Source organism: Cervus canadensis, chromosome 3 (assembly GCF_019320065.1).
Source record: "Cervus canadensis isolate Bull #8, Minnesota chromosome 3, ASM1932006v1, whole genome shotgun sequence".
In the NCBI taxonomy this organism is placed as follows: domain Eukaryota; kingdom Metazoa; phylum Chordata; class Mammalia; order Artiodactyla; family Cervidae; genus Cervus; species Cervus canadensis.
In genome coordinates this window covers 108,805,033-108,874,211 of record NC_057388.1, presented here as the reverse complement: position 1 = coordinate 108,874,211, position 69,179 = coordinate 108,805,033, and the positions used below count along the sequence as shown (strand labels likewise).

The 69,179-nt window shown below is 57.9% G+C and overlaps 2 protein-coding genes across 2 annotated transcripts; one reads left to right on the top strand and one right to left on the bottom strand.

Moving 5' to 3' along the window:
* Window positions 1-23,113: 23,113 nt before the first annotated feature.
* Window positions 23,114-27,942, bottom strand: EN2 (engrailed homeobox 2). The gene is made up of 2 exons (XM_043463966.1): window positions 26,796-27,942; window positions 23,114-23,865 (listed from the first exon to the last, which is right to left on the bottom strand). Exons 1-2 carry the CDS (start codon window positions 27,451-27,453, stop codon window positions 23,549-23,551), a joined length of 975 nt encoding a protein of 324 aa, XP_043319901.1. The 5' UTR covers window positions 27,454-27,942; the 3' UTR covers window positions 23,114-23,548.
* A 6,658-nt stretch (window positions 27,943-34,600) lies between these two features.
* Window positions 34,601-36,454, top strand: LOC122437911 (translation initiation factor IF-2-like). Its single transcript, XM_043462382.1, has 5 exons — window positions 34,601-34,655; window positions 34,798-35,080; window positions 35,765-35,984; window positions 36,166-36,302; window positions 36,403-36,454. Exons 1-5 carry the CDS (start codon window positions 34,601-34,603, stop codon window positions 36,452-36,454), a joined length of 747 nt encoding a protein of 248 aa, XP_043318317.1.
* Window positions 36,455-69,179: the final 32,725 nt, after the last annotated feature.

Below are 69,179 nucleotides of genomic sequence, written 5' to 3'. Positions count from 1 at the left end.
CTCGGTCGCCTTCCCCTAGGCAGGGTTGTTCGCTCTGGTCATGAAGGTGTACACCACGCTCTTTCGCGATGTGTGTAAATACCGAGTCTTTACACCGTACACCCGAGGTGAGCATAATGTGACCTGCCAATTACATCTCAGTCAAAATAAACGCATGATAAACAAGAGGCAGGTGACGGGTGCTGGGGAGAGAGCTTGCAACAGAGGGTTGGACCCAGCAGACCTCGGCCTCCGAAATCGTCTTCCGTCCTCTCTGGGCGCAAAGGCCCGGCTGGACGGTGGCTCCGCCCCGCGATTCTGTGAATTTCGCGACGACTCCGCCCAGGGTCACGCACGGAAGTATTTGTCGTCGCGGCAGTTTGCGGTCCTCAGCCTGGCCTGTCCGGTCTGCTCCTCTCGACCGTGTTTCTGTCCCCGCATCCCCACATCGGGCGACCTGTCCTCCCTCCAGGGCCCACCGCCACGTCCCGGGAGCCCCCAGGCCTAGCAAGGCCTCCCCCGCCCGGCCCTCGCCCCCAGTTCAGATGCTAATCGGCGGCCCACTCCTCTCCCTGCGCCCCACTCCTCTCCCTGCGCCCCTCTCAGCCTCTCAGCCCCCTCGGCCCTTCCAGGCTTTGTTGGGTTGTCTCCTCTTTTTTCCCTTTGTTGCTGTGGGTTCCCCAGACTGTTTGCACATTAAAAAAAAAAATTCCGTCTTCCATGTCAGCGCGTTCCCTCCTGCCGCATCGAGGCACAGCCCTGTTTCCGGCAAGCGCGTGGATGCCTGAGGCCCACCATGGCAACGTTGGAAGGGACAGGAAAGCGATGCCTCTGATCAGCCCCCAGGCCAAGACTTCCCCTCCTTGTTAGAGGAGGAGCCAGAACGAGCAGCCGGACTCCGGGGGTTGGGGGGGGGGGTGGAGAAGGTTCTGGACACCCAGCCCTGAGTCCAGGGGCTTAGGTGGCCCTCCTCCAGGCGTGCTGGGCTCTGGGGCCTGCCGGTGGAGAAACAACGCTTTGCTCTTTGTGTACTGAGTCAATTAGGTCGTGTCTGACTCCTTGCGACCCCATGGCCTGTAGCCCGCCAGGCTCCTCTGTCCATGGGACTCTCCAGGCAAGAATACTGGAGCGGGTAGCCATTCCTTTCTCTAGGGGATCTTCCCGAGTCAGGGATCAAACCCGCATCTTTTATGTCTCCCGCATTGGCAGACAGGCACTTTACCCCCAGTGCCACCCTCTAGTGTTGCTAAAAAAAAAAAAAAAAAAATAGCAGGCAACTGGAAATACCTCCTTCATGCCACGGAGTGGTCCTGATGCGGCAGCTTCAGGCCTGGCCCAGGGCCCTGGCTGCCCTTCCCGCAAACACTCCTGACAGTCACCCTTCCGGACGTCAGCCTCCTGACGCGTGAGCCCCCTGTAGCCTCCGGTGCCCGCCCTGCCCCGCGGCTGGGGCAGGGCGAGTCCTGGCTCCGGGTCTTGATTAGAAATGTAAAAGGAGCAGCTGCCCGTCTCTTCGCGGGGTGCGCCCCGTCCCTCCGCGGGCCAGCCCCTCCCACCGCGCACAAGAGCAGGGCAGCCAGGCGTGCCGGGGGCGGGGGCCGCCAGTGGCCCCTTCGCCCTCTGCCTTCTGGTGGCTTCTGAACCATGAAGTCCTGGTCAGCGCTGCTCAGGACCATCCCTGGAGTGGGAGTTGGGGGAGGGGGGCAGGGAAGGACCTGGGGGGGCAGCTGGGGGGCAGGTCCTGGGCTCATGTTTCCTGTTTGGAAGCATCCCTCCTTCCCAGGGACTTGGCTGCTGACCCAGGGTTGGGATGGAAGGGCCGGCTGAGAACACAGCGACACTCAGCCAGAGAGCGTGGTCCTTGACCTGCGGGGACGCCCGCCTGGAACCTCTGTCCTCCTGGCCTGTGCCGGGTGGGGCAAGGGGAGGCTGCTGTGTGGGGCCCCTCCGCCCGCTCCAGGCAGGACACTCCGGGTCCTGGGGCGGTGGAGAGATAAAGGCCCGAACGGGAGCCAGGCTGCCCCCGCTGACCCCGCTGCCTCTTGGGCTCCTCTCTCGGCATTCGCCCCCCAACACCCAGGTGCAGGCCTCATGTCTTCTCTCCTGGCCCCTTGGAGGTCACCTCCCTGCAGCCCACCCTTTATCTGCGCCAGGGACCTCTCACCACCGTCCCTGATGCTGCCCCCGTCATCAGGCCCTGCCACCACCTTCAGCGTCGCTTTCTGTGGCCAACCTCTTGGCCCGGCAGGTGGTTCTGACTGCCTGGGCACGCCCGCCTCCCCCGCCCCCGGTGTCTCTGACCCCACTTCCACACGCACGAGTTCTCACACGGCTTCCCTGCCCAGGATGCTGGCAGTGGGGCGGTCGCCAGGGGCAGGACAGAAACACAGACAAAGGGATGGGGGCGCGTGGGCTGGGGCTGGACGCCCGAGTCCCAGGCAGCTTCCATCGCAGGAACGCGTGCCTGTGCGTTCTGGCCCTGCAGGGGTTGTCTGTCTGTCCAGCAGCCCTCCCCGTCCTGCCCAGGGCTTGCGTATCAGGCCAGGGTTGGGGTGGGGCTGTACCCCTCCTAAGTGTCCCCCTCAGGGATGCCGGGGAGGCCAGAATCATCAGAGCCCCACCGACGATGGAAGCACCAGCAGACGGGAGTGTCGCGCTGCTGGGTGGAGTGTGACTTGGGGCCACAGTGCCCAGGGCAGCTGGAGCCCGGGGGGCCGGGAGCCCAGCTGAGGGGGTCGCAGACAGGCCAGTGATGGGCAGGCAGGGACCCCAGCCCAGCTCAGAGCTTGGGCTGGCTGCATCATGTGGGCGGGGAAGGACCTGAGCTGGGGGCTGAGCCAGCTCGCTGGACCACCCCTGGGGGATGTCGTGACTGCAAGGGGCCTCCAACCCGTCCTTCACCGGTTAGTTCTACAGACAGCATGCATACTACGGATCCGGTGTTAGCACAGCGGAGACCCACAACTGTCCCCCGGAATTCCTTCTCCCTTCACAGCCCCACCTCCGACCCCAGCGAGCGGCTACCCCCCGCCCCCCCCCAACCTCCTGTGAGAGGAAATCCTCTAAGGGACTGTGAGCTGGAACCCTCGGGCCGCCTCCTCCAGGCTGTCCTGCCACCTCCAGCATCGTCTACACTGGGAGGCCACGTGCAGTCTGGACCACTCAGACGGCGGGGAGGCCCCCGGCGAGGGCAGTGCCCAGCGCAGAGGGTACTGCCCAGCGCAGCAGCCAAGAGCTCTGTGGACAGTTCCCGTAAATTAATTACAATTAAATAAAACTAACATTCAGGTCCTCCGCTGCCCTGGTCACATTTCAGAGGCTGGACAGGCACGTGGGCGAGTGGCTTCCACGTCGGCCAGCACGGGAAGTCCTCCTAGACCGCGCTGGTAAGTAGCCTGGGTCTCCGCACAGCCCCTGGGGACAGAGCTGCCCGGGGATCTGGGCCCTGCTGGCGGCAGAAGGGTGTCTGGAGAAGTGCCTTCCGCGTCCTGTGCAGAATGCCCTGCGCTTGGGGGCTGCTTGTTGTAACGCTCTGTCCTCACAGAGGTAGATACGCTGCTGGGAGTGTATACACGTGATGGATGTATTTTTGAGCAGATACATGTGTACACATACATAAACTATGCCTCAGATGCATGCGGGTGCTGACGTGGTTGATAAAATGTCATTTAAAAGCCCCACGGAGGGCTTCCTTGGTGGCTTGGGGGTGAAGAATCTGCTTGCCAGTGCAGAGGACACAGGTTCGATCCCTGGTCCGGGAAGACCCCACATGCCTTGGAGCAACTAAGCCCATGAGCCACGACTGCTGAGCGGAGCTCTAGAACCCTGAAGCCATGACCCCCGAAGCCCACGCGCCTTGGAGCCCGAGCTCTGCGCCGAGAGACGCCCCCGCGACGAGAGGCCCGTGCACAGCAGCTAGAGAGAAGCTCGCACGGCGGTGAAGGCCCAGGACGACCAAACATGAATCAACGTAAAATTGTTTTTAAAAAAAGCCCCATGGAGCTGGAAGTTGCTTTTTTTCTGTCTATGTTTTCTCAGAAAGTACTACAATGGTAACAACCATTAGGCTGCGGATCTAATCTTCGGGTGTTAAAAAGAGACCTTTTTGCCTGAAAAGGCCGGGAATCACTGACCCAGATGAAAGGGATGGGTCGGGCTGGAAAGGAGGAAGCCGGGTGTGAGTTCCTTCCAGCCGACGTGAAGAGCCGTGTGGGCACGACCAGGCTCTGACCGTTGGTCCTCGGTCGAGGGACAGGCAGGCCCGGACTGGCTCTCGGGGCAGACGTTCCGGGCACGGGAGGCAAGCAGGGCGTCTGGCCTGGGCGTGCAGTCGGCCATCCCAGAACGGATGAAGAGAGCGCCGTCAATGGGGAAACCGAGACACAGACCGAAGCCCGCCTGCTCCCACACTGGGCAGTGAAGGGGCTGAGATCCAAAGCCAGGCATTGCCCCCGGCCTCCGCAGAGCCCGCCTGACGGGGGAGAGGACCGTGCCGTTCCCCCAGGAGTGAGACCTCCCGTTACCCAGGTCTCCCGGTCAGCCCTGGCCCCCGGTCAGCCTGTCAAACTACAGGCAACCGTGCTCAAAGTTCTCTCTGATGTGTGAACACACCCCCTGGGAATTCACAGCCGCAGCCAAGAAATTAATTTGCAGAGGTCACCCAGCACCCTCTGCTGAACGGGTGAAAGCTCCCGGGCCTGCCCGGGGCCTCGGTGATGGGGACCCGCAGAGCAGCGCGCTCCCCCCCGCAGGCCTGGGACCCCAGGAGCAGGGTCTCTGGGTCACAGCACCTGGCTTGTGACGAATAGCATCAGAAGACCCCTCCTTGACCCCCATCCAGGGCTCCACCCAACATGCCTGGAGCAGGGAGCAGCCCCGGAAGGCCTCTCAGAGAGACGGGAGTGGGGCCCTGGTGGGGCTGGGGGCCACTGGTCAGGTCAGGGTTCCGGGGAGTCCCCGAACTTCTCAGAGTAATTGTGAGCTTAGAAGACAGACAACCCAGCAGAGGGGTGGGGGGGCTGTGATGGAGGGGGCACGGAGGGGGCTTGCCAAGAGGCAGAGCAGCCCGTGGGGAAAGCGCCAGCCCCAGGGCGGGAGGGGACTTTGGAGGAAGCCCAGCTGTGCTTTGGGAAAGGGACAGCTGGCTGCAGGAACAGCTAAGGAGCCACCGGCTTCCTGAGCCGAGGAGACCCCAGGGGTCATGGCAGAGCGGCTCTGGGTGGCTGGCTGTCACAGGTGAGCTGGGGTCCATCACACCTATGCCCAGAGGCCGCTGTTGGCCCTGGTGACTGGGGATCCAGACAGCAAAAGGGCCATGCTCCTCTGTGAGGAGAAGGGTGCCCCTGGGGACCCGCAACAAGGCAAGTGACCCCCTGCGTAGCAGCTCAAGAAGGAGCTGGTGGCTGGAGCAGGGCATACGGGAGACCGGAAAGTCACCATCAGGCCAGCAGAGTTGAGTGAACGGAGCCCAGAGCACAACTCAGCATGTCTCGTAGCAGGAGGCGTCATGCGTTGCAGTGAAAAGTGGCGGGGGGGGGGTCCTGACTTCAAGTGGGGCTCACGATGGACATGGTGTGGGGAGGTGGCCAGGTGGAGACCAGAAACCCTGGAGGAGTTATCTGGACACTGTGCTAAGTTGCTTCAGTCGTGTCCGACTCTCTGTGACCCCACAGACTGTATCCCACCAGGCTCCTCTGTCCATGGGATTTTCCAGGCAAGAATACTGGAGTGGGTTGCCATTTCCTTCTCCAGGGGATCTTCCTGACCCAGGGATCAAACCCATGTCTCTTACATCTCCTGCATTGGCAAGCGGGCTCTTTGACCACTGGCACCAGCTGGGAAGCCCCTATCTGGATACAAGCATGTCCCAAGAGGAACAGCTGACAAGCTCTAATTTGGCACTAACCTGGCCGGTCTGAGCCAGGTCTGCGGTGGAGAGGGTGGAGGGGGCAAAAGGACTTGGAAGGGCCGGGACGGTGGCCTGCCTGCAGCCCCACCCCAGTGGGCCCCTCCCACATCTGCTGCCCACACACTTCCTTCCACCTGGGACCCAGGTTATCCGTGGATGCCTCCTGGAAGGGGCTGACCCGCCCCTAGCTCCAGGGAGGGCTCTGATTGGGCAGGTCAGTCACCACGTCACCTGGTCATTGGCTCGGGAAAAGCACAGAACCCGATGTGAGCCAATGAGGCATCAAGATATGTTCACTGGGAGCCTCTGGGAAGGACCTTCCCTCTCTCCAAGCATGGGACCCAGGGGTGGGAGTCTTCTGGGTGTGAACCAGGAAGCTTGAGACTCCCATTTTGGCCAGAAGTCAAATTGTATCCATGCAGAAAGGAAGCATTAGGATGAAGCCAGCAACTTGGAAGTCAAAGGGAGAAACAAAGAAAGCCAGCCCTCGTGACGCTGGTGAGCCTTGGTCAAGCCTCACCTAAAGCCATCTTACTGCTGGATTTTGGGGCTTGTGACTGAAAGCATCATGACACAGCTATAAATCCATTTTATATTAAACAGTGCTGAACGGCTGTTCAAAAAATTAAGATCATGGCATCCCTTTTAATCACTTCATGGCAAATAGATGGGGAAACAATGGAAACAATGATAGACTTTCTTTTCTTGTGCTCCAAAATCACTGCATCAGATGGTGACTGCAGCCATGAAATTAAAAGACGCTTGCTCCTTGGAAGAAAAGCTATAACAAACCTAGACAGCATATTGAAAAGCAGAGACATTAATTTGCTGACAAAGTTTTGGTTTTTCCAGTAGTCATGTACAGATGTGAGAGTTGGACCATAAAGAAAACTGAGAGCTGAAGAATTGATGCTTTTGAACTGTGGTGTTGGAGAAGACTCTTGAGAGTCCCTTGGACTGCAAGGAGATCCAACCAGTCCATCCTAAATGAAATCAACCTTGAATATTCATTGGAAGGACTGATGCTGGAGCTGAAGCTCCAATATTTTGGCCACCTGATGCAAATAGCTGACTCATTAGAAAAAACTCTGATGCTGGAAAGGTGGATGGCAGGGAGAGACGGGGACGACAGAGGATGAGATGGTTGGATGGCATCACTGACTTGATGGACATGAGTTTGAGCAAGCTCCGGGAGTTGACGATGGACAGGGAGGCCTGGCGTACTGCAGTCCATGGGGTCGCAAAGTTGGACACAACTGAGTGACTGAATTGAACTGACAGGCTAGATGAATGAGGGTCTTATGTTTATAACAATATCTGAGATGCTGTTGTGATCAGTGCATTTAAAAACCTTACTTCATTCATTGTCTAATTTTCCCCTTGTGGACTATCTCAGTGAACAAGTAGTAAATGACAGTGACCATCATGCTATGGCCCTCACATTTGGATGTTTAAAAGGCCTCCTGTTGCTCGTGAGAATCAGCTAGACCAACAAGGACAGTCAGAATTTGCATAGGAGAGGGGGAAAAAAAGTGATAGTCTTTGGAATTGTATCCTGATTTGGTTTCTTCTCTCTTTCCCAGATTGGAGGCCCAGAGCTGGGAGCAGGACTGTTTATCCTTCTGCAGAGTCTGGATTCTCTTCCCAGGCCCACGGTGGGGCACCAGACTGGTCAGAGGGTCCTGGGTGCCCCCATGACCCGTTCTGCCTTGATGCCTGGTTCCTGTCCTCAGGCCTGACACCCCCAGCCCCAGCCGTGCCTCTGATGACAATCCGGCCCCGATTTGAGTCCTGAAAGCAGGGCGCTCCCCACATCCTGCTGACAGCGAGGCTCTAACCTCAAATGCTCTGAGCAGATGCCCAGTCAGTCCCCAAAAGCCAGCAGAAAAAGACTCCGACCTCCAATTCACTCCATCACGGCTTGATTTCAGGTCTGCAAGCAATTAGCATTTGGCATCAAACACAGTAACAGACAGAAGCTGCCCCCCACGTACACACGACTCAGATAACACACACACACAATCAGGTATACGTGTGAGTGTGCACCAGTGGGTGTGCACACACAAGGACCTGCATGCACCCGTGGGCGGGCACACACAGGTTCACATGTGACACATACGCATCGCATGGGCTGCACACGTGTGCACACATACAAGACTTCCTTGTAGGTTGCACACTCACACACCACATGGGTGTGCATCTCACTCACAAGCTTGCACACACACCATACCAATGTGGGTATACACAGCCTCGCACGTGCACACCTGGGTCAGCCGTCCACATGTGTGGGATGCAGGACGCTTCTCCGCTCACCCCTCAAGATGCCTGAGCCCCCCCCACCGCCCACCGCCCAGCTCACACACCAGATAGAAGGCTATCAGGCCCCCAGTGAAAACTCTGGTATTTCCTCTGCCTCTAGGATATTTTTAACTTTTCCAAGAGACAGTATTCTTGTATTGGAGAGAGGCTTGAATTAGGCTTGAATTAGGAAGTGGAAAACCCAGCCGTCCTCGAAGGCCTTCACGGGTGGGTCTCCCCAGGCAGCTGTGCTGAGCCGGGTGAGCGTCTTCCAGCTCTGGGGTCCACGTGGCATGAGGCTGGGGAGCGGCTGGGCTGTGGGGCAGCCACCACAGTGACCCCAGATGACCCCCGGGGGCTCTGGAGCCCAGCTGGCCCTTTGGAAGGGCCCACGTTGCAGAGAGGGCGTGCGGATGCTCTAAAGCAGGTATGACTTGGGGGATCCATCGGCTCCCATCTTAGGGAGCACCATCCGCAGAGCTCAGCTGAGGCCGAGACAGACAACATGGGTCACAACAAACTGTCGCCGCCCAGAACACAAAAGGGTTTCGCAGAGCAGGTTCCCCTGCCCTGGGCTCAGCCCTAGGACGTGGGAGCCACTGCAGTGACTGTGGGGGTCGCATCTTGACAGATGTTCTCAGAGACCACATCGGCTTTAGCCAGCCCACAGAGAACGTGCCAAACAGCACAAATGGATTTTGTAGTGGGGGAGGGATGGTGAGATGCCTGGCGACTCTGAATGACAGAATGGAAGCGTTTAGTTCAGTTCAGTTGCTCAGTCATGTCCAACTCTTTGTGACCCCGTGGACTGCAGCACGCCAGGCTTCCCTGTCCATCACCAACTCCCAGAGTTTACTCAGTCTCATGTCCGTTGAGTCGGTGATGCCATCCAACCATCTCATCCTCTGTCGTCCCCTTCTCCTCCTGCCCTCAATCTTTCCCAGCATCAGGGTCTTTTCAAATGAGTCAGCTCTTTGCATCAGGTGGTCAAAGATTGGAGCTTCAACTTCAGCATCAGTCCTTCCAATGATGCTAGGAGGACTGATGCTGGAGAAGGACTGATGCTGGAAGGACTGATGTAAACATTACCAAGGGCCAAGAATGTAAGTAGGGCTCAGGTACGTGCCTTACATGGAATATAAAATAAACACCAGAACAGGGAGATCAGTGAAAACCCTCCAGAAATGGTCCCTAAATCTCAGATGTGGGCAAGGAAGGAACCTGAAAGGGGCCGTTTTCATGGGCTATTTTCTGTGCAGTACACACAGCACCCCAGAACTCTGCAGAACTCAGCGGCTCCCAGGAGAAAGCATGTATCCTTCTGCTCCTCAACCCATGACTCAGCAGCAGTTCAGCTGCCCAGGGATGCGCTCAGTGGGGCGGCTGTGCATGGGCGGGTCCAGGTCTGCATCACACAGGTCCAGGTCTGCATCACACAGGTCCATCTGGAGTGCAGGCCACCTGGAGATTCAGAGTGCTGAGGTAAGCCAGCACTCTGCAAATATTTCACATCCAAAGCTCAACATCGAAGCAGTGGGCGTGCACTCTATGCAAGGAGGAGGGGGAGGAAAAGTGAATATTTACTGAGAAACAGTCCTAACTATCAACAGACCTAGGCAGTGCTTTCTGTTGCTACAATTTTTGTTTCTGAGTCTTGCCTTGTTTATGTTGAGATAAACTTAAGGTGCTGGCACTCCTGTATTGACCTGCAGAGATTATGTTTCCTTTACCTCTTCTTTTACTGAGATCTCCTAGACTTTTCTATCAGGGCTGCCACTGCTCTTTGTGGTTAGAGAAAGGCTCCCCCACTGAGTAGAAGCCTTGATGAGTGGGTGGCACCTTTTTGCAATTTAGAAAAAGGCACTCCTTTCTTGAGGTGGATGCAGTTCTATGCCAGGACAGAGAGCTTGGCAAACAGAATACAGGTTGAGTTTTAACCCAACCATCTCAGAGGCTGTCCTTGTGCAGTGAGCAACCTGCTCAACTGTACATGGCATCCTGTGTCTGTAGCACGCTTCCAGCTCTGCACTGGCAAATAACACGAAATTGCACATGTAGGTCAATGCACGCCCTCTGAGAAACAAGAAGGAAAAGACTCCCGTTGCTTTCCACATTCAGTAGTGTGTAAACACTTTATATTTTGGAGTGGAGGGCTCATACAAGCTCACTCAAGCAGATAGTTTTCTCTTCCTGAGATAGCAGACATGAAAGTGTAAATTTACTTGAGTTGGACAGTGTGACCCAGAGTGATCACAAAAGAGGGTTGGGAATAGCAATATTGACGTTAGCCTTGAATATTTACTGTACAAAGAGTGTAAGAATAGTGCCAATATCAATACATCCAAATGCTGTTAGGTGAGAACATCCGATGACAGGGCATGTGGCACGGCTCAGCAGCTTTGAACCCAGCAGCAGATGAGCCTCTGTGCCAAAGACATTACATCACAGTATCTTTAACCTCATTCTTAGCTTTGCCGTCTCAGCTCTGCAACTAGATGTCCACGTGGGCCCTCCTGCCCTTTCAGATCCTCCAGGGGATCTTCCCAACCCAGGGATCGAACCCAGGTCTCCTGCATCGCAGGCAGATTCTTTACCAGCTGAGCCACCAGGGAAGCCCAAACTGTAGATATTAAACAGTTAAAACAATGGATATGCATCCTTTAGCATCCCAGGGGCTGTCAATGTTTGCCCTTCAATCTTCCTCCTCATTCTGGGCCGATGCCCTCAGAGGGAGAAGTGGAAAAGGATGAGGAATGAGAGGTAAAGGGTCACAGGCAGGGAGACCGTCCCTACTCTCAGGACTGGCCGGCCCCAGAGTCAGGAAGGACGGGCTGCCGTCACAGATAGGACACATGGGGTTTCCATTTGGTTGCTGGCCTGTGCAGCTTAAACAAATTAGCTGCATGTCTCACTGTCCTGTTGGCCTAACTCTCTGGGTCCAAAGTGAGTTGGCGGGCTGTGATCCATGGTCATTTAGGGGTGCAGGTGGATGTGGGCTCGCTGCCCCGTGAGGTCATGTCTGACCTGAGGCATTGAGAGCTGCAGAGATGGGGAAGGAAGGATGGGGTTGTCTCACAACTCACGAGCCTTGGACCTGAAGTCCAAGTGGGTCACTTTGCCCCAGGACCATTGGCCAGAGCTACTCCACTGTCCCCGACCTGCCCACCGGGAGGCTGGGAGATGCCAGGTGTGCGGAATGTCTGGGGAGCCATCGCCCCACGATCCTCCCACACTCGTCCTGTGCCCCGGTGCCAGGCATCCACCGCCAGGGCTCCCTCCTTGGGAGCAGCCGCGCCTCTGCCTGCCCAGGACCCACTTTAAAAACGCAATCATTGCTGGGCCGGAAAACTCAGCTCTGCCGTTGCCAATGTGGCAGCTTTGGGAGGGTCACCTATTCCCTCCGGGCCTCACGGAGGCCTTCCCAGGAACAGGACTGTGCTCCCGGGGCTGTGGGACAGGACTGCAGAGAGCTCCCAGGAAGGTTCGTGCTGAGATAGACAGATGGTTGGGCTTAGGGTTCAGCGGGCCCCAGGGTGGTCAGAGGGTGGGACCCGGGTGAGTCGTGCCCAGGGAGGGCCCTCCGCCTGCCTTCATGGCTTCATCATGCACAGCTGGTCTTCTAAGAAAGTGCAGGATGAGGGGCCTCCATCTAAAGCTTCCCCCAAGTGTTCCCATCAAACAAGCGTCTGTTCTCTGCTGGAAGCAGAATCTAGAACACAGGGTGCTGGGTTTGTCACGTGAGAGCAATGTGTCCCTCCTTTCCTGTCCCCAGTGCTGGTATTCTGCAGCCTCATCAACAGTGATGCTTCCAGTTTGAGAGGCTCAATCCTGACTCCGTGGATCCACAGCAGTGGACTAGACTCACTCCCCCGGGAGTTGGCGAGATGGTGGAAACATCAGCCGTGATAACAGCTCCGTGTTAACAGGGGTCCTGGGCACCCAGCGAGACTCAGCGCCCGCGGGGTGCCCAGTGGTATCCAACACCGCAGGGCCCCCTGCAGGACACCCTCGACGTCTCCATCAGGGCCCTGCATGTCACCCCCTCGCTCCAAGCACCATCCTGAAGGCCTCCCGGGGCAGCTCAGGGGGACACCCCGAGAGCCCACAGGCGGCTTCTCTGCTTCCTTCCCTCCAGGTTTCAGAGGAGGAGACCGAAGCCGAGAGAGGAAAGGAACACTCTCAACAGGATAACTGTATGCTGCACCCTGGAGAAGGGGCTGGAAACTCACTCCTGTATTCTTGCCTGGAGAATCCCATGGACAGAGGAGCCCACGGTCTACGGGGTCGCAGAGAGTCAGACATGACCAGGTGACAACAGCAGCATGGTGCAGCGCCCACGGGAGACAAAGCTCCTCTGCCTGGATTGTTCTACAGGAGGGACAGCGTCTCGCTGGGTCAGACGGATGCTAAAGTCGAGGGGCTATGTCACGGATGCCACGGACCAGCAGAGGAAGCTGAGGACCACTGACTGGAGGACGAGGGCTCACGCAGACCCACCTCGTGCTTGCCGCCAGGGAGAGCTCCACGGCTCAGTCTCCTGACCCTTCCATCGTGAGAAAAATGGAGTCCACTGCAGGGGCTTTACTGGGAGATGGTTTAAGAGAATCCAGGTTACTTGTAGAGTACTGGCTGGCCTGGGCTGAAGAGTGTCCCCCCAGAGTCACATCCATTCATGAACCTGTGAACAGGACCTTATTTGAAAATAGCATCTTTGCAGATGGACGTGAAGGTGAGGTCATGCTGAATTCGGGTGGGCCCTCAATCTGATGTCACTGGTGTCTTTGTAAAAGGGAGATCTGGACGCAGACCAGCATGTGGGGAAAAGACCGTGTGTGCCCACAAGCCAAGGACACCAGGGGCTGATGTACCGAGGCCGGCAGAGATGAGGGACAGACCGTCCTGGAGCCGCAGGAGGGAGCAGCCCTGCTGGCACCTGGCACCGACTCCTGACTTCCATCCTCCAGGACTGAGACAAACACCCCCAGTTTGCGATGCTTGGTTGGGGCAGCCGCAGGAAGCCAGGCCCCGAGAGGGACCTCAGCAAGCACAAGGGGTTCCCTGGTGGCTCAGACGGTGAAGAACCTGCCTGCAATGTGGGAGACCTGGGTTGAATCCCTGGGTCGGGAAGATCCCCTGGAGGAGGGCATGGCAACCCACTCCAGTATTCTTGCCTTGAGAATCCCATGGACAGAGGAGCCTGGCGGGTTACAGTCCATGAGGTCGCAAGAGTTGGACATGACCGAGCAACTCACACTGTCTTTCCAGCAAGCACTAGGTACAGTCATGATTTAAGACAGAAACACAATGGACCAAAAGGTTAGGTAGCCTGACTGCTGGCATAGGAAACCCGAAGGAAGAGTGGGATGTCTCCTAAGGAAGCCTCCGGCCGAAGGACACGCTCACAAGGAGCTGAGAGAGACGGGAGGGGAGGTGCTCGGAAGGGGCTCCCGGGGAGCCCCTGGCTGCTGGCCACGGTGCTGCTCCCAACCGTACCAGCTGTGGGCTTATAGTAGCTGCAGTGTGGGCCACTCGCCTCCTAACTCAAGGGGCCTTGAGAGAATCGCGGCGGAAAGCGACATTCCTTAGTCCTGGAAACCAGGGGGCAGTTTGCAGGGTAGAGGCTGCCCCTCCCCCAGTCGGCAGCCAGCCACCTCCGCTGGGGTCCGGAGGGCCAGGGAGGGTCTTTCGAATGCAGGGCTGCAAGGCGAGCTTCAGCGAGAATCAGGTTTGATGCCCGAGGCAGAAGAGATTCTAACACACTCTGGAGCAGAAAGACAGGGAGAGCCTTGCTGATGGCTGCCACGGGCAATACCTGGCAGGCAGGTTCCTTGGGGGAGTTTAACCTTCTGCGACCTCAGGTGAGCTCGCTCAAGCTCTGTCTGTTTCACACACGCAGTCAGAGGCACAGATACGCCTGTGATCATCTCCAAGTTTTGCCAGGACGGTTTTATTTGAGGCAGCCCTACAGGCTGACACCCCTCCTTCTCACCCCACCGAACATTTTACATACGCACGCCTGCACAGCTCAGACGTCGAGCAGAGGCTGAGACTTAGGCAGCCAGGAACCTACTTCCTTGCTGCTAACCAGGGCAGTAACGAATGTACAGTCGGAGCTCGGCAAATAATTAATAGTAATGAAAATTGACGTTGTAAAAATTAAAGGGAGAGGGCTGATGGAAAGGAATTGGTTTGGTTGTCAGACCCCAAGCCTAAAGGGAAACGCATTGCTTTGGAGAATCTTTTAATTAATTCCAGAGTCGCCCTGTTTCTTCTCCGCCAAATGAGCTGAGTTCCGTTCCTGGGCAGGAGGCTCTGGTGCAGATGCAGGGAGGGACAGGGAGAGCTGAATGGTTATCAGGGATCATCCCACCTCCATCCGGGAGCCTCCGGAATTTCCCCGCCCTCCCGGCCAAGAAAGCTCAAGGTGGGGGTGACCACGGAGTCGGCCCGAAGAGGGGTTCGTTTTGTAAATGTACTTTTTACTACCTATGAATAAACCAGGAGGTCTACCTCATTCATAGCTAAAATAAAAATGGATCTCTACAGTCTGACCAAGTTCAGCCACTGAGCTGCGGCATTAACTTGTATTCTAACAAGATTAAAATATATTTGTCCTGGGGATTAGCATACTTAAGTCCCCTTTCCCCTTTGGAGCGGTGGCAGGGCACTTTGATCTGCCTTGCGTGGCGAGAGCGCGGCTTGGGCCCAGCTATCCGACTGCCAAGTGTGAAATCGGCCTGATGTCATCCTCAGTCTTCATCTTTTACATCTTCCACCAGTTTAATTATATTTCCGCCACAAAGCTCCGGCGCCTCATTGCATATTCAAGTTTGACTAGGAAGCATTTAAAAAAAAAAAGGTGCGAATGAAATACCCCTTAGGGGGAAGGGAGGGAGCCACACCTCGCGGTGCAGAGGCAGCGACCCGGCCCCAGCCCTGGGTTTGCCCCAGACACCCTCACCTGCGTGGAAATGTACGTCCACCCTGCCAGCTCTGAGCTGGGCCGGGCGCCCTCGTGGGGCTCCAGGCGCAAAAGCCATTGTTACACCCGCGCGTGGCGTCTGGGGTTACTGGCTTGTGACTCTGTGGGTCTGTGTTACATTCACTCTCCCGGAGCTGGTTCTGTTCCCCTGGGGCTCGAAATCCACCGGGGTGCTCCTTTTGCTGCGTACCCAGGAATCGCCCACTTTGAGGCCCTGTGCAACCACCAAAAAAAAAAAAGAAAGTTGAGGGCACTCTCAGTGCCTAAAAGGGCCGTGTCTGGCTGACCTCTGACCACCTCAAAGGAATCACATTTGAACTCTGCATCCCTATGCCAAGTTCTGGCCCTCAAGTCCTTGGTGAATTCCCTGGAACTGCTGGGAAGGCCAGCCTGGCTGCAGGACAGTCCTTGACGTCCCGGGGGGGGGGGGGGCTCCTCCTAGTACCTCCACCCCAGGGCCACCAGGGGCGGGCCGGGGGAGGGGAATCTGGCCAGGCCTTGGTCCCTTGGTCCCGGGGGCACCCCTCCGCGGGCACTCGTGTCTGGGAGAGGAAGTGAACCCCCTGCAGGCGTGGCTGGCTTTTGACCTTCACCCCAGGCCGCCAGGCTCTGCGCACACCCCCGCTGGAGTGTCTCAGAGATCCTGTGCTCTTCGGGGTCGCCAGTCTTTGGGTGATACTTCCCCAAGCCAGCCGGACAGAATAGAAATGCAGATGGGCTTCCTGAGCCTTTGAGAGCAGATTGGCCCTGGGCCACCTCTCCTCCTCAGACTGACCCCTTTGTCTGAGGTCTCCCACGGCCCCCCACTCCTTCTGGGTTGGGGTGTACACAGGTACAAACGGTAGATAGACCGAGTTGAAACTCACTTTCTCCATGTGCAGGAAACCAAGATGCAACCCTGATACTTTTTTTTTTAAAGGTCTAAATTTAGGACCATCTTTATTTTAAATCATCAGTCTTGTTGAAATGGGAGGTTAACAACATATCACTTCTTCAACTGAATGATATAATTATAAAATTATCTCCACATAATTAGCTCAGGATTATGTTTCATTCTTGTTAGCATGTAATCAAAGCCTGTTATGCTTTTAGCTATAGGAACAGCAATTAATTTCAAAGGGGGTACTTAGACCCTTCACTATTTAGACAAAATAGCTCATCGCGCCAGGAGCAGGCGGTTGGCTCTTGGAGGAAGAACGGTGGTTGGGGCGGCTGTGATTCGAGGGTGGGGTGGGGTGGGGGGGACTCCCAAGCCTCCTCCCTGCCCCCACGCTGTCTCGCTGGGCGCCCACCTCCTAGGCGCTGAGTCCACCCATGTCTCATGGTGACTGAGGCTCACTGCTCAGTGCAGTAATTACCGGCTGGAATGGAGAGGGGAGTGGTGTGTGAAGTTGCTGAGCCTCCGTAGGAACCCAAGGCACGGCATCTTGCTCATTTTGGGGGGGAAGCCTGGGGAAAAGAGCCTGATATGAATGGAAGTGCCTATGTGCTTGAGCTCTGTGATCACAAAGTGCACACCCAGCCGTGTTTGGAAGGAGAAGGGACTCCTGATTCTAGAAAGTGCTAACGGGAGTCCTGCAGCCCTCTAGTAGGAGTGCTCCCATCACTGCTCCACTTTTCACAGCCACGTGAATATCTCATCATTTCCCCCTTCCCCTCAACCACCATATAGATGCGGTGGCTTTACCAAAACCAGGCCTTGGGCTGGCCGGGCCCAGGGGGCTGAGTACGAGTTTCCCCTGAAGAAGGAGAGTGGGACTGCCCACCAAGCAAGTGCTGTACTGTGCCACATGCTTTCTGTTCTTTTCCTCATAAACACCCCCTTGCAGGGAGCCTGCTAGGGAGCAGTTCTTTCTGCCTGAGACATGAATGATTGGGCTTCGGGGCACAGGACTGCCTGTTCACAAAACTCAGCCCCATCCTTGCCCCAAGTTTCTTTCAGTGAGAAGAAATGCTGTTGTGTAAGTATCCACATGAAAAAATATGGAAGTCCATATGCTGAGCCTGCACATGGCGGGGAGCTCAGCCGAATGCTTTCTTAGCAGGCTTCAGTCTCGCACCAAACAAATTTGCTGTTGTTTAGTCGCTAAGTCGTGTCCGACTCTTTGCCACCCCGTGGATTGCAGCCCTCCAGGCTCCTCTGTCCCTGGGATTCTCCAGGCAAGAATACTGGAGTGGGTAGCCATTTCCTTTTCCAGGAGATCTTCCCGACCCAGGGATCGAACCTGCATCTATTGTGACACCACGGAGCCACCAGGGAAGCCCTAACAAACAGGTGTCTGGAAGTCAGCATGCCAGGCGTTCCTTCTAGAGACTGAAATCTGCCCGATTTAACCCAAATGTTTCAGCACTGGGGGCAGGAAAACAATCTGAGGCTTAAAACTGACAGCCTCTGAGTTACTTATCGGGGCACCTTTCTCACAGCAGCAGAGGCATGGAACCGGCCTCGACAGGAGTACATTCTGCAAAAGGCTGCTGACCCTGCCTGTCCCCCCACTGCCTGAATCCAAAGAAACGCCAGCTTTCCGGATTCACATTTTGTTGGGGTGGGGGGGGGAGTGTGAGTCCATATCCTCGGGAGAAAGTTGTGGCCTAAAGGGGAAACTCGGACGGACCCACCACGGTGGCTCCAAGAGGCGGGAGAGCCGGGGGCCGGAGTCCTGGCGAAATTGGAGGGGGCCGGGAGGGGCGGCAGACCCCCGAACCGGGCAGCAACTCCTCTCGTTGCGCCTGGCAGCTGGAGCCTGTGATTACCCATCCAGAGAGGAGAGAAAAGCGGGGAGGGGAGAGAAAGGGCAGTTAGCGGAGGGGGTAGGGCCGGGGGAGGCGGAGGGCAGAGCCCGGCGCAGAGCCTGACTGTCCTCTCGCAGACAAAGGACTTGGCGGGAGGAGCGAACCCCGAACGCGCCGGCTGAAAGGCGCGGGCCGCGCGCTCGGACCGCGCGGCCAAGTTTCTCAGCGCGACAGATGGGGCCGCGCGCCCGCCCGGCCCAGCCCTCCAGACTGTCCGCGCCGGCAGTGACCCCCACCCGCCCTCGGCCCCGGCCCCGGCCCCACGGAGAACCCCGGACGGGGGCGGGCCCCTCCCGGCCGCGCTCCCCACTCGGGCCCCCTCCGCGGGCGCAGTCCACTGAGGCCCCGTGCTCTTTTTCCCTCCCCGGGTGTCTCCGGGGAGACTGGGCTGGGGCTGGGGGGCTCTCTGGGACGCCTTCCAGCCCAAGGGGGCGAAAAGGCGGCCGAGCAGGCAGGTCTCCACTACTCTTTGTTCTGGGCAAAGCTCTGGGCTCGGCCCTGGAAGGAGGGGTGGGGAGGGACCGCCAATGAGGCGAGTCCGGGGCCCTGGTCCTAGCGTTCCCCCCGGGGATGCGGAGCGGGTAGAGGGTCTGGGGACTCCCTCCCTCCTCCCAGAGGCATTGCCGGGGCCTGGCAAGGGCTGGGGCCTGGGTGGGCAGAGCAGCAAGCTGGGCCACACCTGTTCCCGAGACTCCTGGGGCTCCCCACCGCCCCTGTGCTGACCTAAGACGACGAGGTGGTCAGTCGCCCCGATGGCTAAGCAGGAGGCGAACAACAGCAATAATTACGCGGTCCTCCTCAGCCTCACCAGCCAGGCCGGGGGTGCGGCGGACCACTCGATTAAATCTCATAATGAGGAGTCACTTTAATGACTATTATTACATTTCAGGCGATTTCAAGAATGGCTTTTTATTTGCTGTGGGCGGGGAGCATAAACAAAATGAACTATATGAGATTAATAATGAAAATATGAATGGCCTGCTCGGGCTTGCGCAGCCCGGCTCACGACGTGCGCCCCTGGAGCTCAGGGCGCAGGCACCGCGCGCGCGCGTTTCCCCGCAGAGGGCGGCCCATGGGGTCGCGGTTCTCAGCGCAGCGCCAGGCCTGCCTGCAGCCGCCCTCTCCCACCACCCAGCCCACCCTGCCCGCTGCTCTTGAAGCCAGAGGCCTCGCCCTCGGCCCTGATAGGAGAGAGAAGCGAGCGCAGCAATGGGGTCCCCACCCCGAGGCCCGGCGCGGGGCTGCAGTGCGTGCCTGGAGGCGGCGTGGAGTGCCGATTGGAGGGTCGGCTTCCCCGGAGGCCTTGGGCGCCAGTCGCCATTAGTCTCCCAGGGCACGGCGGCTCGGCCTGGCAAGCGGCAGGTTTCGGCAGAGCCGGGACCTTCGTGGGGGCTCTTGGGGAGCTTCCCCGGGCGGGCAGAGGCCGGAGAGGTCGGATATTAAACCAGCGGGAGACAGAATGACTTTTAGCCGAGACAGAGCGAGCAAACATGGCCTCGCAGCTGGCCCCGCGCGGCTGGCAGGCGTATTTGCATATATAGTGTGTGATGTTTGCTGTGCCCACCACACTCCCGGGCACACCTGTGCCAAGCGGTTCAGAAGCCCCAGCGATTTGCCCTTTTCACCCAAGGGAAAACAGGAACCATGGAACCTTCTCAGAGATCAGACTGGTGGCGCCCCACTTTTGCCCCCTAAAGAAAGCCCTTGGTGGTCCACTTCCTGCGACCTTCGCCTGCCGGTGTTGACCCTCGGATTCTGACTCCAACCTGAGGGTGGGGGCTCACTTATTCGACCCCATTGGGCAGCTGGAGGAGGAGCTGTCTAAGCACCAAGGAATCCTGCTGGGTCTTTGATCCTGCACCTTTGGGGAAGCATGTTCCACTGGCCTGGGGGTCTGCGACCGTCCACGCTCAACTCCCAGGCCTCAGCCCAGTCTCTGCGCAGCTAAGGAGGCCTGGGGAAACAGCCAAGCCTGAGGGTGGGGGCTGTGCAGCTGCAAGCCGCAAGGACGTCCTTCCTAAAGGAGCTTTCCTCCGAGCACATTTAGGAAACCCCACCTGCTGTGGGGGCGACAGTCTGGTGAGGTGTCACCGGTACTGCAGGCTGGGTCCAGATCCGAGCTGGGCAGAGCTGTGGGGGCCCAGGTGGAACTCAGTGGCGGCCGGACTTCACGAAGGGGCATCGCCTGCCCTGCAGCCCGACTCTGGTCTCCACTGTCTGCGCTCAGTCGCTCCATCGCGTCCAACTCTTTGTGATCCCATGGACTGTAGCCGCCAGGCTCCTCTGTCCATGGGATTCTCCAGGCAAGAATACTGGAGTGGGTTGCCATTTCATTCTCCACGGGATCTTCCCCACCCAGGGATGGAACCCTTGTGTGTCCTGCATTGGCAGGCAGATTCTTTACCACTGTGCCACCCAGGAAGCCCAGCTCCTAGTGAAAGCGGCTGGTGTGTGCCGAAGTGGCTCTCCATGAGTTATGAGAGAATTTAAAAACGTGTAATAAACGTAGGAGCAAAACCAGAATTTCAGCATTTGGGAGGTCTGAGAGTTCATTTAGTCCAATCTCCTACTGGAGGCCGGGGGGGAAGCAAATGAAAAACCTTATGCCACTGTAGGCCTAGTGTCTGCTTGTACACCTCTGAGGATGGGGAGCTCATTACCTTGCAAAACCATACACTGCCCCTTAACAGCGCTATGATTTGCCGGTGGGATGAAAGACAAAAACTAAAAATGATTGCTGAATGTTACTATGTCATCTTTTTATTGAAAGGAAGGAGAGGCCAATCAGGTAATAGAAGCTGGGCTAGCGCGGTTTTGTCTTTAGGAACCCCCAGATCAGCACAGGGGCAGGGTAGTGGCTAAGGAAGATGTGATCCCGCCCCATTAATGCCCCTGGGACCAGGCAGTGGGACCAGGCTCCGGAGCCTCTGCAGCGAGACCCCAGAACGTGTCTTTGCAAAACCGGGAAGCAGCTCAGCTCCTAGCCAGAGGCCCAGCGTCCTTCCCCTTGGGAAGCCGGTGTGGAACGGAAATGCCTAAAAGGTCGCCTTGGGAACAGCCGATCCTCTCCAGTCTCTGAGCTTCTTTTACTGGGAGAAGAAAACCGTAGCCAAGAGAGTTTGGAAATAGAGCAGTTGGGTTCACAGGGCCACGTCAGTTGTCCTCTGAGGCCAGGTGAGTTGCGGGTCCCAAGACCAAAGCTCCCATCCACTTCCGGTCTTTTCCCTGCATCCGCCTTGGGATGCCGTCAGTCTGTGTCCTCTGCTCTGGGGAAAAGACAACAATGCAACATAAAGAAGAGCCTCTTTGTCTCAGGTCAAGTGAGAGCTCCTCTCTCCAGGGGCTGAGCGCCTCTGTCGGCTCGGGGAGCGGCCAGGGACGGAGACCTGTTGCCTTCTGCAGGAGTTTAAATATTTATTCAAAGAAAAAGCACCGGACTTTGGAACACTTCCTTCTGGTAAAGAAATGCGTCCTTAAATTCCTTTGGTTGTCCTATACTCATACAGGAGACATCCAAAGTGTCTTCATTATTTAAAAAAAAAATTATGCCTCTCGCTACAAAGGTAAGCATGTGCACACCTGCCGTGGAGGGAAAGACCTGAGCACCTGAGCACTGAGGTCGTCCTCGGCAGGTCAGCTGGGCTCAGAAACACACTTAAAAAAAAAAAAAATTACTCATTCCATCTTGGACAACTGATATTTTACAATAAAGTGTTTTTTTTTTATTTAATGTAACTTTCAAGAATTTCAACACACAAAAATGCAGGGGGAATGTTCACAATTTTGATAACCACAGTAGTAAACAGAAACATTCATTTCTTATAAGATTATAAATATTTGCTACTGGAACTGTAAAATGCACATGTATAATAAACTAAAAAATAAAAATAAAAAAATAAAAACCCCAAAACTTTGCTTCCTGCTAAAAAGGCATATCATTTCATTGAGTTTCCTAAGCAGCAGATGGTTATTCACAGAATTTTAAATTACAACTTTTGCTTTTATAAGTTTCTTTTCCTTAAAAAAAAGGGGGGGGGTTTTACGCTAGTATGTACAAAGGGAAACTATTATCGCAGTGAAATAAAGAGGTTTAAGGCAAAGAGAGAAGTTCACCCTCAGTCCTCGGGACAGGGCCCGAGGCACCCCCCAGGCTGTCCCGGCACAGACGGACATTTGGACACAATTCTTTTTCCATACAATAAACAGAAGACAGTGTGGAGCTACAGATATAGATATAGATAATGTGTTTGTTTATATATATGTACTTGGTGGGGATATATTGAATATATTTCATTTACACTGTACCACACTTCAAAAAATAAAATGTATATTTAAAAAAAAACAAGAAAAGACAAAAAGTGATAAGAAATGATTATTTACACATTTTCTTCTTTCCTCTATATCCTGGAGAATTCTGAGTTCCTTTAAAAGTCAAGGTAGCCACATGTTCTAGAACTGTGGACTCTTACACGTCTGCTTCTGTGTGTGTATATGAGCACACACACAGATATATGTACACATGCACACACATATTTACCATGAAAGAATGCTCTCTATAGCAGAAGCGGCCACTTAAAAAAAAAAAGGAAAAAAAGAAAAGAAAGTGAAGAAAAAGAAAAAGGAAAGAGGGGAAACGCCAGCTCCTTCAGGCCTCCACAGCCCCGGAGGCACACCCAGCAGACCTTGCCTGCGTTTCTAGGACCGCCCCCCCCCCCGCCCCGGATATTGCCTGGGCAGCTGATGGAGCCGCAGGGGAGCTTCTGGGCCCAGGTCTGGGGGGACAGGGCGGCCCCAAAGCCTGTGGGCCTCCAGCCACTGGCGCCCTGAGGCCCAGAGCGGGTGCCGGAGGTGGGACACTCCAGCGCTGGAGGCGGGCGGCGGCTGGACAGGGGACAACGACGCAGATGCAGACAGAAGGATGCAGGGAGGCGCGAGCCAGGCCTCGGCGAGGAGACAGGGAGGGAAGGCAGGCAGAGAGGGGCTGGCGTGGGCCCTGCCCAGGCAGCCCCAGGGAGCAGGGCACCAGACCGGAGGCCCAGCCGCAGCCTCGCCTCCGGGACCCTTTCTCTGCGATGGCGGCGGCGGGCTTGGGCATGCAGACCCTCCTGCCAGCCTCACCAAGCCCACACAAACAAAGTGGCAGAACTCATAGACCAAGTAGGAGCTATTTATTCGGTTCACAGTCGTATGAAATGCAGCAATAAAAATCTTTGGACTTCAGCAAGTTGTTTTAATTTTTTCATCTTTTGAAATTAAAAAAAAAAAGTGTCCGATGTCCCATAATGGAACTTAGGGGATTAAAAAAGATGAAACCCTAAGTAGCCCCCTTTGCAAAAACCAAAAACCCAACATAAAATTAGCATAATCTCATAAACATAAAAAAACTCAAAAAATATTTTATAGTCAGATATTTTGGATTTTACACCTCCTGTAAATTATATATACATAGAATATTGCAGAACCATAGCTAATACACGATATCTTCACTATGAATGCTGGTATAATCTTTATACACTGGCCCTTGATTTCTGATTTTAAATTATTGCATCGTTTAGCCAGGGCGGGCCGGGACGTGGCACCCGCCCGCCCTACTCGCTGTCCGACTTGCCCTCCTTGGCGGTGGTGGAGTGGTTGTACAGGCCCTGCGCCATGAGGTGCACGGCCAGCGTGTTCTTGCTGCCCGTGGCCTTCTTGATCTTGGCGCGCTTGTTCTGGAACCAGATCTTGATCTGAGACTCGTTGAGGCTGAGCTCCTGCGCCAGGCTCTGGCGCCGCTGCTCCGTAAGGTACCTGTTGGTCTGGAACTCGGCCTTGAGCCGCTGCAGCTGCTCTGCCGTGAAGGCCGTGCGGGGCCGCTTGTCCTCTTTGTTGGGGTTCTTCTTCTTTGGTTTGCGAGACCTGGGACCTGGGGAGGCGCGGGGGACACAGAGAGCGCGGGTTAGGAGGGCTCCGGGCCAGCCTGCTTGCTGGGGGAGGGGGCGTCACCGCCCCCGCACAGGAGGCTGCCCCAGCCGGTGGCGACCCGGAGGAAAGCAGGGCTGGGTTTGGGGTGGGCCGCTGGGGCGGAGCTCTCATGGAGGGGGCGGGGAGGGGGGGCTGGGAAGTCTGCAGGAGCGGTGGGCTTGGGGGCAAAGGGCAGGCTTAGCGGAAAGGTCAGGACAGCAAAAACCCCAAAACTCTGTGGCCAGGCCTTTTCGAATCCTTCCTGAGGTTCCGTCCACGAATGGGGACAGGATGGGGTGGCTGCGGGGAGAGAGCTGAGGGAGACAGACTGGAGGGGATTGGGCCAGTCAGAGTAGCAGGGGGAGCCCCGGGGTGCAGGGCAGACTCCCCACAGACCCGGGGGCCGTGGGAGCCAGCGTCAGGTGGGTGCTGGGAACAGGAAGGGTCTGCCTCCCCCAGCCGGCCCTGTGGGTCCATGTTCATCCTTCCCTTTAAGGGCCAGAAGGAGCAGGAGCTTCCCACCCTTCACCCCACCAGGTCTCTCCCAGTCCCCTGTCCAGGAGAGGGAACACACTGCCAGCCCCAGAGCTGAGGAGGCCACTGGGGACCCCGCTGACCTTGGGCAGAAGGCTCACACTTCTCACCCCCACTCTTCCCGGTGGGCCGCCCAGGTTGGTGCGGGGCAGTGGCGCTGGGAGTCCTAGGACCCCGGCAACAGAAAGGGCCTGAGAAAGGCGACCAAGTGTTGTCTTTTTCCGGGTTTCCGAAGGTCAGATGGGACGAGGGGGTCAGAGAGGGAAGAGGCCTTTGCAGGAGGGGGTGGTGGCTGCGGGTCTTAATCTGTGAAGTGTGTGAAGTCACGCTGGGGGTTGGCTCCCGCTTCTTCGGAGGAGCCCTGGCTGAGAGGCCGGAAACGGCTAGACCTCCGGCAGCCGGAGCACCCAGGTGCCCACCCGTCACCCCACGGGACTCTGCGGGGTGAGGCTCCGGGGGGCACTCGGAGCAGGAGGGTGGATCATCACCCGGGCCTTCCCTAGCTAGGGATCTGTGGCGGTCCGCAGACCCAGGAGGCCCCGGGAACCCCCTCCTCCGCCCACCGAGCCTTGCGCTGTCTCCGGGAGCCACGACGGGAAAAAGAGGGCCGGGCCCCGTGGAGAGGGGGCACCGGACTGTTCGGCTCAAGCCTGGGGCCTTCAAGATTGGAAGCACACCCAGGCGCACCCCCACCCAGGCGCACCGCGCCCCCTGCCCCCACCGTGCGCACACTCGCTCACAAGCCGAGGTCCCGGCTGCCCAGCCTGGCTTTTTCCCGGAGGGTGCCGGCGTCCAGGGGGCGCCTCGCGAGACAGGCAGGGGGCAGCCCTGCGAGGCTTCTACAGGCCGGGCGGAGGCCCCCACCACGGCCTCGCACGGCACAGCCCGCCCGCGGTCCCCATCCGCAAACTCCCCGGGGTCCCGGGGCACTCCCACCGGCCAATCAGCCCACAAAAGGCCCGGGCCACTTTATGGAAAGGAAATCTCCCTAAAATAAGAGATTTCAGTTCCTTTTCCTTCTTGATTTTCGTTCAAAACGCAAACTCTTAAGGAGTCTCGGAAAGACCAAATCTCCGCAAAAAAACAAAACAAGACAAAACTCGGCGTCGCTGCTTTCGTAAACGCCCGGAAACACATATCTTATCTTACGGGGCTTTTTTTTTAAGTCCAGTTAGACCAGACACTGAGCCAGGCCCGACTGCCGGGCTTCCTCCGGCCTCTGGGGCCTGGCGCGGCCGCGACTCCCGCGCTGCACAAAGCCGGGCCGAGGCTCCTCGCCGGCCGCATTGTGAGCCTATATGTTAATTAAATATTAACAAAGGAGAGAGGCGAGAACAATGGAGCAAATTTCAGATCTAGCTAGAGAAATTGGGGTTTCATCAGAGATACACACAGACCGTTTCTGCGGGCAGGCGACCCGGGGGTGACTTAGTTGCGCTGTGAGCTGTTTAAACGACCCCCGCAAAACAGTTGAGGGTTCGGGAACAGGGGGGTCCGGTCTGCGCGGCCGTCTCGGGGACAAACGGAGTCTCCGCCTAATGGCGGTTTGCAGCCGCAGACCCGCATTTACTGCGGCTCATGCTTCTATGGGGACGTGGACTCAGCTTTTAAAAATCCCGGGTCTATGAAAAAGACGCCCAGAAGCTCTGCACACTCTCGCCGGCTCCCCCGCGCACTTCCTCTGAAATCTGCTCCTTTCCTACCCAGGAAAGCTCGGTAAAGATCCATTCTATCCGGGGACACAGGCCTTCCTCTTCCAAGCTGTGTGCGCACCTCTTGGCAAATAAAACGAGGCACAGAGCGAAGGGCTCCTCTGTCTCCCTTCCTTCCCTCTGCGGATCCCTCCACCGGCCCCTGGTCGACCCCAACTGAGAACGAGCAGCGAGCCTCGCTTTCTTCCCCGGACACATCTGGGAAACTGGGGCGGCAGGATGAGACTAAGTCTCGGGGCGGGCTGGGCGTAGGTCCGGGTCTGGACCGAGTTGGAAGAACAAGCGAGGGTGTGCTCTTCCGGGCCTGTTTTCCAGCCACCCGGATTCCCACCAAATAAACTCCGGCCAGGGCAGGGATGGGCTAGGGACTAGGAGAGGCCCCCAAGGGCAAGACAGAACGGAGGTCCTGGTACTTTTCGCCGTTCTAGGAAGTCTGTAGCCCCTAGTGAATCAACCCTGCCCCTCTCCGCTTTGCCGCGGCCCGCGTCAGCGTCGGCCGCACACAGTGTCGCTGTGTGCGCGTCTTTGTGTTGGGGGCGAGGGATGCTCGAGTCTTCTTCCTCCCGGTAAGTTCCCGCCCCAGCGCTGCCCCGCAACCCCGCCGGCCTCCCCACGGCGGGTCGGGGCACGGGTCCCCAGGGCTCACCTGAAGAAGGTCGGTCCGAGTAGCGCGTGCAGTAGACCCAAGCCGGCCAGAGCATGGGCTGCGCGCCCAGGTTGGCGCTGGCCTGCGAACTGTCCGAGTCTGAGCTCACCGACAGGTCGCCGCCGCCCAAGCCGCGGGCCTTGAGCGCCCCGTCCAGGGGACCCCCGGGGTCTCCTCCTTTCTTGGCGCCGCTGTGCAGTGAGAGCGCTTTAGAGCCGCCTTCGCCGTCACCCGGAGAGTCGCTACCGCCACCGCCGGGCAGCGGCCCGCCCGCCCCGGGCGCCCCGGGCGCGTTCTGCCGGGGCTCCCGGCCAGACACCAGGAGCTGCTCCGCGCCGCCCGCGCCGCCGCCTCCCTCCAGGCCGCCTTCGCCGCCTGCCCCGGCGCCTCTGCCTCCTCCGGCGCCGGGACAGCACGTCCCTGCGTCCTTTCTCCGGCCGAACTCGGGCCGCAGGATGTTGTCGATGAAGAAGTTGGTGATGCGGTGTGGGTGCTGGTGGTTGCCGGGGGCCTGCAGGACCGCAGGCAGCATCAGAGCCCGCCGGCGGCCAGTGTCCGCCTCGCCAGGGCTGCCGGCGCCGCCGCTGGGGCTGCATTCCGGCGGCCGCTGCCCCTCCGCCGCCGCCGCTTCGCTAGGCTTGGGGTCATTCTCCTCCATGCTGCTCGCAACAAATCCCGAGTCGATTCTCCGGGGAGACCCTCCAGTCAGCCTTCCGCTTCTCCGCTCCGTACGCGGAGACTTCCGAAGCCGGCCGGTGTCCCTTCCCCGCCGACTCTCCCGAGGGCGAGCGCGGCGGCAGCAGCCAGGGCTGGGGTCCTACACGTCGCCAGCCACGCTCAGAGCCAAAGCCACGTTCAGATCCACAAGTTGAGTTAGAAAATACCAAGAGTCGCCCCACGCCCAGACGCCGGGAGATTCAAAATAGTCCGGTCCGAGTCTTCGCAGCGCACCCAGTCGCTAGACGGTCACAAGGGTCCGGCGCGGACCCGGGGCGCCTCGGGGCTCCGCGCGCCTCTCCACGTCCGGCTGCCTCCGGCTCCGGCGCCGCCGCCGCCGCCCGGCCGCCCGGGGCTGGAGCTCCGCGCATGCAGGCAGCGCGCTCGCCCGCGCTCACGCCCGCCGGGGCCCGCTCGGGCCAACGCCGCCGCCGCCGCCCGGCCGCCCCCGCCCGCGCGCCCCGGCCGGCCCTCTAGGGTGCGGGGCGCGAGCGGTCAGCGCGCCCGTTGCCGCCAGCACGCACATGGAGGCCCACGGGCCCGCGCTGCGCTCGGCCGGCCTCCGGGCCCCTGCGCGCGGCCGCCGCCCCGCCGCGGGCCGGGGCGCCCCCGCCGAGCCCCGCCGAGCCCCGCGGCCCGAGTCGCATGGGTGAGCGGCGGGCCGGGCCGGGCCGGGCCGGACCGGGCTGGGCCGCCCGCGTTCCCTCGCCGTCTGCGCGCCCTCGCGCCTCGGCCTCCGCGCGGCCAGGAAATTTCCAGGCCACTCGGCGCAACCCGAGACACTCGGACTCTGGATTTTTGTTCTTATTTTTAACCGAGCCCCCTCGAGTGACGTCGCGGGCCGGTCTCCTGGACACGTGCCTTGGGCCAATGGTCGCGGCGCCGCGCGCCCACGTGACCGGCTCGGTGACAGGGGCCGCCCGCCGCCCCGCCCCCGCTTAAAGGGGCCGCGTCCCTGCGCTCCGGGTGCGGAGCCTGGACCCGCGAGACCGCCGCCGCGTTCTCTGCGCGCGCTCGCGCGTTCGCGTTTTCCCCGCGGCTTCTCGGCGATCTGAGAAACGCCCGCGACAGTCCCGCCGGGTCGCCCACACGCGGACGGGGACAAGCGCTGGAAGGGTGCTTTTTTTTTTAACATTTCCATATTGTTTACCGTGGGGAAAAAATCCCACAATTCCTTGCACAAAATGCATAAATAACATTAAATGAGCTGCCGAGATACAAAGAGACTTCTGGAAGTCCGCCTTGCTGGAAAGGGCAGTTGTCACTTACATTTGACTTTGGTAACCCGGGCAGCTTCCCGTCTTTAATGCAGAGCTGACGCGCAGGCCCCTCTTCCTGCAGACACTCACTGTAAGTGTGCGCGCGTGTGTGCGCGCGAGTGCAGGGAGCCGCGTGCATGCTGTCGGATCCCACCTTGGCCACGGATCCTCCTGAAACGTGCATGCAGACCCGGAAGAGCTCAGGAACGCGATGTGGAACTCCGTGTTGGGGAAAGAGAATAAAGGAGCACTGCGCATTATAACCGAATCTCCTTTCTGGAAGGAGAAGGGAAGCGGATGGTTCAACCAAGCCTTCAAATCCACGTGGAACAAACTACTCCCCAGCGGCTGCCTCCTCCCAAGTCCTCACCCTCATTTCCCACCCCCCAGTTTTTACCCCACCGAAAGTCCGAGGGGCTACAGGACATTCACCTCTTTTTCTTGTCTTAAAATCTTCTAAATTAGTTTTTCTGGAGGGCCCATATGAAACGGAAATTAGAAATCAAATGGTGGGGTGGGGGCCCCAATTTGTTTCCCCTTTCCCCTGCCCTCCTTCCTTCCAAGATCCCTTCCTACGCTTCCTTTCCAGCTGCTGTCAGAAAGTCCACCTGGAGTTTGTTTTCTCTTCTCCGCCTCCTACCTGTGGCTCCTTCCTGTTCACTCCTCTGTCCTTGACCCCACCTGCAGACATCCCACCAAACACCTGTTGTGACCCGAGGCACGCCTGTCCATCATTTAAAAGGCACTTTCATGGAAATTTGGAAGTTTGAAAAACATCCAAAAGGGCAGCTCGCAGGGTGCTGGATCACTGGCACGATAAAAGTACATTGGAGAGGATAAGGGAAGGATGGGGAGAAAGGGAGAGCCCACGTGGCTTCAGGGTGCCCAGCAACAGAGGCCTGTTTTTGGTAACCCTGGGCCTGGGCAGCCAGCAGGAGGCTGTCAGGCTGGAAGGATGGAGCAGGTCTGGCCCAGCAGCCCTCCTGGCAATGTGACCGCCAGGCCACCTTGAGGCTTGAAGGCGTGACTTGCTTAGCTTTTCCTCTGGTCCCCATGCAGGTCCCATTGTCTCTCCACCCCAGATCGGGTCCACGCACTGCGGGCTCCAGGGTGAGGCCTGGGTTGAACTAGAAGCAACAGTTACAAGGTGCCTCTTGGGGAATTTAACCCACGGAGGAGAGGCATAAAATGGGTAGCAGGAAGTGCTGGGCTGGGTCACCTGGCTGTTAAATGCAGGTAGTGGCTGGGTGTGGAGAGGCTCTGGAGGCAGGTGGTGAGACTCTGTCAGGAGGGGAAACCCTTTCCACTGGGATGACTCACATCCCTTTCCCTCCCTCCCCCTCCAGTGGAGGGATCTTCACCAAATTACCTGGCTAGGCACACTCCTGCCAGCAGCCCTCCCTGGGTCTCAAAAAATGAAACCCATAGTCTGTCTGCTCCTGGAAAAATGAGGCTGGTGAGGTTACGGCAACACTCTATTTACACATGTTTAGGGTTGCAGGGGAGTTTTCCTGCAACTCTAGGGACCCTTAATCATCAGGGAATGTCCAATTATTTGGGGTCTCCTGATCACGGAATGGGGAGGGGGAGGGCCCAGGGCTGGCTGGTTCCTGCAAAGCCACCCCAGGTTAATTTCTCCACCTGTCCCCTGAAAAGCACTTAGGCTGGCTCCTGAGAAATACTTCCTAAAGTCACGGGCACTTTTGCCTCTGATTCCCCCGGCATTAACTGAGCGGGTGGTCCAGATGCAAACTACTGGCTGCAGCATGAAGTCTGCAAAAGCATCATCTCCAGGCTGACCTCGTTTACTGTGGGGGAAGAGGGGGGCAGCAACCTGCAGACACTGGTCTCCAGGCTGCAGGAGGCTGATCTGAGGAAGCAGGACAATTCCTGAGTGATGGCCTGCTGCCCCCCTCCAGTGATTAGAGGGGAGTCCTGCAGGAGAGGGAAAGAAGAGGGAAGGAAGAAGTCATTAGAGGTATCGGGCCACACAAAGCCAACTCAAACCTCAACATAATTCCACAAAAGAGCTCCCCTTGAGCGTGGACACCATCCAAAGGTACAGCGTGGCGGATGGGAGAATCTGGGTGGAAGCTGCAAGAAAGTTAATTTGCTCCTAGCGGAGGGAATCCTAAATCTTACAAAAATCGCACAAGCCGTTTCTGAAAGCTCTAAAACATGCTTGAGGCCCAACATGCTTGGGACCCCGCCTGGCTGTGCTTTCTGTGGGGGTGGGGGGGGGAGACGCGGGGAAGGGGGACGGGGAGGGGGAAGGCACATTTCCAAGTGTCCGCTCCCGAGGTGCGGGCCCTATGCCCAGCCCGCCATGCCGCTTGGCTTCTCCACCCACAAGGCGGCCGCCCCGCAGCGGGGAACTTATCCGCGTGACCAGAAGACCCGGTACTGGACATCTGCTTCTCCCTAACCTGGTGAGGCCGCGATCGCCTGGGATCCCCGGTCTTATCTCGTCCCGCCAGGCCGAGAAGACAGTCGGCAGCACCCCGCTTCCGGAGAACCGGCCCCCCTGCCCTCCCCAGGCTCGAGGCACAAAGGCGGACCTCGGAGCACATCAAGGGGAGAGGCGGCTCCCAACCCGGTGTGTCCCCAGCTCCGACGCTAGTCCGACGAAATCTGCGGCCACAGCAGATCCTGGGGACGCTGGCTGCAGATCCGAGCCTCCCGTTTTTTTCTTAAAACGATACCAGAGGTGGCTGACTTTTCCGGTCGCTGTCCTGTCCCCTTACTCCCCACACTTCTCTGGGTGGGCGTGGGGACACTGGAAAAATAATTAATAATAATAACCAATGTAATATGAGCGGTGTTGGTTTTCAGGGTCCCTGTCACTCGGTTGGTAGAGGTGCCCAACAATTCCCGAGAGCGAAATCTCACCCCCCGCAAAATCAGGCCGGGGAGCAGCACGCCGGTGGCCGAGAGCCAGCTCCGTGCGGCCTGTCCGGGCGCCTAACTGGGAATTAGGGCCGATCCGGGAGAAAGGGCTCGACCTGGCAGAGAGCCCCCCCTCGGCCCTCGGCTCCTGCAGCTGCGGCTGGCTGAGACCCTGGCCTGCAGACAAAGGCCTAAATGATGGGGCAGGCGGAGGAGGGGGGTGGTCGGGTGGGGCCAGGGGAGGGGACACAGAGGTAGCGCGGGTGTCTTACCTCCCAGCCATGCGCCAGCCTGCAGACACACCGGGAGACCTTGGGGGCCTGGGTCAGGGACCTCGCCGAGTAGCCCTGGGAAGGTTTAAGCGTAGCAGTGGAGGGCCTGGAAGGGGCCTGCAGAGTGGTGAGGGATGGGGCGCACCCGCCCTCGCGCTCCAGGCCCCGCGCCTCTCCCTGCCTGGGGCGGCAAGCGCCAGGGAAAGCCTGGTGGGTGGGTCGGCGCTCGCTGAGGCTTGGCTCAAGAAGGGGGTGGGCAGCGAGCCGCACTGCTTGTCTGGACCCTGCCGCCAGAGCTGGAGAAGAAGCGACTTGTGCTTGGCTAAAGGCCCCTGGGAGCTGGGGGCGAGAAGTGGGTGCCCTCCTGTCCAGGCCACAGGGAAAGGGCCTACTTCTGATGCTTAGCCTCAGTGCCAGCCTTCGAGAGCTGGGGAGACGGGCGGAGGGCTGGGGCAATGGGCAGAGACCTGGGGAGAGAGCCAGAGGGCTGGGGTGATGCCTGGAGGGCTGGGGAGATGGGCAGAGGGCTGGGGAGACAGGGGGAGGGTGGGCAGTTCTGTGCTGGAGACTAAGGTGCAGAAATCTTCCCTAACCTGACTTCTCAGGAATAAAAGAGGCTTCTAAAGGGAAATCATAGGATCGCCCCACTTGTGCTAGGAAACCCATACCCCAACTCATTCCTCTGCCTTGGCACACCCTCCACTGGCTTTCTCCAGGGCCAGGCGACTCTCTTCTCAAACGACCTGCACTAGGATTGCTTGGGAATCACTGTGCACTCTGGGGGCCCCTTTCACTGCTGTCCTCCATCCCAGTAAAAGGCGGATGCCTCTGGAAGCTAGGCCTACTTCCACTCACTGTCCTCACCAAGCTGACGGAGCAGGCTGTGCAGGGTCATGGCTGGGAGTCACACAGACTGCTCCCTGACCTCATGCCTCCACAGTAAGGAAAATGTCCCCTCGGAATTGTGGCAACCCAGAAGAAAGTGACACAGTCCAAATAATCCAGAGGCTAGCCAATAAGTGGACTTGGTTGGGATTCGAAGAGCTGGGTAAGCACACAAAAGTGAGAAGAAAAGATATATAAACGGATAATGAGTTGTGAAGATAATCGGCCACCCTCTCCAACTTTACAATTATGTACAAATAGTGGAAGAAAGTCTAGTATCTACCCACTGTCTTCCTTTTGATCTTTGCAAGAAAAACAAGACCTTCAGAAGGAACTCTGGGAATAGCTGCCTCCTTCATGGGGTGAGAGAGGTTTCTTTTCTTCTTGTTCTTTCCCTGAAAGCCACAGAAAGTCACAGAGAGTGTAAACTCACATATGCTGACTTCACACTATTTTTGGAAGCAGGATTTGAGTGGCTAGAGAGTTCCAGAATTTTAGGCAAATTTAGGTTTAACTTAAATGACCTGGATCCAGTCCAGCCAACCTACCGACAGCTCGGGAGACAACTCATTAGTCCAGATTTTATATCAGCAATAAAATATCTAAGCCATCACCCCAAATGTCAGCAATTGAATAGAGCTTGGGGGGGCACCCTCCACACAGAGAGTTATATACATTTTGGTTAAGTTGGGGAGACGGGTCTTTTTAAACCTCTGTTCAAGTTAGTCATGAAATTAATTTTTTTTCTTTAACAAATAGAAATATTAAAATTTATAGTTTGATGTAAAAGAGTGAAACTAAAGTGTGAATGAACTGAAAACATTTCCTACATTGGATTCAATTACTGATCAATTCCACTGAGTTGAGCAAAGCTGGTCGTTTCTCCTCATGGGCCTGGGTCTTGAAAGGCTCTGCATTTGGGGGCCTCAGACAAGAAGTGAAGGCTTTCACTCAGCAGAAAGTGCATAGAGCACGGAGGGTGTTTCCTCAGTACATTCCAGGACCAGGGAACACTCTTGGGGGATTGGTGGCCTTTGAGGAGCACGAGGGCGTGGTCACCACCTAGTGGGTGCTCACTGGCTCCCTCCCGGGCAGCTCCAACTGTTCTGGTCAGGACCCAGGGCCAGGGAATTGCCCTCAGTGGTACCCTCAGCCTTTGTTTCTGCTTCTGTGCCTCATCCCAGCCCACCTCGCCCACTCAAGGAAAGCCCACTAAAGCAACATTTCAAAGTCAAGACACAGTAAGGAAGCGCTCTTTCTCCTCCCGCCCCAAAACTCTTCTCTTCAATCCCTCTTTAAAAATCTCCTAGTTTTCTGCAGGCAGCTCTTCCTTGCATCTTCTGTTACGGAGTTTCAGGGTTTTGTGCATCTCCTCTTAGTTAATCCCCTAAGACACAGCAGCTCTGTGAAGGCGGCAAAGTTCGGGAACTTGGTCCCAGCTGGAGCATAAACACAGGCTGGTCGGAGAGGCGGACGTGCAGGCAAATTTCCCATGTGTGTAGCTAATGCCCCTACATTCCTGGGGATTTTCACCTCCCCAGCTACTGGGAGCCAGAGAGGCGAGCTGTCCTAATTAACTACCTGGCTCAGCTCTCCCTTCGCAGGGCCAGGGCTAACTTTGGTGGCCAGGGGCAGCCTCTGGGTTTCAGATGTTGGGGGCCCCCGGGGTCGAGGATATGAGGCACCCGTTGGGGACTGAAGGTTTGGTGTTAAGGGCGGGTAAAGAGCAGGCTCCCCCGAACAAACGACACCTTCAGGGCGATGCTTTTCTCTTTTTTTGCACAAGATGCAAATTCAGCTGCAGCTGGTGCAAAGCAGCCAGGCAAAGCTCAGCCTTGAAGGTAGAATGTGAAACCAAGACTCGACTGCCAGGTGGCCTCGATTCGGGGACGTTTTCCGAAGTCGGAGGCCAGAACGGATTTCGGATGGAGAAGCAACCCAGAGGCCAGGCTCCGTGAGACTAGGCCGAACGCCGGCCAGCAGCTTCTCCGCTCGGGGCAAACCAACACCTGGAAAGCACGAAATCGAGCCAAGAGAAAGCGGCACGCCCGTCACAGCCCGGGCGCGAGCAGAGCCCCCTCCCCGTGAACCCAGGCGCCGCCGCGCGCATCCGGGCTGGCGGGAGGCGGGGGGCGGGAGGCGTGAGGCCCCGCCACCTTGCTGGGCCCCCGGGTGGCGGGGCAGGAGCGCCCCCAGCACCCGTGGCGGTCCTCGCTGCTCCCCAGAGCGGGCCAGGGGAGGGGCTCCGCGCTACCCGCCCCACCCGGTATGGCCTAGACTGGTCTTGGCCAGCACCCAGCTTCTCCGCCCAGGGGGCCGTGGTTCCCCTCGTGAGCAGGGACGGGGCGCCCCACGCCGGACTTATCCCTTCGTGCGGGGCCGTAGTTGGCTGTGCGGGTCGGGGCGCGGTGTGACCCGGTCTCCGGCTTCCAAAACTGGCAGCTTCTGCTGGGGGAGCGGTTTCACTCGTCTCCAACTCGCTTCCCTGTCTCACTGCGCCTTCGAGTGGGTTGGTTGAGGGGATTCCTCGCTGGAGTTCGGAGTGCGAGAGCCCCCGGGGGGGCCCCGAGGGCGGTTTCCTCAGAGAGTCTCCCTCCCCCTGTACATCTGAGTAAGCTGCGAACCCGCTTAGTTTTAGGAGGGATTCCTAGAGACCAGCCCGGTGCGCCGCTGCGCCCGGAGAGGGAGGGAGGGGGCGCTGTGGCTCCGGCGCCAGGCCTGCCCGGGAACCTGGGAGGGTCTACACGCGCGCCCTCGGGCTCCGAGCGGGCCCCTGGGGATTGATGCCCCCGAGCCAGGCTCCAGCCTTCTAGCCAGGAGGGGACCCCGGCCCAGTCGAGACTCTGGGCTCCACCACCCAGCATTGAGGTCCCAGGAGTCCGAGCCCGGGCCCACGAGGAGGAATTCTAGGCCACGAACTTTCCACCAAGGTGACAGCCTGTGCCTCCAGACCCTCAATTCCGAGCCTTGCGAGACCCACCGCCCGCGAGGAGGAGAAGGGCGCGCGGCTGGAGCGCGGCCCCCTCCGCGGCGCCCAGCTCGCCCGGAGCTCCGGGCCCCGGGTTGGGGCACCGCGAGGGCCGGCCGGGTGCGGATTTGTGAATGAACCGCAGAGCGCTTCGCACAGCTCACAGATCAGAGAGCTGCGGTCGCCCCACCGACGTGGTCCAGTGAGCTGCTGCAATAGCGCTTAGCGACAAAGCCGGCACGGCCCGGACTCGGCGGTCCCGCGCAGCGCCCGGCGGGGACGCGGGAGGGGCGAGCCAGGCAGCGACTTCAAAGCCGTTCGTCCGGACTCTGTGAAAGGGTGGCGCTCCAGGGTGGCAGGGTCTGAAACTGCGTTTCCCCCAGCCCGCCACCCCCGAGACGCCCACAGGCAGCCCTGACCCGGGTGACCCGAGCTTCCGGCGTCTCCAGCCCTCCCCGCGCGCTCCCTTCGCGTCCCCCGGGGCCCCTGGGCGTTGTCTCATCCCCGAACGGCCTCGCAGGTCTGGCCACACCCGCTTCCCTAAGCAGCTGTGTGGTTCGAAACGTTTCCTCACTGCCTTCTCCCACCCAAAGTCTTTGGATGCCTCCCTCCGGTTCCAGCTGTTGGGGGGCGGGGGGAGACCCGCGCGTGCGCCGGTGTCCTGCGGAGTAGCCGGGCCTTTCCGCTTGCCGGTGGAGGCGCCGGGAGAGCACCCAGGAGAGGAAGCGGAGGGCAAAGCTGCACGCCCCGCCGCGCCCTTTCCCAGATGGCCGGGCTATGTTGCTCCAGGTGCGCGCGCCTTCAAGACGGGCCATCTCCGCGTGCGCTGCCGGCCTCGAGGGTCCCAAAGGTGCGCGCTCTTTTTTTCTGGATTGCAGCGGGGAAGGGCAAGGGGAGGGGGAGGCTGGGCACGGCGTGGGGGGTGGGGCTGTGGGGAGGTGGCAGGGAAGTTTGCTTAAAGGGAGGGAGAGGTCAGAGGTTAGGAGGGATTAAGGCTGGCAGTCCCGCTCACCCTCGGCTCCCAGAGAGGGACTGCCGAAAGCAGGGGATCCAGACATCTAAGAAAACGGGATCGGGAGGAGGGCGTGGTCGCAATGAAGACCGAAAGATCCCAAAAGGAAGCGCGCGGAGGAGCCGGGATTCGGGGTGCCCAGCCGCGGAGGAAGAGAACCAGGAAACTAAGAGGTCAGGGCTCACTGTCTTGACTCAGCGCCCCCGCCCCCGGACCGTGATAAGGCGCTCTGGGGAGTCTTTCTGCGTAGGGGCAGAGGGCACGTTCTCTCTGCACCATGTCGGCCCTCTCGGCTTCCACCCGGGCAATGCGAGCTCCTCTATCAGGCCTGCCCCCGCCTGGCCCCTCTCCGTTATCTGCTTGGGAAGACCTCCGGAAGGGCCCCCCTCTGCTTCCATCCACCTCCCCAGATCCCCCAGAATAAATCTGCCCTGGGGTGAACTGCCCCCGGCCACCAGAGGGGCCTTGACATTTGGGAACTTCCCAAAGCTACTGGAGCCAAGTGTAAAGGGCTATTTCCTTCCCCACTTAAGGTAGCATCGCTGCCCCAGAACAAGATTCCTCCCCAGCTCTGAGCAGGAGACCCAGGCACCTGACTGCCCCCTGGCCGCCTCCACCCCAGTTCTAATGGGCATTTCTGACTCAACCGTCTGCCCTGGTCCTCAGTCTGCTCCTTCCCAGTTTCCCCATCCCCTGGTCTCACTGGCCAAGACCCTGGAGGACAGTCCAGGTTCCTGGTCCCTCACAGGCCACACCCTGGTCTTCAGCTAGCCTGCCGGCTCTGCCTCCCGGCTCTGCCTCCCGCGTCCACCCCACAGTTACCCGCCTCCAGCTCTCTGTGGCCATTTCCACCCCGCCTGGAGGGCTGGTTGGTCTTCCAACTTCCCTTGGCTCCTCAGTCTCTTCTCTCTTCACACTTCATCCACATCAGTGGTTGCCAAGAATGCTGAGAATTAGACTCGATCCTGAAAGACACCTCGGGGCCTTGTGTGACCTGCCCTGGCCACCTCCGTCGCCTGGGGTGATAAGGCTGGCCTCACTCGGCAAGTTCCTGCCCCAGTTATATTTTCTGCAGCACTCATGGCTACTTTGGGTTGTGAGACCTTAGGAGCTGTATGTATTTGGGACATGCCTGTTGAAGATCGATTCACATATAATGACAATAAGAACCCACTTTATGTATACTTAAACCATATATTTTAATGACTGGTTACTATATTTCCTCAGTGACTCCCCTATAGCTCAGACAGTAAAGAATCTGCCTGCAATGCAGGAGACAGGGTTTGATCCCTAGGTCGGGAAGATTCTCTGGAGAAGGGCATGGCAACCCTCTCCAGCATTCTTGCCTGGAGAATCCCATGGACAGAGGAGCCTGGTGGGCTACAGTCCATGGAGTTGCAAAGAGTCAGACACAACTGAGTGATATTTCCTCAAACAAAGCAAAATTCAGAAGAGTCGTGTTTCACATTTTTACACACTTCTTTAACCTCTCGCTTAAAAGTTAAAGGTGGCTGGACCCTCATTTCTGCCATGCAACCTATTATTTTGGTTCAAGAGTATAAAGAAAATGCCTCCCAGAGACATGTAGCTGGGAATGGAGGAATGTTTTATTACCCTTGGCATATGACTGGATCTTCTTCCTGAATATTAGACAAAATTCAACAGGTAGAAATTTCTGGAAGATTAGTTTCAATATGGAAGCTGAAACCGTGTTAACGATTGCTTCATACTCTGCTATGTTAAAATCCATTGAGCTATCTTATGCGTTGAATGGATCTTTTACCCATATCATTCATTGGTCATTTGGAAAATAGTGCTTCTCGGGGTTATGCCGTTCTCCCAAGGGTTGACAGATTTTCTTAAACAATATCACAAAATCACATTTGTTAATATCACCTCCGAGTTCATCAGAAAGGTCTTTAAGTACTGGGAAGTTGTCTGGCTTACAGTATTGGACACACGTTTTCCAGAATTTTCCTTTTCACTTGAAAACTCAAATTTTATCCCTGGCCACAACGACTCTTTTCCTTGACTTGACAGCCTCATTTCATTTACTTTCGAGAAAACGTCTGAACAGCTCTGGCGTGTCTGCCAGGTGCATTTTGTGTAGGATGGAATTCCTCAGCAGAGGGCTGGTTGGCCATAGCTCACCCACAGGGGCTCCCCTGAGACAGCTCCCACCCTTGTGAGTGCAGCGCTCTGAACACGACCCCTCGGTTCCCTCCCCCCGGAACATTTGGAGGATAGGTACTCAGGGGCCGAGCTTTAATAAAGCTCATACCTTCTGTGCTTCTTCAGGGCCATTGTTCAGTGAAACTGGCCTCTTTTAAGCACAGCTCTGAGCGTGTGGCTGCTGGGCTGTGGCCTGCATCAGGGGCGGGGGGACTCAGCCTTCTGCTCACCTGTGTCTGTGCCCCTTGCGCCAATGTCTGGGCAGTGACGAAGATAAGCGATGGCTCAGCACACCTGTAACGTGGCTGGTTGTGGACCCTCTGCCCGGGTCTTGAGGATCTGCAGACCACACTCAGAACTGCTGTGTGCCCAGGGGAGTTTTGTGAAGGTGGCTTCCAGAGGTGGATATACAGTCCTGACCCAGAGCTCCTTTGACTTTGGAAGGTGACCGGGTGTGCGCAGCGTGTGTGACCTAGCCCTGCGGGTGCTGACAACTCCCACACTCGGATACACGACAGTCTCCGTGGTGAGAGCGTCACAGGAGTCACGGCCATGGGAGAGCAGCCGTGAGAAACTGCACGTCCGTTCAGATTGCGTTTTGCCACCAAATAGCTTGCACAAGTGCCTTTTGGCTCCGGTTTTGGGGTTGGTGACCTCTGTCACTCTCTCCACTTACCGAGGGGCAGCCGGCGCACAGAGGCTGGCCTGAGGGCCAGCCTGGGGTCCCCTGGGGAAGGATGGAGGCGCGGCCCCCACGCAGGGCTCAGATCACGGACATCCAGGCCGGGGGGCACTCAAGCCCCCTCTCCGCCTGGCCCTGGGCCTCTCCCACCCGCTCAGGCTGCGTGCGTCCCGCATGTGCGGCCCTGCAGCCGCTCAAGGCACTCTGAACACTCCAGACGCGTTCCAGCCTGCAGACTTGTCTTCTTGCAGTCTTCCCCGTGAGAATCCAAGTTCCTCTAGGTCCTCACTGGTGGACAGGGAAGTCAAGGTGATGGGGGGGGTGGTGGGGTGGGAGACAGTTAGGGGGCTGGGGGCTATCCCCACCCTCTCCTCAGGGTCTCTTTGCCCTGTGCTCCAGCCCCCCGGGACCTCTGACTCCTCACCCACGCTCACAGTCACTCACCTTTAGAGACACGCCCTTGGTGTCTGCGTTGGGCCCACAGACCCCGGTGTGGTTGCAGAAGTGTGGGCCATCTCAGGGAGACATCCCCAAGGACAGAGACCATGATGGCTTGTCCCCGGCACAGGGCAGAGGTGACAGGTCCCAGCTGTGGAGCGATTGCTGTGTCCTTGGGACTGTTCTAGAACCTTCCTGTGGGACGATCTGTTGAAATGCCCTGTAGCCCCCAGGCTTCTGTACCCGTCAGCGATCTCCAAAGAGTACGCAGTAAGAGACTGGTTTGCAGACTGGGGCTGCCACGTCCAGAATCCTGGGGGCCGCTGCAGTCTGGATGCTCAGGCAGGAGCAGAGGCTATGGTCTCCAGCAAGGTTCCTTCTCCTCTGGGAGACCTCCACCTTTGCTCTCAAGGCCTTGAGCTGGCCAGGTGAGGCCCACCTGCGTTACGGAGGGTCATCTCCTTCACTTAACGTCAGCTGATTATAGGTGGTGATCACCTCTACAAAACGCCCCACCGTGGCCCCCCAGGGGCTGGCGTTTCCAGACCAGGTCCAGGAGCCTCACGAAGTGACCCCGAAAACCCAGCATTCAGGCTCAGGGTGGTGTGATCAGATCTGCAGGAAGGGAATTGAAACGCAGGCTCCCGGAACCCAGCCTGGGCCGGACTTTCAGAGCGAGAGATCAGGAAACTTTCTTTTTTAAAAAAATAATTGTTATTTATTTACTTTTGGCCGTGTTGGGTTTCCATTGCCACGAGGGCTTTTTCTCTAGTTGTGGCGAGCGGGGACTACTCTCTAGCTGCGGTGTGCAGGCTCCTTGCAACGGCTTCTCTCGTTGAGGGGCTCCCAGGCTCCAGGGCATGCAGGTTTCATAGTCGGGGCTTCCGGGCTCTAGAGCACCGGCTCAGCAGTCCTAGAGCACGGGCTCAGTAGCTCCACGGCGTGTGGGATCTTCCCGGAACAGTTATGTGTGGTCCCCTGCCCTGGCAGGCGGATGGATTCTTTACCTCTGAGCCACCAGGAAAGGCTGGAAACCTTCATTTCAACTTGGGTCCCCAATGACGGAGGCCCACCGGAGTCCGGCTCCGCTGGTGGGGGTGAAGCTTCGGAAGGGTGAACTGGGCAGTCTCTCCCAGTTCACTACTCTTGCAGTTCACTACTCTTGCAGTGTAGCCACATCGTCAGCCACAGGCCCTGTGCTGCGTGATGCGGACTGTGGCCCCGCGGTGGGCAGAGGATGGACAGGAACGAGAACCAACCGGCGAGTCCTCCCGGGTGACCCTGTGGGCGTGTGACAAAGAGAAGAGAAGCAGGCCCTGTGCGGTCCGCAGGGTCCCAGACGGGGCGGCCCAGCCTACCCACTGGGGTGCTAGCCCGCAAGCCTGAGACAAAACGGGGTGTCGGCGTTCACGCTGGGGGTGCACAGACTGCCCCTACCAGTGCCCTGGCCCCACCCTCGGGTCTCCGGGTCCCGTGGGCACCTTCCTGCCCCTCTCATCCTGGGCTAAGAGCGTCTCCGCGTGGTCAGTGCCTGCCCGCTCCGCCCGCCCCACCGGCCTCGCGATTTCACAGGGGAAGAGTTAGCAGCTCCACAAAAAGGGCTGACTCATAGACACGAGGGTCCTAGGAAGAGGGGGCAGCCCGGGGCTTGTGAATCTGGGGACCTTGGAAGGGTCCTCCGGCTCTGTCCCCATCTGCCCGATGCCTGCTGCTTGACCCTAAGGGGACAGAGGGGCTGACCGCCTTGGAGGCCGGGTCAGTGAACTGTCCTAAGTCCATCCTGGCCGCTATAATAAAACACTGAACACAGAGTGGCTGAAGCACCGTTTATCCTTCAGTCTGGAGGCTGGGAGTGTGAGATCCAGGGCCCGGCAGATTTCGGGTCTGGTGGGAACCTGCTTTCGGGCTCACAGACGGCCGCTTCTCGCCGTGTCCTCACTTGGGGAAGCGGCAGGGAGTTTCTGGGCTCTCTTAAGAGGGTGCTGATCCTGGCATGAGGGCCCCACCTCCTGACACCAGCACCTTGGCGGTTAGATTCCAACTCGTGAATCTGGGGGTCAGTGGGGACAAACGTACAGCCTGTGACTGTAACACGTTCTCAGCTCCTGGGGATTGGGGGTGGACATCTCTGGAGGCTGTGCTGTCTAACACAGCCAGTCTGAGGGGTTCTGCAGGGGTGTTCCAAGAACCACGCGTCCTACCAGACGTCAGAGTGACAGGTTAGTATCTCGGAGCCACCCCGGCGTCTCTGGATATTGGACTGGATTCTCAATGGACTTGGGGGTTCCTGCAATGCAAGATCGCCTGGGGGGTTGTCCACTGAGCAGAGCCTTGGTCTCATTGCGTCCTCCTGAGTCAGAAGCAGCTCTCTGCCGTCCAGGCTGTGGCTCTGAAGCTGCATTTGCAACCAGCCAGGTGGCTCCTCCCATACTCACTGAGATTTAACTCTCTCGGTCCAGACCAGATGAGGTGTGGACCTGTCAACCAGGGAGCAGCGATGCCCAGGCCTCTCCTCCCCTCTGCATTCACCCTGCGGGCATCAGTGGGCACCCTGTTTCCTTGGCACCCCCGCCCTGTGTGTGTTTGCCTGCCCAACTGGACCGTGGGTTTCAGGAGAGCAGGGTCCGTCCAGATAGCCGGCTGCCGCAGCGCCTGCAGATACCCAGTGGAGGAGCCCAAGCCCCTGGGCACCCTCTGCAATGTTGATCAGCCAGGGGGCATCCTCAATGCCCACAGCCCACTCACCCGAGGGATTTAGAGAACAAAAACTGACCATGGTGCCTATTCAGAACTTCCCAAAGGTCGGAATGCAAAGTAGAAGTCATTTTTCTCGAGTTGCACTTCCTAATCACACATACTCTGCATGTAAGCTCTTGGACTCTGTGCCTCCCGGGGACCGGGGCCTGGCTGGGCGCTAGAAGGGCTGCCACTCTGGCTGCTGCTCTGACCGCCAGTCAGTGCCCGAGCGCTGTGGGCAAACCCCCACGCTCCTGTACGCCCCCAAAACAAGGTTTGGGGAGGCTCCCTCTGCCAGCGTGCTTCCGCCTGAGACAGCTCCCATCCACAGGTGGCTGGGTGGGAGGGATAGTTTCTAGGCTAATTGAGCATTGCCCCCAATTCCACTCTTTCCAAGAAAAAGGCTCTTGATTATTCACGTATGAGAACGTGGCTTTAAATAGCACCTCAATTTGCTTCCTCACCCATCCAGGGGTCTCTGTGGAGAGCGGGTGCCCAGGGGAACAGGTCTGCCTCCTAGAAGATCTGGAGGGGGGGCGCCGTCTCCCCCACCAGGGAGGAGACCTGCTCCCATCTCATTTCCATGGGGCAGAGCTTCTCTTGCTATGACAATTAAAAAGATGGAGAAACCATTTGCATTTTTCCTGGGTGTTAATGACCTTCCAAACCAGCGTTCAATTGTCTAGTTTAAAACAGCACGGCTCACATTGCATGAATAATTCAACTGCCGCTGCGTTCTCCCACGCACAGGGCAAAAACCTCATTTTTGACCTAGTTCCTAAAGTTGAATCCATTCACGTAATCTTTTACACACACTTGGTTTCCTCTTTTTTTTAAGGTACATGTTATTTTACTCACATCCTAAGTAAACTTAGTGCCAAGTTTCGGGGGCTTATCCTGACGATGTGGAGACCTAATTTGTTTTATATCACCTGAAGCCTTGAATTTAATTAATTTTCAGTCTTAGGCACAGAGGCACCCACCGCCTCGCTGTGATCTGGCTCAAGTAGGCACTATAGGGATGGAAAGAGAAGGAGGCGTGGGAAGACCCGGCGTTCAGGGAGGCCTCGAGGTGGTCAAAGGTACTCGGGCCGAGGGCTGGGGCCCAGGCCGGGGCGTCAGGTAGACTGAGACCAGGGCGAGGCTGCAGCTCACACGGGGGGCACTGCCTCCCTCCCCAGGAGCCTTCCGCCATAGAGGGTCCTCTCACTGAGCACACGGCCTGCAGGAAGGCTTCCCCCAAGAGTGGAGCTCCGCTGCAGAATTGTGAAAACCTAGGGTCCTGGCCTCACCCTGAAGCTAGGAAAGCTGCATTTATGGGACAGGTCTTGGGTTTCAGAGTTGCTTCCTGACTGTTCTTAATCGCGTCCTGAGACAAAGGGCCACAGCTTGTTGCTGTTGCTCCGTAGCTCAGCCGTGTCCAGTTCTCTGTGACCCCGTGGACTGCAGCACGCCAGACCTCCCTGTCCATCACCAACTCCCGGGGTTTACTCAGACTCATGTCCATTGAGTCGGTGATGCCATCCAACCATCTCATCCTCTGCTGTTCCCTTTTCCTCCCGCCTTCAATCTTTCCCAGCATCAGGGTCTTTTCCAATAAGTCAGCTCTTCGCATCAGGTGGCCAAAGTATTGGAGCTTCAGCTTTAGCATCAGCCCTTCCAGTGCGTATTCAGGGTTGATTTCCTTTAGGATGGACTGGTTTGATCATCAGACTCTGTAGCTTAGAACAACAGAAATGTCTCACAGTTCTGAGGGCCACAGTTCTGAGCTCCACAATGATGGAACTGTCACAATGGCTGTTCCAGGGATGCTCACTGAGCACTTAGTTGTGCTAGACAACAGCATCATCTTAGGTAAAATGTTTAAGCCTTGGGGCCACTCTGCTGGTGTTCTGGATTTACAGACAGGGAAACGTAAGTGACTCAACTACTGTTACACAACCAGGGTCCTGCTTAGTCACTTGGTCGTGTCTGACTCTGTGCGACCCTGGACTGTAGCCCGCCAGGCTCCTCCGTCCATGGGATTCTCCAGGCAAGAATACTGGAGCAGGGAGCCATGCCCTTCTCCAGAGGATCTTCCCGACCCAGGGATCAAACCCAGGTCTCCTGCATTGATTGCAGATTCTTTACCACCTGAGCCACCAGGGAACCAGGGAGTAGATGTCCGCGTAGATCCTTCTCGCTCCAGAGCTCTGGGTCCCCACCCGTCTGTCGACCTCAAAACCACCTGGAGCCTGAGCGTGGCACAAATTGCCCTGCATCAAGAGAGGCGCACCTGCTTTGGTCTTCAGCCTCCACTTGCCGATCTGACGCCACCCTGTGTCCTGAAGTGACCTGAGCTGCTCGGGACGCGTGGTGGGCGGTGGTTTGGAGAAGGTCTGGCTGAGAAATGTTAAGACAAACGCCCACAGGCCGGGTGGCTTCCACACAACACAAGTTGCTCTCTCATGGTTCTGGAGGCTGGTGGTGTGAGATTGGGGTGTCACATGGCGGGGTCTGGTGGGAACTCTCTTCTGGGCCTCTCACTGCGTCCGCACCTGGCGGGATGGGTGAAGGATCGGGGTCCCTTTTATGAAAACAGGTTCAGATCCTGTGGGCTCCACCCTCATGACCTGGTCACCTCCCTAAGGCACCTCCGCCCCCCGGCCTAACACCATCGCCCTGGGGGTCAGGCTTCCCAGTGAGAGTACTGGTTTGGAACACAGTCAGTACTGGGGATGCAGCATCTCGGACCAGAGCCAGTGAGCTCGGGGACCCGCGGAGAGGAGGTGTGGAGAATGCCTCGGTTTCTGGGGTTGGCAGAGTCCTGGGAAGAATGGGGACGAGGACCTAGGGCAGAGACACGGCCTGGTGGCCCCCGGCCGGCCGGGGGGCTGGAGGAGGACCGGGGAGGAAGGCCCCCGGCAGCGACCTGAGCTGAGCCTGCGCCCTTTGCTGTGCTAGCTGTGAGGCGCGCCCTGAGAACGCACCAGAGGGGCGCACGCAGGGGGCTGTGTGACCACGGACACCCCTGGACACAGTGAGGACGCCGGCAGCCGGTGTCCCTGTGATCAGGAGGACTCTCCCCCTCCCCTTGGAAGCCTCCAGCCTCCTGCGCCTTCGCTGAAACTGGAGGCGCCCTCCATCTGGGATGCTTTGCTTCTAAACCCCTCCGTGGACTATCTTCCCGCGGCTAATTCTCCCAGGCCTCTCCTGGCTTCTCGGAGCTCCCGTCCACTCCCGGGAGCCCTGGAGCCTGGCACTGATGAATCCATCCATCAGGCTCTCACAGCCAGGATTTCGGCCCCTTCTCAGAGGAGTAGCAAGTCCGTCACAAAGCCCTCTGCTCTGAGCCTGCTGCGCTTAAGGTAAGCCCTGGATATGTATTAAACTGGAGGCCTTATAGGAAAAAAAAAAGCCTTTTAATAAAATGCAGTAGCATTTGCTGCAAAACATCTCCTGTCCTGGTTTGCTGAGCTCCTAGAGACCCCGCTAAGGCAGCCGAGTCCGTCAGGCCATCTCAGCTTTTGGAATTCCTGCCGACCCCGGGCATGAACCCTGGTCTCTCTGGAAAGCCCTCGTGTTGAGCTGCTTTGCTTGTCTGGGCCTTGAGGGTCTGGGCGTGTGTGTGCCCGTGGGCGTGTATGTGTGTGCGTGTGTCAGCATAGGAGCAAGGGGCCCTCGTGAGCCCCTCGCGGTGGTGGGGGGCAGGGACCGGCTCCTGCAGGTCTGTCAACCCCAAGGGGTTTGGGAGACGCCTCTCTTGAGGGACCCCGAGGGCACAGACTGACCGCCCCCTCCACCGCTCACGGAGCCAAGGCTGGCCTTTCTCCGGGGTGGGCCTGCGGGCAGCATCTGAGCAGGGACTGTGCGTCCCGGAGCCCCCAGGGCGGGCCTGGGCTGCTGGTAGAGGGGCGGCCACATCAGATGGCCTGGGACCTCACCTGTGTCCCATCTGGGATGGTCCTGGGGTGACTCGGGCTTCGGGAGATAAGCCTGTCCTCCTCCCCAGCAGGCCAGATGGCAGGGACCCTCGAGGACCACTGAGCCGATGTCACCCGTTCAGAGGAGGAGACACCCAAACCCCGACAGGTCACAGGACTGGCTCACAGGCTCATGGGCAGAGCGTGGAGAACAAAGCCTCGAGCCATTAGTTACTGGTTTTTAACACAGACCACGTTCAACCTAAAACTCAGAAATGTGAACGTGAAGTTGCTCAGTCGTGTGCGGCTCTGTAGCTCACCAGGATCCTCCATCCATGGAATTTTCCAGGCAAGAGTCCTGGAGTGGGTTGCCATTTCCTTCTCCAGGGGATCTTCCTGACCCATGGATGGAACCCAGGTCTCCCACACTGCAGGCAGATGCTTTACCGTCTCAGCCACCAGGGAAGCCCGATTCAGAGCAGGTTGCAAATCCTAGTGAAGATGAGGCGCTCACTACACATCTTCCAGGGCGGGGCAGGAGGAGGCGGCCTGCAGGCCTCAAAGGGGCCCTTGGGCGCCCGCCGACTCACCTCCTCTAGGGTCAGCCTCACTGCACGCCCTTCCCAAGGGGGCTGCTTGTGGCACCAAAGCCCACCTGTGCACCTCTCACAGGCCACACCGCCCCAGAGTCCCCCGTGGCTCGGGCAGGCTGTGTCCGAGCTCTGCCTCTTTTCCAGCCCCTTCCCTGGGCTGGACGCTAAGAAGTGCCCAGCACTGGAAGCTTCATCTCCGCACAGCCAGGGGCTGGGGCTGGGGCCGTAAGGACAAGGTCAGAACGGTAGGGGCAAGGACTGGGAGCTGAGTGCAAAGGCGGAGGGGAACGTGCCCAGGGGTGGGGGGAAGGGGAGGTTCTCTGGAGCAGCGCAGGGTTGGGGGGGCAGGTCAGGACTGGGGGCCCTGGGCGGACGGAGGCGCTGATTCCTAAGCAGAACCCTGAGAGGCAGGGGCTGGGCTGGGGGTTAAGGGAGGCTTCCTGGTGGCTCAGATGGTCAAGAACCTGCCTCCAACGCAGGAGACCTGAGTTCGATCCCTGGGTGGGGAAGATCCCCTGGAGAAGGGGATGGCTACACTCTAGTATTCTTGCCTGGAGAGGAGCCTGGAGGGTACAGGCTTTTGTGGTCACAAAGCGTCAGACACGACTGAGCTTACACTTACACTTTCCAGAGGCAGTGGGAGCAATTCTAACCCTGACCCCCGGGCAGCAGAGAGGGCACCTGCTGCTGGGGGCCCGTCAGCCTCCCAAGAGGACTTTCTGACTCTGAGAAAAGTGATGAGACGTGGGTTTTGGCCCAACAGGCTGACTGGCATCAGCTGAGAAGAGCCTACCCGCTGGAAGGAAGGAATTCACCTTAGTTTGTTAGACGTGTTAACGGGATAGTCGTTCTGTTGCTGAGATGTCTTTGCCCGTTAGACATGCATATGGATGTGTCTGGGTACGATGCCTTGATGACTGAAATTTGTTCTAAATGTATTCCAACCACAAACATGGCAGGGGAGATGGACAGAATACAACCAGCGAAGACTGGAGGGTTGTTTTGTTGTTTTTCAGTCATTAAGTCATATCCGACTCTTTGCGACCCCATGGACTGCAGCACGCCAGGCTCCCTGTCCTTCACCAGCTCCCGGAGTTTGCCCAAGTTCATGTCCATTGAGTCAGTGAGGCCATCTAACCAGCTCACCCTCCTATGGCATGACTCATAGCTTCATTGAGTTACTCAAGCCCCTTTGAGATGACAAAGCGGTGATCCATGAAGGGGTTGTTAAAGCCGGGGTGGGGGGTGAGCATATTTTGATTAATTGTTCTATTCTCTGGACTTTACCATGTATTTGAGATTTTCCTTAATGAGAATTTAAAAAGAATGAGGGCAGAACCTCAAGCATGTCCGGTGAGAATGTGGGGACCGGGTTCTCTCAGACAGTCTAGGGCAGGTGACTTGAGGTTTGGGGCAAGCCATCTGGCACCTTTAACAACAGAAGTGAAAACACGCATGACCGTGAGGCAGGTCACTTCTGCGTGAACAGGCGCCAGCGCCTGATGGCTCACACACGAGGAGCAGGGACGGGTGATGCGCCGTGTGGCCCATCCCGCGGTGGACACAGGTGAGCTGGTAGCAGGTGTGGGCTGGGGTCCGGTCGGAGGGCCAGCTGCTGTTGCCCCGAGCCAGATGTCTGACCCCCAGAACCTCAGAACGTGACTGTACTTGGAAGGAAGGCCTTTAAAGGCATAACAAAGTTACAGTGAGGTCTTTAGGATGGGCCCACACCCACGACGACTGGTGCCTTTATGCCAAGAGATGAGGACACAGACACACAAGAGATGAGGGACGATGGTGTGAGGAGATGGGGAGGACCACGTCCCCAGGCCGAGGACAGAGGCCTCAGGAGGATGCAGCCCTGCTGACCCCGAGATCTTGGACTTCCAGCTCCCGAGCCTGGGAGACAGCCCAGTACCTTGCCAGCCCTAGCAAACTGATCCACTAACCCCATTTTTATAAAAATAAATAATAGCAGAAGCCCCTCTACATGTATGTGCTAGTGGAGAGCGTGTGCTAGTGGAGAGGCTCCTAATGTCCTGGGTGGGTGGGGACCAGGGAAAGTCAGCTTGCTTTTGCATTTTCTGCATTTCCTCATACCAACCTAACCTTTGCCATTGAAAAAATAACAGCTGTATTGTCAGAGAATTAAAAAAAAAGAGAGAGAGAGAGCCATAGAGAAAAAAGGTTCTGAACCATGTATCAGGAGACTGGATTCCATTGAGATTGTGAATTTCCAGAAATTCTGCATAAAACTGCATTTAAAAAAAGCCAGTTTAGTTGGGTATGGGAAGCAGAAATTTGGAGAAAAAGGTCAGACGTCCCATTTCTTTTGTTGATGCTTCCTTCAGACCGAGTAAATCTGTGTTCGTCGCGCTAGGATGGTGACACTGTGTTATTTATAAGGTGGTCATAAAATTACCGTATTTTGTCTTTCAGTAAAGAAGGACACTTCCCGGCAGATCTTCAGAGAATCTCAAGGTCGCAGGCTTGAGAGGAAGGCCGTTCTCACCCCAAACCCCGGGACCGTTCTCATCCCCTTGGCCTTGACGCCCCGTGGACGTCTGGCTTCCTCTCCCACTGGAGTGACCCCAGCGCCCCTGCCCAGCATGTCCAGAGGCGGCCCCCAGGCAGGGCGGGGCTGGCCCCTCCCTCACGTGGAGGAGTGGGGTTCCTCTGTCCGTCTTTGCTCACACACTCTAACAGCACCCGGACTCTTCATTACAAAGAGCACAATTTTGCAGATCATTTTAAGGCGCTAAAGGCCCAGACACAGGGTTCCTCTGGTGGGTTCAGTGGTAAAAACTCTGCCTGCCAGTGCGGGAGACATGGGTCCGATCCCTGAGTCAGGAAGCTCCCACATGCCGTGTAACAAGTGGGCCCATGTGCTACAGCTACTGAGCCTGACTACCGAGTCCACGAGCTGCAACGACCAAAACCCAAGTGCCCTGGAGCCCGTGGTCCACCAGAGAGGCCACCGCAGCGAGAAACCCACGCATCGCAACTAGAGAGCAGGCCCCGCTCGCGGTAACAAAGGAAAGCCCGCTCCCAGCAATGAAGACCCAGCAAGGCCAAAAATAAATACACAAATAAATTTAAAAAAGACCCAGACACAATGTAGAACCGCCACGCGTTAAACACTGAAATTAATTAAAATTTGAATTAGCGTAGTCTGAAATGTTTCCATGTCTTCAGAAACACAAAGATTTTAGGTGGAGGTGGGTAAAGGAGGGGGAGAGAGGCTACATTCTTATTTATTTCTAAGTGCTTATCCCTAGTTTTGGACTCAGCCTCACCTGTGATTGGTTGTACCCTCCAGAACTAATCAGGCAGTTAAGTTGGTCCCAGGTTTTTCATGTCCTGCCAGGCAGCGATGAACCTGTGGCTGGGGTGGAAAGGCAACGCTAGGAGCAGGCCGGCCGACGTCACCCGTCATCATCAGCGGGGCTGAGCTCCACTGGACTTGTGTCTCACTTGCTGCCGCGCTCACCGTGCCCGGGACAGAGGAGGCCCCCAGGGACACCCGCCATTCGGATGAGCGAATGGAGAATGCGTACCAAGTGTGCCCACAGGACTCAGCTCTCTACCGAGGGTTGATGCCTGCTGCTCACCGGTTCCGCCTGCAAGGGCAGACTGCGCCCTGGCACCCAGCTCGGCACTGGTACAGGTGGGCGCCCCCGGAGCATCAGCGGAATGAATGAACCTCGTTAAGTCAAAGCCACGATCCCCAAGCTCAGCCGGCTCCTAACCCCTGGGGACACCCCTGCGTCCTGAGAAAGACACAGAGGAGGTGCCCAAGTCACGCTTGGGGCTTCCTTCTCACAGCCTTGCCCACAGGTGAGGCTGCTCTGGGAGGTGGACCAGCTCCAGAGCACGTGCATGGCACCTGCTGTGACTTCTCTGGGGGACCACCCTCCACCCCAAAGTCCTGCCTCACCTTCTCCGACTCCCTCCCCTCAGGGATTCCTGTGACTCCAGACAGCTCGTCAGGACCTTCCATCCCTGGACCGGCGTCTGCTGGGAGCTTCTCTAGCACAGAGACAGTGCCTGGGCCAGCCAGGTCCAACCCGAGTGGAGGCACCTCCTTCTGAGCCAGCCCTCCCTGCAGCCCGGGTGTCTTCCAGGGTGACCCAGGGACATGAGGCTCCGGCCCTGCGTGCAGTCCCCTGCGGAGGTAGCCACCCTGCCCACGTGTCCCCGGTCTCCGGCAGCCGCGAAGGGTGCTTCCATTTGGGGAGGACCCGAGAGGCATCCATGCTTCTGTTGACCTTGGCTCCGTGGCCTGCCCTGTCCCAAGCAGGCTTTTCAAACCTTGTCCGGCCCGGCATGGCCAGTTCTCCCCCTCCTGTGACACAGGCGGGCACTGTCACCCTGCTTGGAGGGTGCAGAGTGCCCAGAGGGACAAGTGACTTGGTCAAGCCCCATCCAGACCCATCTAGGCCCCAGGTCCCTGCCAGGGCAGAGCCTCGCGCGCTACAGAGTGAGATGTGACCTTGGAGGAAGGTCACAGGGAGCCAGCGCTGCTGGCTGTGAAGACAGAGGAAGGGTCATGGCGCTGCAGGGCGTGGGACCCCGTGGTTGTTCGGTCACCCAGTCATGTCCGACTCTTTGTGACCCCATGGACTGCAGCACGCTAGGCCTCCCTGTCCATCACCAACTCCTGGAGCTTACTCAAACCCATCTCCATTGAGTCTGTGATGCCATCCAACCATCTCATCCTCTCTTGTCCCCTTCTCCTCCTGCCCCCAATCCCTCCCAGCATCAGGGTCTTTTCCAGTGACTTGGCTCCTCACATCAAGTGGCCAGAGTAGTGGAGCTTCAGCTTCAATGTCAGTCCTGGAAAAGGCAGGACTCAGCTTCTCCCCGGAGCCTTCAGGAGGAATGAGATGGGCCCCACTGACAGCCCCGTGAGACCCGTGTTGAACGTGACCTGCAGAACTGGAAGATGAGAAATCTGTTGCTTCAGGCCACGAAGTCTGTGCTAAGTCATTTGTTAGAGCAGGAACGAACACAACGCAAAACCGCCCACAAAGCCGAATCGCCTCCTTCCTTCCTGTTGGTGGCCGAGGCCTGCAGGAGGAGGGGCTGCGTCACTGCTGATGGCAGTCACCAGAGGATGCAGATCGGGTGAGAAATTCCACCTCTCCCCCGGCGATGCAGCTTAGCAAGTGACGAGCCCCACCTCTAGAACACGGGCACCGGTGGATGGGCTGCCCAGGCCAGTGGCTCCAACCTCAGTTCCAGGCACGGGTTCGAGGGGAGATGCTGGCTGAGGCATCTCCTCTGCACGTGCCCTGCTGGGACTCCTTGGACAGGTGGCGGGGCAGGGCAGGGTCGGTGCTCGGGGCCTTCCGGCAGTTCTCCCTGGGCCCCTGGAATGGGAAGCAGCATCCCGAGTTCACGGGGCTGTAACGAGGCCCCAGTGTGGCCGAGGGCAGCTGCTGGGCCCGGGAGCTCTGCAGGGCGCGTGGGGTAGAGCTCGGACATCAGAGCCTGTCATTTCCAAGGGCACCCGTGTGCAGTCAAGGCTGAATGGATGCAGGTGAGGGACGTCTGAAAGTGTGGCAAATCAAACGGGCCTCATCCAGGCTGAGATTTAGAGAGATCCAGGGTCCTGGAGACCGGCAGAGCAGAGCAAATCTCAGTGGCCAGTTTCTTAGAAAGACCAGCTCCACAGACCATCAGGCTTATGAGATTCACCTGGGGGACAGGAAATCCTTGTTAGAGGAGGCTGGTCTGCAAGGACTCACCCACAGGCAGACGGGCTCACAAGTGCTCCCATGCACCCTGAAACCATCTAGAACTGCCAGGCTGCCAGGACCCATGCTCAGAAGCTGTGACCCAGAGGCTGCAAATGGCAGAGCCAGCCTGGGCTTCTTTCTTGATCTTTTCATATCCAGCACCTGCGTTGTTAGGACTCTGATTTCCCCGAGGCTCCTGGGACCCTGGGTCAGGTGTGAGCACACCCACCTGGGGCAAAGTCCAGGATGAGGCTGGTCGGGAACGAGGGATGGGACGCAACAGCCCACACAAACCCACGTGCACAATCACAGGGACTCTGCATTTGTTGCTGTTCCGATGTCGTGTTTGACTCCGCGACCCCGTGTGTTGTCGCGCACCGGGCTTCCCTGTCCTTCCCTATCTCCCCAAGTTCGTTCAAACTCATGTCCATCGAGTCGCTGATGCCATCCAACCATCTCATCCTCTGTCGCCCCCTTCTCCTCCTGCCCCCAGTCTTTCCCAACATCAAGGGCTTTTCCGATGGGTCAGCGCTTCGCATCAGGGACTTTGCACATAAGCGCATTCAGACACCGTGGGCAAGAGGCGGTTTCCTCCAGCAGGACACAGGCCCCGCGGCCTTCACGGTCATGCTGACCCAACGCGCCCAGGCCATTTGGGGCTTGGCTGTCTTCAGACACAGCCAGGAGCAGCCTGCCCGGGCTCTGACGGTGGAGAGGTGGTAAAGTCCTTCTCCTGCGTCATTTCCTCTCCTGCTGCTCCAGGGCCTGGAGTTTTGAGGCTGGAGGCTCACTCCTTTGGGACGGGATTCCTCGGCTCCCAGGAGCTGCAGCCGATCCACAGCACCTCTGCTGAGAGCTGAGGGCTTTGGGACCCTGAGGAGAGCTGTGTCCAGGCTGGGGGAAGGTGAGGGGGCTGAGAGGAGACTCGGAAACCCAAAGTCAACAGTCCAGCTCCAGGCCCACCACCCCCACCCTCATGGAGAGGACCCTGAGTCTTTCACCTCAGGCTGGTGAGATCTCAGCTCAAAAGCAAAACACAGATATTGTGATAACACGTTCCTGTGCAGGTATTTACAACTGTGTGTTAGTGGCTCAGTCATGTCCTACTCCGTGTGACCCCAGGGACTGTAGCCCGCCAGGCTTCTCTGGCCACAGAACTCTCCAGGCCAGAACACTGGAGTGGGTTGCCATTTACTTCTCCAGGGGAATCTTCCCAACTCAGGGATCAAGCCCAGGCCTCCTGCGTTGTGGGCAGATTCTTTACCCTCTGAGCCACCAGGGAAGCACAGTTAGAAATGTTTTTAAAAATGAAGAATTATTTCTGCAGCAAAGAACATCAGGTTAAAACGAGAGATTCTGGATCCAGACTGCTTGGATTTTAATCCACCTCCACCGGCTTTCAGCTACGTGACCTCGAGAGTCTGCACCTCTCTGTGCCTCCCTTGCAAACAGGGATGGTAATAGTATGTGACTCTCGGGGTTACTGGGAGGAGTCAATAAAGTGAGTTAGTATTTGTAAATCACCTGGCATAGGGCCTGGCATGTGGTACATACTACATACATGTTTGTTGAACAAGATAAAGTGAATGCCAGTATCTGGACATACTCAACCTGACGCATCCCGCTCTGATCTTTGTTTTCTGGTCCTGCAGTGACAGGGGGTGGGAACACCAGGCCGGAGCCCAGTACCTGCTGAGGACAAAGCTGGGGAGCAGAGGGGGACAGAGGTAGACTGGGGGTGTGCACACTGGAAGGCGGATCGCACAAAGGAGCCCTGGCAGGACGTGGGCTGTCGAGGTGCTAGGGGACACACACACCTGACCCAGCCTCCCGCCTTCAGTCCTGGGTTGACCCTGATGGGCAGCCCCTGCCCTGCGCCCAGGCCCACTGGCCCTGCGCCCGGGATGGGCGGGCGCACAGCCACACTCCAGGGTCCAGCCCCTCCCCGGGGGAGTTCTGGGCCTGTCTTAGCTGCCTTCTCCCCAGTGCTGGGGGGACCCTGGAGGAGCGGGACACAGTGACAGTGATGCTGTTGCAGTGTCTCAGCCAACGCTGGACGCCCTGGGGAGGGACGTGCCGGTGACCCCCCTGGCGGTCATGCCCCCCATCCTACGGGGCCCAGGCACCCCCCACCCCTCCACCCTGCCCTCCGTCCTCCCCACCCTTCTCCTCCCTCCTCCCCTCCTCTAATCCCCTCCCTCCTCCCCTCCCCTCCCTCCAAGCCGCCCCGCCCCGCTGTCCTTCTCTGCCATGGGCCCCGCACCGCGGTCTCGGGAACTGTATGAAGTTACGTGCTCGAGGAGCTGACAGCAGCCTCCGGGCTCAACTTTTGATCCGCCGGGATGCTGACATCTTCAAACCGGAGCGGGCTTCCGGCTCCCTGCTCCCTTAGTTGGTGGTGGCAGCTCTCCTGCAGGGGTGTGGCCGGGGCGTCAAGGCCGGGTGTGCATGCACGAGGAGCCAGGACGGGCTCTCCCCGGGCAGGGAGGTGCGGGGGCCTCCGAAGGTGGAGACAGGCCCCCGCCCCTCCTCGGAGCTGCTCTTCCCCAGGCCCCTGCCTTTCTGGGGGCCAGAGACTTGGCCTCAGGACGGGGGTGCCTGTGGGCACTAGTGATGCTCGGGGCTCCTTAGGGCCCCGCGTGGCTGGAGAGGGCCCGGCCCATCATTCTGGGCAGGCGTCAGGGTGTGTCTGCGGTCAGGGCTGTCTCCCGCGTCCCTGATAGTCCAGAGGATGACGAGGATGGCCTCCCACAGCCTGCTCGTCCCCTGAGTGAGGAGGGAAGACCCGTGGGGACAGACGTCAAGGTCCAGGCGTGGGCAGGACCGGTTCCTCGAGGCCTCCCTCCTCCCCGTGTCATCACGTGGCTGTCCCTCTGTGTCTCTGTCCTGACCTCCTTTTCTTATAAGGACACCAGTCACATTGGATCCAGGCCAACCTTAATGACCTCAGTTTACCTTAGTCACCTCTTTAAAGGCCCACTCCAAACACAGCCACAGCCTGAGGTGCTGGGGCTGCGGGTTTAACATAGGAATTGGGGGGCACAGTTCAACCCCTAACACATCTGTCTTACATGCTTTTTCCCACCTGTAAAGGGCTTCCCAGGTGACCCAGGCAGGTTCTTTACCACTAGTGCCATGTGGGAAGCCTTAGAGAATGTGAAAGTGAAAGTGTTAGTTTGCGACCCCATGGACTGTAGCCTGCCAGGCTCCTCAGTTCGTGGAATTCTCCAGGCAAGAATACTGGAGTGGGTTGCCCTTCCTTCTCCAGGGGATCTTTCCGACCCAGGGATTGAACCCGGGTCTCCTGTCCTGCAGGCTGGTGTCCCTGCCCATGGATGGGCCCCAGCTGAGGCCCCAGTGGCTGGCCGGGGGTGGAAACAGCACAGGAGCAAGCTGGGGTGGCCGTGGCTATCATTGTCAGCTTTTAAAATGTTTTGTATTTGAGAAAGAAAAGGACGGATCAAGTAGAGGTGTCTGAACTTGATCCTGCCTGCAAAGGGGAAGAACCGGACGCTTCTGAGCAGGAGGCTGTGTCACGAGGTTGTAGGGGAGCCGCTCTGCAGGCCTACAGGCTGGACAGCATACAGGGGGCCGGGGGCTGGGGAGGCCAGGGCAGGGAGCAAACGGAGGCAGAAGCCCTGGCCGCAGGTTTTATTTCTCTCTTTTTTTTTTTAAATTTTATTTATTTATTTTTTATTTCTCTTAAAGTCAGTTGCATCCCATTTCTCCAAAGAATTTCCCTCTCTGGTTTCAATCCTGTGCTTAAATGCCAAGTTGAATAATCCTCCCGCCCCGCAAAGCTGTCATTTTCGTCCAGGAGGGGTTGGGGTCCTGGGAAGGCTGCAGAGTACCCCCCCACCCCCCACCCCGTCTTGGGGCGCCTTAATCTGGCTCCCAGAATGGGGCCGGCTTTTGCCATCCCCGCCTCCTCTCCCTCCAGGGAAAGCAAGGCCGGGTTTAGACTTCTGGAGTCAGGCAAAGAATTTCTGAGTGTGGGAGGCTACTCCAGGCTGGATTAAAAACCCACTTTCATGCCAGCTGGGTTTCTGACAGAAATGCCACAAGCTGGCACCTGGCAGCATAAACGAGCTGGCAACGTCGGGGAACTTTGATTTCTTGCAGCGCGCTCAGCACCGCCTTCAGCATTTCAGCGGCCCTCCCCTATGACTTGCATTTCTGAGCGGGGCTGCTGTGGAAGCCGGCTCCAAGGATGAGGAGCGGACCAGGCGATGTGCATTTCCAGGGAGGCTTGCAGTCTGCATCACTGCTCCTTCTAAAGGTCTCAGCTCAAGTCAGGTCAAATCAGGCTGGTTTTCTGTAAATCGGTGAGTCGTGGTTATGTTGATTCTTACAGACAAAGCAGAGTGGAGGGAGGTGGGAGCCAGGCAACTGCGGCGGGCCTGGGTTCAAACCCTGACTTCAAGGGATGCAAACTGTGTGTCTGTGAACGGACACAGTACTCCGCTGCGAGACTCGCGGGGAAAACGGGAGGCGCTCAGCCTCCCTGGCGTCTGTGAGCCAGATGTGATGGCCATGCATCCGCAGATGAGATGGATCTAAACGGGGAATGGGAGGTCCTCAGGGTGGGGCCTGACTTCCCTGGCGGCTCAGACAGTAAAGTGTCTGCCTGCAGTGCGGGAGACCTGGGTTCAATCCCTGGGTTGGGAAGATCTCCTGAAGAAGGAAATAGCAGCCCATTCCAGCACTCTTGCCTGGAGAATCCCATGGACGGAGGAGCCTGGTGGGTTACAATCCATGGGGTCGCAGAGTCAGACACGACTGAGCAACTTCCCTTTCTTTTCTTTCTTTCAGGGTGGGGGCACACCGAACTGTGTGTGGCTCTCGGGGCCACAGGACAGATGGGGCCTGGAGCCCGCTCAGCCTGTGGGGTGGGCGCAGCCGCTGCTCCCGAGGGCCCCCTTCCCTGGGTGGGGCTGCTGGGGGGTGGGAGCGGGTGGGCCCCGCCAGGGTGCCCAGCCCTGGACGAGCCCATGTCCTCGAGGAACCGCACTTGTCCTGCGTTCCCCTGCCCCGTGAGTGCGTGGTGCCCTGTGCTTCTGACCTTCTAGGCCCTTTGCAAATATTAACCTTCTCCCCGTCGCAGCAGCCGTTTGAGGCCAGTACTGTCGCCGCCCCCTACGCATGAGGCCACGGAGGCGCACGTGGGGGACACAGCAAAGGTCGCAGCAGGCACGTGGCAGGACAGCTGGGAGCCCGGAGCATGAGGCTGATCTTCACGAAGCTTCCGTGTGGAATCAGGATCCGTGTGGGGCAAAAAGTTATGACCAACCTAGACAGTATGTTAAAAAGCAGAGACATCACTTTGCTAACAAAGGTCCATCTAGTCAAAGCTATGGTTTTTCTAGTGGTCATGTCTGGATGTGAGAGTTGGACCATAAAGAAAACTGAGTGCCGAAGAATTGATGCTTTTGAACTGTGGTGTTGGAGAAGACTCTTGAGAGTCCCCTGGACTGCAAGGAGATCCAACCAATCCATCCTAAAGGAAATCAGTCCTGAGTGTTCATTGGAAGGACTGATCCTGAAGCTGAAGCTCCAATCCTTTGGCCACCTGATGCGAAGAGCTGACTCACTGGAAAAGACCCTGATGCTTGGAAAGATTGAAGGCGGGAGGAGAAGGGGACGACAGGGGATGAGATGGTTGGATGGCATCACCAACTCGATGGACATGAGTTTGAGTAAGCTCCGGGAGTTGGTGATGGACAGGGAGGCCTGGCGTGCTGCGGTTCATGGGGTCGCAGAGAGCCGGACACGACTGAGCGACTGAACTGACTGCAGCTGCCCCTGCAGGCTGCCCAGCCGCTGGGTGTGGCCAGTGTCAGACCCGAGGAGATGTGCCTGGGGGTGGGGGTGGGGTGGGAATCTTTAAGGGAGAGGAAGGTGCTCGCCAGCCTTCGGGGGTGCGGGTGCCCCTCTGGGACTTCCACCTTAGGGTGTGTCTCAGCCCTCCATCTGCCCCACCTGAGCCTTCTCTGGCGGCTGCCCGGGCTTTTCTGGGTGAAAGGGAGAGTGTCGGATGTCAGCAGGCAAGTTGAAATCCAGTCTTCTCCCCAGTGGACAGAGAACAGACTGGAGAGAGTTGTGGGGAGGAAGATGGTCACAGCGTGGAGAAGGCATCCTGTTTATTTCTCCTTGGAGAACCCTAGAGCCTTCAGACCCACCTGCAGGGAGGCGGAGGGCCCAGGGAAGCTGGGCCTGCAGGGGGACGGGCAGGCAGAGACAGGTAGCATCCGGCAGGCTTCTCCTGGCGGTGCCTGGCTTCCTCGGCTTGTAGACGCACCGACCCGGTCTCCACCTTCATCATCACACGGCCTTCTCCCTGTGCATCTGGGCCCAGACTTCCCTCTTGTGAAAAGGACGCCTGTCATTTTGGATTAAGAGTCCACCACCGCCAGGATGACCCGGTCTTACTCTCACCCACAATGACTGCTTCTAAACAAGGTCACGTTCTTGGGTGGTTAGGACTGCAGTGTACCTTTTGGAGACACAATTGAACTCGTAATACTCAGTTTCCTCAAATCTAAGCTGAGAAAAATGTCATCAGGCTCACAGGGTTTTGAAGAGGATGAGTTAGTGGGTGTGCAGTCCTCTGGCACAGGGCCTGTGTTGAGTGCTAAATGAACACTCCTATTCGTGCGTGCTAAGTCGCTCCAGTCGTGTCTGACTCTTTGCGACCCCACGGACGGTAGCCTGCCAGGCTCCTCTGTCCACGGGATTCTCCAGGCAAAAACACTGGAACAGGTTGCCATTTCCTCCTCCATTTCCTCCTCCCAGGGGTCGAACCTCCGTCTCCTGCACTGGCAGGCGGATTCTCCACTGCTTCCCCCCCGGGGAAGCCCAGATGTGTGTGTCTGTGTATAACCGAGTCACTCCACTGCATGCCTGAAACGCAACAGTATAAGTCAGCTACACGCCAGGATGGACTAAAGATTTTTTAATAAAAATAAATAAGTGAAAAAAGACAGAAAACCGACCGAACAAGGAGCGACAGAGAGATGCAGAGAAGAAAGCATCACCTCTGGGGTACCTCCCCCGGCCTGTGCCCGCCTGGCTCCTGGCTCTGCAGCAGACGGCACGGCGGCGTCTGTGTCCAGCCCCTCCCTGTCTTGGGCGTCTGCTGGCTGCGGGTGTGGGTGGAAGGAACCCCGCAGGTGATTCGGATGCAGCTCCGTTCTCCCTCCTCAGGTGAGACCCCTGCTTGGCTCACAGCTCTGAGACAGGGCCCAGGGCCGCGGGGACAGAGAAGACAGCATCCAGGGCTCTGTCCTGCCCAGGTGACCAGCCCATGGCAGGTACGGCAGGTGGTCACGAAGAGTCAAGTGAGACGAGCTGAGGAGGGGCGGCCAGTCCAGCTCCGGAGCCACGGCCGAGAGTCTCCATCCTCTCAACATCCCGCCCCCTTTAAAAACACCCAGCAGTTCCCATCGCTGCAACTGCTGCTCCCATAACAGACAGTTCACTAAGTAGAAATGGCTTCTCCCAGCTTCTTCGAGAGCCTCTGAGCAACCCCGGGATGACCCGCGTCCCTCTCATGAGTGGACGTCTCTTTCGCCAACAGCCAGGATGCCAGTTGTTTGCGGGCCAAGTGGGCCTGCAGGAGCCCCGGGCTGAGTGCGCTGGTGGAGGAGGTCTGCGTGCGCAGGGTGGAGCTGGCCCCACGGCCAGTCCTGACGGAGGCCGAATCTTGTCTCCAGGGACAGAGGAATGGGTCAAGGGAGTGGATTGAGACATAGCCCCTACACCACTGTTTTCAAATCCTTGGAAGCAAACCTGGAGGACTCCGTACAGCACCGGGCTGGGAGCAGGAAGCTGCCCTCTGCCCTTCATCTTCACGACAGGTTCCTGGACAGAGGGCTACATTTGTCCAAGCCTCAGCAGTCGCATCTGTAAAACGGGTATAAAACACCCAACACCCAGCCGATCCCACAGGGCTGCTGAGATGAGACCAGGCACAGTCCTTGGGACACGCCTGACCCTAACAGAAGTAGAAGCACCGCCTTGGCCCCTGGAGCCCCCGCAGCAGGGCTGGCATCCTCTCCCCTCCCCCCGTCCAGGTCTGCCCCTCCTCCAGGTCCTTCCCACCCTCTGGGTGATTTGGCCTCCACCTCCATCTGCCCAGACATTCCTAGCGGAATTACCATCCTTAAACAAAATGCCGACCACATCACTTCCCTGATGGGAAGCCTGTCTGGTGTCCTGCTGCTCACAGAGACCCAGCCATGGCCCCCCATCCCACCCACCTGCCCGAGCCGTGCGCACCGTCTGACTTCCCAGCTATTCTTTCTGACCAAGCGCCCCTCCTCACTGTGTCCATGCCTCCAAGCTCGGCTCCCTCCTGAACACGCGGCTGGAAGGTCAGCTCCTCCCCAGCGCTCCCTCCAGCCCCACCGCCCCCTCGGGTATCACTGGCTCAGCTAGCACTGGTCACCCTGCCTCGTCACCTGTCCGTCCTGACGTCCCGCCCCGACCCGTGAACTCCTCCGGGGAGGAGTTCTCCGCACACGGCTGCCAGCACCTAGCAGGTGCTCAGCAGAGATGCAGAAAGAAGCTGAAACTTGCTCTAGGAATGATCAGAGAGGGCAGCAGGTAAAACCACATGTGCTGAGCATGACCGTGAACTTGAGGGAGAGCCAGCGTCTCGTCTAATCATTATCGCCGACCCTTGGGTTTAGCCTGATGGCACAGATAAGGATGGGGGAGCTCAGAAAGATTTAAGTTGCTTGTGTCACAGCCAGTAGCAGAGGACCCAGACGCAGTCTGGCTGATGCGAAGCCCATGCATATTCATCTGTCCTGAGCTGGTTTCACCTTGCCCGTGGCTCTCCTAGACACCACTGGGTCCCGCCGCAGAGCGGCCTCCCTGGCTCAAAGAAAGCCGAAGCATGAAGCATGTAAGAGCCCCCATCATGGCCGCCGCCCCTGTCCCCAGTATCAAGACTGACTTGATATATCGATGGTGAGGACAATGGTAGGGGCGTGGTGTCGGAAGGGCAGCCTATGGGGTTCGTTCCTCCCCTGTTCCTGCTTTGGAGTAGTGTTGCTAAGAGACTCACCGAGGACCTGGCTTGGGGAGGGGTGTGTGGTGATAACCGCCCCCCACCCTGGGCCTTTGGCAGCTGGATGGCCTGCAGCTGGCGATGAAGCCGAGGAAGCTATCGGGGGTGTTAAGACATATATTAAAAGCATAACCGTGTTAAGACGGATATTAAAAGCACAGCCGAGCGGGACTCCCCTCCAGGAGGGTTTTCATCAAGCGCGTGGGCCCCCAGGACCGCGGGGACCCTAAGCGGCTGCCCCAGGCCCTCCGCCTGGCTGCAGTCACCCCGGGGCCCCTTGCTGCTCAATTACTGCCATCGTGAGCCACTCCTCAGGCAGGGGTCATTTCTCTCGTCAAGCTAAAATCAAATATTGTGCATTCGAAACAGCAGTCAGAGGAGCAAAGTGTTCAGAGAGGCGGCCATGCAGTGTCTGGGGAGGAAGGAGTGACTGGGTGAGCAGCTACGTCCTCAGTGGGGCTGTGGGCCCGTCCTTGTGATCATACCAGCGGACAAGTGCTCCTTGGGGCTGGCTCTCGGGGGTGGGGAGCATCAAGCCCTCACGCCCCGATTTGCCAGAGCATAACACTCATGATAGAAAAGGACATTTGTTGGGGGCAACGCCCGCTCCAGAACCCACACGTTTCCCCAGACCCCCATCCCAGTCCGCCGTCGTGCCTGGAAGATCACTTGAGACGGAGCCGCAGTGTGAGGACTGTGAGGGTGGGCTTCCAGGCTTCGGGAAGAGGCAGGCCCCACCGGTCCAGACGCCCTGGGCCTCGGTGGCCACTGACCAGGCTCCATCACCCAGGCGGGGAGTGCCAGGCCGCCCCCTCCAGTCCTGCCGGGGTGTCCAGCCCTGAAAGAACCACCAGGGCTCCTTCAGGGCCGTGGTCTCGCTCAGCCCAAGATCTTCTGAAGGTGAAACCGGGCCTTTCCAAAAGCAAGCCTGGAGCACGCATTTCAAACCCAGTCTGCACAAAATCGCAGTTCCCCACCTTGTCCCAGATACACGGCAGGCTGGCTGCCCCCGGCAGTTGCTGCTACACATGGAGAAGGCGGCCCTGAACTCTCTGAGGGCGGTGCCTGGCTTTCCGACCAAAGCGGTTACCTTGACACGGAAGGAAAACACACTCTTGCGTGGCTAGGGCGATGGGCTCAGAATGGAGATTCTAGAGACAGCATCACTCAAAATAAAATAGGATTTTTCTTTTTCTTTTTTTGGATTTTCATTTTTCTTCCAGCTTTCAAAGTCCAGCCTAATTCCTGAAGCCCAGTTCCTGAAGCCAAACCAAACAAAACCAAAAGCCCAAAACTGTTTTTTTGTTCTCATTCTTTCCACAGAAAACAAATGCATCTACTCTAAGTAGTGGTGGACCACCCTTTTTTTTTTTTTTAACATTTGTTGATTTTTTTGCATATTTTTATGTTTTTACAACTTCTTTCCAACATTTAGGATGAAAATGCCCAAAACCTTGACGAATTCCGCAGTGCTCCCATTTCCTGTTTCCGCAGCCCGCGAGGCAGCAGCATTCTGCTCTGAGAGTCTCTTCGCCCTCAGGACCCCTGTCCCCTCCGTCCCCTGGAGGCCCCCTGCCTTCTCTCCTGTGTCTTCATCCTCACCACCCGGGCACATGCCAACGACCACATGGAGAAAGCACCCCCTTCCCCAGGAGATGGGGTCCCAGCGGTACCAACTCAGCTGTGATCCAGGGACGGGTTTGGAGACGGGCCCCGTGGACTCCCAGACGTTTTGGTCCCGCAGCCGTCCACTCTGAAGATGCGGAGATGGAGGTGCAGACACGCAGACACCTGGGTTCCTGGGTGACTCGCAGATTCTCGTCCCATTTGGTCTGTAAATGCTGACCCTGGGCTGCAGGCAGGCCGCTTCCTCGGGCCTCACCGGCTGCTCTTCTCTGAACACCGCAGGCAGCGTTGGAACCTGTTCCCGTGAGGCCGTGCATTATTAATCCCGCGGCGTCCGTCTCGGGCTCTGCATACTGAAAGTGGTTCTCTGACATCCTAAAGGCTCCGGCGGCCGAGGGAGGGTCCTCCCCGACGGGGACGGGGAGCTTGCAAGCCCGCCAGCCCACAGGTCGGCCCTCTGCCCTCACACACAGGGGCTGTCACAGCCGTTTTTTGTCTTTTTTTTTTTTTAAATAAAACTGGAAAAATACCTGCTTTCCTCTTTTCATTCTGCCACGTTTTTCAAGAGCCACCATCCTGTGAGTCTGTAGGGTTAATGCTTTTCCCCACTCACACAGGCACAATGTGGGAAGAGACTCTCCCTGTTCGCAAGAAATAATGTTGGGTGTGTTTTGAAACCAAAACTCCAAACGGAGTTCACGCCCGTGGAGAGGCACCCCTGGCCCCACCGCCTCGGTGCTGGGCCCGAGTAGACTCCCAACCCGCGTGAGGCGGCCTGGCGTCTGTCCATCTGTCTGTCTGTCCTCCTTGGCCTCTCTGTCCACATCACGGAGCCCGTGAACACCGAGCACCGTGGGCTCTGGGACCGGATTCCTGAGCATAAGCCAAGCATGTCTGTAAGACTCCCCTTCTCGTTGCGCGGGAGAAACACACGAAGGAGCTTCCCAGGGGGGACTGGAGTCCGGGTCTCCCTGGCTTGGCTCAGAGCATCGGGTCCCCTTGGAGGCTGATGGCGGGGGTTTGGGGGGGGTGATGACTTCAGCATGGTGACCCTCAGACACGCGTGCTCCCTCCACTAAACACGGGGTGCCCTGCACCCCCGGCGCAGAGCAAGACTCTGAGCAACACACCTCTGCACTTCCCCGGCGCTGGTGGAGGGACCCGGCAGCAGGGGTGACCGGGGGAAGAGGACAGAGCCTCGCACAGGGCAAGGGAGGGGGACCGTGGTGGACGAGCCCCCCACCCCACAGGGGGCCCGGCTCCGGACTGTTATCTTCCCATGAGTCACTGAAGGTTTGCAGAATGGTCACTCCCACAGCCAGTGAGTAAATGACCCAGGACTTTCCTCCCTTTCCATGACGGGGGCCGAGGTGTGCAAAGTCTTCCCCATCACAGGGGCAGGGGTCTGGGGGCTGAGCATCACGGCTTGCCCTGCTGTGCCCTCCGCCCTCCTCCACCTGCTCTCAGCCCGGGACGGACGTTCTGGACAGCCAGTGAGCTCCCCGCCCTGGGCTCCGGGCTGGGGCTCGGGCAGCGAGAGGACCAGCCAGAAGCCAGAGGCAGAGCCGAGTGAGTGGTGTCTGCAGGGTCCCCGAGGGCCGCCGCCTGTTCCCCTGCCCCGCCCTCGAGGTTCGGGGTTCCGGCTGCAGGTGGTGACGGCTCCCCGGCACAGCGCCTACACCGTCACCTGGGCTCCCCACACCAAACCCACGTCTCAACACTCTTCTCCGTTTTCCCCCTTAGGAAGGGGCTGGCACTTCCTGCCGTCTGATGATTAACTCAAAGTCGTTCACAGACAATGTGTTATCTTTGGGGTGAAGCCCACCCTTTCACAGCTTCCCAGGTGGCGTTAGTGGTCAAGAACCTGCCTGCCAATGCAGGAGACATAAGAGACGCGGGTTCCATCCCTGGGTGGAGAAGATCCCCTGGAGAAGAGAATGGCAACCCACTCAAGTCTTCTTGCCTGGGGAATCCCATGGACAGAAGAGCCTGGTGGGCTACAGTCCATGGGGTCACCGAGAGTCGGACACAACTGAGTGACTCTCCACCAGCTTCTCCCAAGCCACCGGTCCATGCTGACCTCAGCCAGGGTGCACCTCCTCCAGGAGCACCCGCAGGCCACATCCACCTCCTCTTGGCCTCCCCGAGGCTGCTCCTAGGCCGGAACTGGCCCGTCTCTGCCTGGATCACCCTGGTAGCACCTTTAATGACCCACCACCTGGTTCTCATGTCCCTTCCTGCCAAAATCCTTCCCTGATCTCAGACCAGGTACTAAGGCAAGCATCATGTTCACATTCCTGGAAGCAGCCCCCTTCCCACCACCCCCCACCCCCAGCACAGACAGCTCACGGTCCCCCTGCTGGGCTGGCCTCTGGACCCTCCTGCATATGGGGGCTGCCTCCTTCTACTCAGAAGGGCGTCACGATCCTCCTATGCCGGGGGCTGCACCTGGGCTGAAGGTCAACTCAGCAGAATCACGGAGCGTTGACAGGCTCTGGCCTCAAGACATCAGGCTGAAATTCTGCCTCCACGCCTTGCTGGCTGGGCACCTTGGCCAGGACCTGACCTTCCCGCCTGGGATTTCTCGCATTGCCTTGGAGGGTTGTAAGGGCGACTCCTACCCTGCTCTCACCTGACCCAGGGAAGAGGCAGACTGGCTTGAGGCCTCTGCACTGGCCCCGCGACCTGGGCAGTCTGAGGTATCATGGGACCACTTAGAACCTCAGTTTCTTCTTTGAGAAACTGTGGCTTTGGAGGAGTTGTCTGACTTTTTATCAGAGGGGGCAGCCCCTGGGGCTGGACCTTATGTTCTCCTCCAGTCTGAATTTCTTCCTCCTAGAGCTAATCGTCCTTTTTATCTTGTTCTGGCTCACAGTTCAGATTGCCTCCTCCCAACACTCCTTTATCCAACGGCCCTGTGGCCCCAGGAATCTTAGGCCAAAGGCTTTTCCATGACCATGACTGCATCCCCAGTAAGAATGCATCGCCAGGGCTTCCCTGGTGGCCAGTGGTTAAGGTTCCACGCTTCCAAAGCAGGGGCGAGGGTTCTCCAATCCTGGTCAGGGAACTCAGGTCCCTCATGCCTTGCAGCAAAAAAAGAAAAGAATGCATTGTTTTTTAGACACTGGGGAACTGAAGGAAAGAGAACGGATGAAATGGAGTTTAACTGACCACCTTTAGCATAGTAGCCCCACGGCACTCACGCTCTGATGAGGGTATATCCACAACCCCATCTCCAAATTAAAAATGCCAAACAGTTTTTCCTACAAGAGACCCTGTGCTGTTCACTAAGTCACTTCAGTCACGTCCGACTCTCTGTGACCCCACGGACTGTAGCCCACCAGCCTCCTCTGTCCCTGGGATTCTCCAGGCAAGAAAACTGGAGTGGGTTGCCATGCCCTCCTTCAGGGGATCTTCCCCACCCAGGGATCAAACCCATGTCTCTTATGTCTCCTGCATTGGCAGGCAGGTTCTTTACCACTAGCACCACCTGGGAAACCCAAAAGAGACCTTAAAGTAAGCTAACTTAATATGCCCTTGGATAGACCAGAAAACTCAAAAGGCTTTGAAACCCAGTGATGTGGCCCGCAGACCAGCTCTGTCTTCCCTGAGCCGGGATGGAAGGCCAAGCGCCCTGGTCCAAGAAGCCAGAACCCCAGCCCCAGGTCATCCGCTCTTTCGTGAGGATGCCTCCAAGAAGGCACACCGTAACAATGGCGAATGGCTGCCTTGGGACACCGCTTAACACTCTTCAAAGTCCCTTCCATGTTCCTGTCGAGGCATCTCACAACCCACGGAGCTGGCTTTCGTAGCCTCGTTCTGCGGTGACAGAACAGCCTGCCTGAGAGACCGTGTGAAGAGAGGAAATGCCCCTTCCATACCTGGATGCAGGCAAGCAGCTCAGCCCCGGCCCCTTCTGGCACATTCCCCAAGCTCTGCAGAATGCCCTGTGCTGGCCGGGTGGATTGCCTTGACCCGCACACTCTGTACAGACACTCCCCCAGAGGAACTCCAGTGCCTGGTCTCAGAGACAGGAGGAGGGGGCAGGGGTGGCCACTGAGTCAGGCTGAGAGGGCCGCCCAGGCATCAAAGCCTGGGCAGTGGCTTGTGATAACCTCTCACTCCCAACAGCAGAGCTGACGCTCCTGTAGGCGCTGGCCTGGTGCTGTCTGACCCCCACACATCTGCCCGTCGCTCTAGAAAGCGGGGAGTGATGCAAATGCCACCATCACAGACTTGCCACTAGGGCCGTGTGAGCGGGTCCGCAGAGTGTGCATGGGACGGCGCTGGTCCCCAGTACCTGCTGCCTGAGGGTCTGAGTGATGGTGACAGCGTCTCAGCTCCGGACAAGCACTCACTCAGAATTCTGCTGTGCATGCCCCACTGTCCCTACGATTCCACCCGTGGGCGAGGTCGGGGAGATGATGAGCTGGCAGGGAAGATCATCTGCTTCCTCCGCAGGCTGGAGGAAGCAGCGGGCTCTTCGGGAGGTGAAGGTGCTCCATCTGAGATCAGAACACTTCTTTGTCCTGAGGCATCAACCCGTAGCTGTGGCCGAGTCTCATGTTCACTCCAGCCACTGACCTCATGTGTCACTTACCAGGGGTGCAGAAGTCCTGGCTACAGAGCCATCACAGCCATCTGGTCTACCTGCTTGCCCTCTGAGACACCGCCCTGCCCAGGCAGGATATGAACTCCAGCACATGCAGGCTGGAACCCTGAATTTTCTGAGTTGGGGACCGCTTGTCCAGGTTTTAATCCGCGTCATCTCCTTCCATATGGAAACAAGACTTTCTTTTCTCTGTATACCAGAGCTTAGGGTAGAAAAAGAAATGTTTGAATTGATGCTACCATAAGTCCTGTCTTCTTGGGACACAATTTCCAGGCAAAGGGGCTTAAGTCAGTAAAAGGCCCCTTATATCACCACAGAGAAAGAGGTGGTAGTGAAAGTGAAAAAGAGAAAGTGAAAAAGTTGCTCAGTCGTGTCTGAGTCTTTGCGACCCCATGGACTATACAGTCCACAGAATTCTCCAGGCCAGAATACTGGAGTGGGGAGCCTTTCCCTTCTCCAGGGGATCTTCCCAATCCAGGGATCGAACCCAGGTCTCCCGCATTGCAGGCAGATTCTTTACCAGCTGAGCCACCTGGGAAGCCCAGAAATGCTTGTACTTGCATTAATGAGACAGCTACGCATGCATGCCTATGAAAGGCCCTGCCAACCTGGGACTACAGGCGGAGTGAGGTTCGGTGTCAGGACAGACCGGGAAACACCGTCCCACGGCACCCTGGGGGGCACGCCGCGACAGGCCGTGGTCCTGGTGCTAAGGAGGCCCAGGGCCGGGCCCATCCCAGCCTGGATGGGGAGCCCGTTGAGGAGCAGTACCCGGAGGAGGCCTTCACGGGGAGGCGCCTAGCTTTGGTT

What these genes read in the sequence shown, in the direction of transcription:
- EN2 (XM_043463966.1), bottom strand. Translation starts at nt 27,453, where the DNA reads ATGGAGGAGAATGACCCCAAGCCTAGCGAAGCGGCGGCGGCGGAGGGG. An exon ending in CTCGGACCGACCTTCTTCAG is followed by an intron (nt 23,866 to 26,795) that starts GTGAGCCCTGGG and finishes GCGCCTCCCCAG; the next exon opens with GTCCCAGGTCTCGCAAACCA.
- LOC122437911 (XM_043462382.1), top strand. Translation starts at nt 34,601, where the DNA reads ATGCAAATTCAGCTGCAGCTGGTGCAAAGCAGCCAGGCAAAGCTCAGC. An exon ending in CGCGCTACCCGCCCCACCCG is followed by an intron (nt 35,081 to 35,764) that starts GTATGGCCTAGA and finishes CTGTGCCTCCAG; the next exon opens with ACCCTCAATTCCGAGCCTTG. An exon ending in CGCCCCACCGACGTGGTCCA is followed by an intron (nt 35,985 to 36,165) that starts GTGAGCTGCTGC and finishes CGTTTCCCCCAG; the next exon opens with CCCGCCACCCCCGAGACGCC.